At 45.2% G+C, this 58,663-nt stretch overlaps 1 protein-coding gene across 2 annotated transcripts; it reads left to right on the top strand.

Moving 5' to 3' along the window:
* The first annotated feature begins 7,827 nt into the window (after window positions 1-7,827).
* Window positions 7,828-35,772, top strand: RBM17 (RNA binding motif protein 17). Of its 2 annotated transcripts, XM_075552422.1 has the most exons (13): window positions 7,828-8,018; window positions 14,359-14,498; window positions 18,027-18,143; window positions 23,022-23,188; window positions 25,442-25,539; window positions 27,582-27,638; window positions 29,455-29,596; window positions 32,076-32,227; window positions 32,389-32,421; window positions 33,424-33,497; window positions 33,993-34,091; window positions 35,266-35,338; window positions 35,460-35,772. In XM_075552422.1, exons 2-13 carry the CDS (start codon window positions 14,376-14,378, stop codon window positions 35,561-35,563), a joined length of 1,239 nt encoding a protein of 412 aa, XP_075408537.1. In that variant the 5' UTR covers window positions 7,828-8,018; window positions 14,359-14,375; the 3' UTR covers window positions 35,564-35,772. The 2 variants fall into 2 exon arrangements, with proteins under 2 accessions (XP_075408537.1, XP_075408538.1); XM_075552423.1 differs by lacking the exon at window positions 32,389-32,421.
* Window positions 35,773-58,663: the final 22,891 nt, after the last annotated feature.

Genomic DNA, 58,663 nt, shown 5'->3' with positions numbered 1-58,663 from the left:
CCCTGAGGGTGATCAGATCAGTTGCCAGACTGCAGTGGGCCCCACTCCCTGCTGTTAAAGACAATGTATGCCTGCAGTCATCTATTCGGTTCCTGTAGGTGGGGTTTACACCCTACTGATAATGGTTCCTATGGAGCTCCAGAGAGCAGGTCAAGGTTGGGCTGCCATCCTATACCTGGGATCTGCCTGCCTTGTCACATGTATGACCCCGGTCCCTCCTCTTCCTATTGTGTGTGTTTCCCTAGACACCCCCCCCCCGCCGCTCATTACTGTATTACCTATAGCACAACCCCTTCCTGTGATGTATGTCCTCACCTGGAATTAGGGGACTTGCATGTCCCCAGAGAAGATAAAAGCCTGGGCTAGCATTAAAGGTCTCTCTCCCTCCACGTGGACCATCAGGCGGGGCTGAGGTGAGCATGCTACCATGAATTGTCTGACTCCATTTATTTCAATACTTCACTTCTGTCTCTCATGCTCTCTATAACTTTACTATGATCTTTACTTATTATCGCTGGACAATTGCGCCTACCAGACCCATAATGCTGTGTTAGGGGCTGGCTTCCCCTGACACTGGTTCATCAGCCCTGTTAGCTACATGAGTCAGGAGAAGCCTCCAGATTACCATCTGACCCACAGACTTGAACTGAACTAGACTTACCTGCCTCTACCATTTGAGCCATTTCTTGATATAAATCTCTATCTCTATACATACAGATAAGTGTCATGGGTTTTGTTTCTCCAGAGAACCCAACCGAACACATTGTGACAGTTACTTAATCTGTCTACTTGTGAAGGGGTGGAGCCTAGCCTGTCAATCAGGTAGCAGCCTGATGACCTCATTTGGAGGCATGAAGAAAATAAATGGCTCACCAGAGGCTAGATACACTCTCTCTCTGCAACACGTTTCTGTTGACAAACCACATGGAGCCATGCTGATGGCAGTAAGAGCCTTGGAGCTGGAGGAGCCACGTGGAGACCCACGCCAGTGCTGAGATGCTTCCATTGCCACTGGATCCACAAGATATCCCACCCCCACCCCCACCACCTCCTGGCCTGTGTTCTTTAGTCTGAAAAGGAATTTACAGACTGGTATTGTACATACTGGCTAATAGCAGACTTAAGGACTTGATCTGGACTGGGCTGGGCTGTTTTCTTATGTACAATTGCTCTTTGATATAAAGTTCTCTCTTACACACATATGAGTGTCTCTAGATTTGTCTCTCATGTCAACCCAGACTACCACACACATCAAGCACTAAAGCTACTGCTGAAGACATTGAAGAATTTTACCAAGTTCTTCAGTCTGAAATTTATCAACCATACAAGCAAGATGCATTGCCGTTGTTCTTGTTAAGTGCCGTTGAGTTGGCTCCAAATCATAGCAACACTGTATACAAGAGACGGAAACACCACCCGCTCCAATGCTGTCCTCACAATTGTTCTACTTGAGTCCCTTGTTGAACGACTGTGTCCATCCATCTCATCAAGGGCCTTCCTCTTTTTCACTGGCCCTCTCCTTGACCAAGTGTGATGTTTCTCTCCAGGGACAGGCTTCTCTTAACAAAATGTCCAAAGTACGTGAGATGAAGTCTTGCCATTTCTACCTCTAAGGAGCATTCTGGCTGTCCCCTCCCAAGACTTATTTGTTTGTGCTCTGGCAGTCCATGGTACTTTCAATATTCTCTGTCCGCACAATAACTCAAGCACATTGATTCTTCTTCAGTCTTCCTTATTCGATGTCCAATTTCACATGCCTATAAGGCAATTGAAAATATCATGGTTTGACATAGAACAACCTCACCCCCCAGAGGGCAAAAAAGAGAAAACAGACTTCAAGATAGCATTGACTTTTGGATTGTGATAAGAGTTGTATGAGCCCTAATAAAATGTAAAAAAAAAAAAAAAGTTGTATGAGCCCCCAATAAAATTATTTTATAAATTAAAAAAAAGATAGCATTGACTTAAATATAGAAAGACTTGAAAGGCTGCTGAGGCAAGTTTAAAAATAAAAGGCAAAGGGGGCATAGGGAAAAAGCTATGGTATACAAAAATTCCTGGGGTGAGGACCAGGTAATATGGCAGGGACCAGACCAAATACAGGGATACACATGATAAACAACTAAAAAGGAGGTGGGGAAAGGAAAAAAAAGAAAAGGATAGTGGGGCACAAGGCACTAACCCACCCAAGGGGAGGGTATTGTTTGTGCCTCCACAGGGAAAGAGGGACCAGACTTCAACCTGATGTTCCAAGATGTGAATGCAACATGCTGGTGTGAAGTAGGGAACCAGTGGAGATGTCTGGGGGGCTGGCCCCCACCCCAACTACTAAGGGGACATCTGGCCCTCCCCGCAGAATGATTTATTTCAAAGGACGGCACTGAATCTACAGCTTCGAAACAGAGACATATCTGATCGGAGCACACTGGAGCAGATGAAGGGGGAAGAGGAGAGAGTGGAGCACATCATGGCCCACCAGGCCGTGAGGACGATGTTCCCAATTAGATCAGCCAGTTGACAGAGAGGACCACATGGCCAGCCCCACTATGAGACACGACGTCCCTTACTGACCCATAATCCTACAGGTGACAGCACCAGAGACACAGTGAGGGAATTGCACCCAATCGCGGATCCCGCCACACCAAGGCAAAACATTAAGGGGGTACAACAGAACTGCAAGGGAATGGAGCAGCAAGGTCCCCAGGGAATGCTAAAGGTGGACTTTGGGGCCAGGGAATGGTGCCCCAACAGACTGGACTGGAAATCACTCCTAAAGGCCAACAAACAAACCTGGAACTACCCACAAGCTTTTCTTTCTTGCTGTGTTTTGTTTTGTCATTGGTTTGTTGTTATTTTGTTGTATATTGTTGCTTGGTTGTGCTCTGTCTTGTTTTTGTGCATGTTATTATCCCCACAGATCTGTCTAAATAAGATAGGCTGGATGAACAATCTGGAGGAGAAAACAAGGAGACCGACAGTTCCAGGGGGGAAATGGGATAGGAGGAGGTAGGGGGAAAGGTAGTGGTGTTAATAACCCCAGGGTCAAGGGAACAACAAGCGATGAAAATCAGTGGTGAGGAGGGTGTGGGAGGCCTGGTTGGGCATGGTCAAGGGTAATGTAACTAAAAGGAATTGCTGAAACTGGTGGGGACTGAGCATGATAGTGGGACAAGAGGGAAGTCAAGGGAAACAGAGGGAAGAGCTGGGAGGCAGAGGGCATTTATAGAGGTCTAGATAAAGACATGTACATATGCAAATATATTTATACATGAGGATGGTGAAATAGATCTATGTGCATATATTAGTAAGGTTAGTATTAGGGTAGCAGAGGAACATTGGGCCTCCACTCAAGCACTCCCTCAATGCAAGAACACTTTCTTCTATTAAATTGGCATTCTATGATGCTCACCCTCCTGACACAACTGCTGAAGACAAAGTGGGTGAACAACTAAATGTGGTGAAGAAAGCTGATGATGCCCAGCTATCAAAAGAGATACTGTCTGGGGTCTTAAAGGCTTGAAGGTAAACAAGCGGCCATCTGGCTAAGAAGCAATAAAGTCCACATGGAAGTAGTACACCAGCCTGTGTGACCATGAGGTGCTGAAGGGATCAGTTATCAAGCATCAAAGAAAAACAAAAAAATACATATCATTTTGTGCTCACCTCCCTTATACAACCACTGAAGACAAATAGGTGCATAAGCAAGTGTGGCGAAGAAAGCTGATGGTGCCTGGCTATCAGAAGATATAGTGTCTGGGGTCTTAAAGGCTTGAAGGTAAACAAGCGGCCATCTAGCTCAGAAGCAACAAAGCCCACATGGAAGAAGCACACCAGCCTGTGCGATGACAAGGTGTCAAGGGATCAGGTATCAGGCATCATCAGAACAAAAAATCTTACCATAGTGAATGAGCGGGGGAGTGTGGAGTGGAGACCCAAAGCCCATTTGTAGGCCACTGGACATCCCCTTACAGAAGGGTCTTGGGGAGGAGATGGGACAGTCAGGGTGCAATGTAGCAAGATGAAAAATACAACTTTCCTCTAGTTCCTAAATGCTTCCCCCCTCCCCCCCCACTGTCATGATCTGAATCCTACCTTGCAAGTCTGACTAGAACAGAGGATGTACACTGGTACAGATAGGCACTGGAAGCACAGGGAAACCAGGGCAGATGATCCCTTCAAGACCAGGGGTGTGAGTGGCGATACTGGGAGGGGATAGGAAGGGTGGGTTGGAAAGGGGAATCTATTTCAAGGATGTACATGTGACCTCCTCCCTGGGGGACATACAACAGAAAAGTGGGTGAAGGGAGATGTCGGACAGGGCAAGATATGACAAAATAATAATTTATAAATTATCAAGGGTTCATGAGGGAGGGGGAGGGGAGAGTGGGGAGAGAGGGGAAAAATGAGGACCTGATACCAGGGGTTTGGGTGGAGAGCAAAAGTTTTGAGACTGATGAGGGCAACGGATGTACAAATGTGCTTTACACAATTGATGTATGGATGGATTTTGATAGAAGTTGTATGAGCCCCTAATAAAATGATTTAAAAAAAAAAGAAAATACCATGGTTTGGTCAGGTGCACCCTCATCCTCAAAGACCTCTTTAAAGCATTGAAAAACAAGGCTGTTCCTTCGAGGACAAAGGTGCACTTGACCCAACCCTGGTATTTTCAAATGTCTCATGTGCTGTGAAAGTTGGACTTTGAATAAAGAAGTTCGAAGGAGAATCTATGTGTTTGACTTAAGGTTTGGGTGAAGAATACAGAAAGCACCAGAAACTTTTAAAAGAACAAATAAAGCTATCTTGGAATAAGTACAGCCAGAACATTCTTGGAGTCAAGGATGGCAAGACTTCATGTCATGTACTTTGGACATGTTGTCAGGAGAGACCAGTCCTTGGAATAGGACATCAGGTTTGGTAAAGTGAAGGGGTAGCAAAAAAGAGGAAGACCCTAAACGAGATGGGTTGACACGGTGACTGTAAGAGTGGGTTTAATCCCGGGGAAAATTGGGAGGCTGGCATAGGACCAGGCTGTGTTTCATTCTGTTGTCCAGAGGATTGCTGTGGGTTGGAACCAAACTTGGCAGCACCTAACAACAACAGCAACAACAACAACGTGGGCAGAATATTGAAGGCTACAGGAAGTATCAAAAAAAGATGGAAAGCATCCACAGTCACTGTACCAATCAGAATGGTCGACAGAACCCTGACAAGAGCGAGCATATGCTTGATCAAGAGCGGATGACATTGGAGAAAGAAGTCCAAGCTGTGCTGAAACCTTTAGCAAACAACAAGCCTCTGGGAAATGATAGGATATCAATTGATATGCTTACAAGCAAAACATGCACACTTGGTCCAGTGCTGGCTCCACTCCTAGGCTCCCTGGCCAGCCAACTGGAAGAGCTCCACATATGTGCCCATTCCAAAGAAAGGTGACCCAACCGAATGTAGCCATGATCCAATAGTATCATCAATATCAAATACAAGTAACATTTTGCTGACGATAATTTAAAAATGATTGCACCAATACATTGCCAGGAAGCTGCCAGAGATTCCATTTGGATTCAGAAGAATATACGGAGTTAATGATATCACTATTAACTTCAAATGCACCCTGACTGAAAGCAAAGCTAGGTATTTGTGTTTTATTGGCGATGCAAAGACAGTTGTCTGTGTGGATCACATTGAGAAGAACTTTGGTTCCAGAACACTTCATTGTGCTCACGGAGACTTCCTACACAGTCAATTGTTCAAAAATGAGCAACGGAATTTTTTTAAATCAGGAAAGATGTGTGTTGGGTTGTATCTGTTCACTATGACAATTAAATCAATATGCTGAGCAAATAATCTGAGAAGCTAGACTGACTACCTGAAGAGTGAAGGAGAAGGTGACACAGGCATTGGAGATAGGCTCATTAAAAACCTGCCGTGTGTAGATAACACGCGTCTTAGCGGTCACGCGCTGGGTTGCTAATAACAAGGTCAACTATTCACAAGCACCACCGCTCTGTGGGAGAAAGAGGAGACTTTCCACTCCTTAAACAATTAGTTTGGAAAACCCACAGGAAAATCCTATCTTGTTCTATAGATCGCTCTAAATCAGGATTGATTCTATTGCAGTGAGTGGTTTGGTTTGGTTGTGGCATAATAGGTTACACACTGGGGTGGTGTAACTGCAAAGTCAGTAGTTCAAAGCCACCAGCCACTCTCGGGGAGAAAGATGAGGTTTTCTACTCCGGTAAAAAGATACCGGCTCACCCATCTGTAGGCATCTGGACATCCCCTTATGGAAGGGTCGCAAGGAGGAGACGAGCCAGTCAGGATGCAGTGTAGCAATGATGAAACATATATCTTTCCTCTAGTTCCTAAATGTTTCCTCCACCCTACCCCCAATTCTACCTTACAAATCTGGCTAGATCAGAGGATGTACACTGGTACAGATGTACACTGGTACTAGAAACACAGGGAATCCAGGATGAATGATCCCTTCAGGACCAGTGGTGAGAGTGTTGATACCTGGAGGGTGGAGGGAGGGTGAGGTGGAAGGAGGGAACCAATTACAAGAATCTACATATAACCTCCTCCCTGGGGAATGGATAACAGACAAGTGGGTGAAGGGAGACATTGGACGGTGTAGGATATGACAAAATAATAATTTATAAATGATCAAGAGTTCATGAGGGTGGGGGAGCGGGTAGGGAGGGAGGGGAAATTGAGGAGTTGATGCCAAGGGCTTACGTGGAAGAGGAAATGTTTGGAGAATGATGAGGGCAACGGATGCATGCAATGGATGCATGTATGGATTGTGATTAGAGTTGTATGAGCCCCCAATAAAATGATTTAAAACAAAAAGTTACTGGCTCAGAAACCCACTGGTATTCCATCGTGTCTTACAGAGTCCCTGTGAATTAAAACTGGCTAGATGGCTGTGAGGATAATAATTATCAGGAGTTCTGGTGACATGTTGGGCGCCTATCTGCAAGGTCCGCAGTTCCAAACCACTAGCTGCTCTAGCGGGAAACATGAGCTTTTTCAGTCCCATAAACAGTTGGTCTCAGGAACCCACAGGGGCAGTTCTTCTTAGCCTTACAGGGTCACTGTGAGTCAGAATTGACCTGGGGCAGTGCCTGGGTCAGTAACACAAGGTACCACCTTCATTTCCCTTCTCAATTTTTGTTAATCACCTCATTTAAGTTGTGAGGGGTTTTAACATTTACTGCTCGTTGCTGTAACCATAATCTTCAGATCTATTGTTTTTCTGAGTTTTATAGTTCAATCCATTCCGTGCTCACGGCCCTTTCTTTGGCAGGAGTTACGATTCCTCTTTCCAGTATGATTGATGTTCAATTTTTTTTACATATAAGTGGTTTTTAAAGGAGCTGATGCCAGGGGTTTAGGTGGAGAGCAAATATTTTGAGAATGGCGAGGGCAATGAATGTACAAATGTGCTTTACACAATTGACGTATGTATGGATTGTGATAAGAGTTGTGTGAGCCCCTAATAAAATGATTCTTTTAAAAATGAAAAAATAAACCAATACATGAAAGCTAAACATAAGAAAATAATAAGCGGTTTTTTATGAATTAAATTGAAAAGCCAGAAGGAATGGTCTTCTCTGCTCTCCCCTATTAGAAAGCAACTGGCTCCCGTTAAGATCTTGGGGTGCAAAGGAGATGCAATGTGGAGGCTTGCGCCCGGCGGGAGGCGACGCAGGGCGGCGTGTGATGCGGACCTCCCACCACCAGGGGGCACTGTGGAAACGGCGTGCGCGGCGCAGGCGGCCCTTCCTCCCGGCAGCACACGCTCCGTGACCCCCACGCCGCGGAGCCTCCTGCGGGTTGGGCGTCGGGCTTGGCGCCGGCTCTGTCGTACGGTCGTCGGTAGGTGTACGCTGGGTGCGTCCATCCCTCCCTTCTCCGTGGCGCTTCCGGGCTTCGTACGGAGCTTGCGCGTCTGGGTCCCCGGCTCCGCGCTGCCGCCGCTGCGGCCCATGGGGAAAGTCGACCGGACGGGCCGGGTAAGAAACCCCTTTCGGCGGCCTGGCGGGGAAGCTAGTGCGGGGGCCCCGTTTCCCAGGAGAGGGGCGGACGCGAGGCCGCAGCTTTAGGCCGCGCCGTGGACGTCCGGGAGGGTTTGATCGCGGCCAGCGCACAGCCCAGGGACGGCTCGGACTCCAGCGCTCGAGTCCCTCGCGCAGCGATTTCCCCGGTGCCTCTCCGCGCCCCGGGCGCTGCCCCCACCGGGAGGCTGGCCCTGGCCTCCTCCTCTCCGCGATTCTCGGCGCCGCGGCCGCGCACCGGGCTGTCCAGCCCCTCCTGCCCCTGGGCGAGCCACTGCCACCTTGCCCTTTATCTTCTCCCCGAGCCCCTGTCCCTCGCATTTCTCCTCCTGGCGCCATTGCTCCCTTCCCTGTCTGTTTCCGTCTCGTTGGGACCGAAGGACGTGCCTCTACTTCGTTGGCCAGGTTTTGGAAAAAAGTTTAGAGGTCACCTACCCCTAGTAGCCAGGGCACCTGGTCACCTGTGGCCCAGCTCCTTTGCCATGCCCCGGGGCCCCGGGAGCGGAGGGGAGAGAAGCCATTTTCACCCATGGCCCCAGCACCTGGAATTCCAGGTGTTGGCATCTCTTTCCATGGCTGGCGCTTCCCTGGGCAGACGAAGGAAGTTGCGACTCCAGCATTGCCCCGGCCCTTGTCCTACAGCAGTGTTTTAGCCGAGCTCCCCAAAGATAGGGTATTGGAAGCCCTCCCAGGTGCTTAATCACCAGTCATTTCTTGAGCAGCATCTACTGTCCAGACGATGGGTTATGGACTGTGGGTGCATCTTGAGTATTATTCTGCCCCTCCTCTCAAGAGTTTGGTCTGTAGAGAAGCTGGATTGATCTCCTTGAGGGGTTAAGGTCTGGTCTTGAAAGTCGTCAAAGAGGAGGTGATGTGTACACTGAGTCTTGGGCTGGGGCTGAGGGTTCTGCGTGACACTGTCAGATGTACAAAGTGTGGGGAGAGCCCCTTGAAGAGAATGGAAGTACAGACAAGTGAAACACTGGAAATGGTGGGTAAGATCCAAGAGAAAAAAATGTGATGGATGTGAGAAGTAGTAGTCGAGTCAGATGTAGGAGGTTCTTTGAGAAGAAAATAAAGGAGCGCCGTGGAGGTGCTAATTTGGAACACCAGCGTTTGGATGTAAAAACCACTCCAGGTAAGTCAAGATGCTGCACCTCTTGGACACAGAGAGACTGCTTTGGCTCCTGCAACAAGTGGAGGATTTACAGGATGCAACTCGATTTCCACGTTGACAGTAACAAGGCCATGAAGACTTTTAGGGGAAAAAGAGCAGTTCACTAGTAACAAACTGAGAAGGTATTTCTTTTTCGGGTTTAAAAAGCACTGGTTGTTACGGGACACACCAAACCAAACTGGAACACACTGTGTCTTTCGGTGGCCACTCAAGATGGGGTTTTGGAAACCCTCCCAGCTGTTACTTTATTAAGTCTGTTTCTTTTGACCTTGTCTTGTTTTAAATTACTTTCTAAGTTAGAGACTCGTGCCTGCAGAGCGACCATACGCAGTAAGGTAGAGGGGCACCGAAGAAAGGAAGGCCCTGGAGGAGATGGCAGGCGCCGTGGCTGCCACAGTGGACCCAGGCACAGGGACAATTGTGGAGCCGGCGCAGGAGCGGGCAGGGTTTCCTTCTGGTGTGCATACGCTTGCTATGGGTCGGAACCAACTCGTGGCCCCTGACAACAAATTAGATTAAACCAGGCCTCTTCAGACTTCCTGGCACGGAACAGATGACTGGGCTATGACCCCTCAGGCCTTTCATAGTAGTAAATCATGATGGATGTTTGGTTTTGTACCTGAACTCCAGTTGCCAGTGTCTCCAACCCCCTCCAGCAGGTGGTAGCTTGGTAATAGAGTCTGTTAGAGTAGATGGGAATACTAAAGTGGGGTGCAAGCGTACGAGTTGGAGGTATACAAAATTTCTTTTTAAATCCTCTAACATGGCGTACATGTCACACACGAGGCAAATGCCTTTTAAGTGGTGTGGGTTTGGGGGTTTTGTAGCCCTGAAAGTGCACCATTTCTCATGTTTCCCCTCCTGCTCCTTCTTGTGAATACTTGCCCTATCTTTGGTCATAAGGAGAAGGAGTTCATTTTGTGATGATAGCTATTTAGTAAAAAAAAAAAAAAAAGCTCCTTACAGGATTATTGTAATTAAATAAAAGTGGGCCCCATACCCTTGAGTAGATGATGAGGCTGTGTCTTTACTCTGATTAATCCGGTTCTGGAACTTCAAGTTCAATGAAAAGGTAAAAAGCAAAATACTTTTGCACTTTCTGTGATCCAGAGGTTTGGTTTTATGCTATGCAGAACCGTGGCGATATGGTGGTAGTAATGTTTCTCCTGTTAGGTTACACTATTTAAAAGGTGCCGTAGATAGATTGTTGCTGCCGTCAAGTTCACTCCAACTGTGGCAGCCTTACAACAGAATGAAATGTCTCACCGTCCTGCGACATGCTCGCAATCATGGGCATGCTCAAGTTCATCGTCGTGCCTATTGTGCCAGTCAGCCATCCCAGGGGCCTCTCGTTTTCTCTGGCTCTCTCTTTGAGCTTGATCTCCTTCTCCAGTGACTGATCCTCCCGATGGTGGAACCAAAGCTGGGGCTGATTTGGGGAGAGAGGTTTCTGTCTTAGTCTAGAACAGTGGTTCTCAACCTTCCTAATGCCACGACCCTTTAATACAGTTCCTCATGTTGTGGTGACACCCCCCCCAACCATAAAAATATTTTTGCTGCTACTTCATAACTGTAATTTTGCTACTGTTAGGAATCGGGTGACCCCTGTGAAAGGGTCGTTCCACCCCCAAAGGGGTTGAGAAGCACAGGTTGAGACCGCTGGTCTAGAACATAAGGTTCCAAACTTATTGGGGCTGTTTGCCCCTTTTCAGAAAAATGTCTCAGCACCCCCTGGCAATTAAAAACTTTGGTAGTGTAGCCTGTAGTCCCGGATAAAGTGTAGGTATCTGCTTTTGCAGTCACTGGACGTTCCCAGGCTCCCCACTGGGTGGTGATGTCCCCTTGGGAAAGCACTGGTCTAGGAGCTGGATGCCCCACTGAAGCCTATATGGCAGTGTCCAGCCTCATAGCAACAGATCTGACTGTTCCATAGTACTGTATGACCTAACTAGTACATTAACATATTCCAACCATTCACTGATAGGTATAGAAAATAGTATTAAGTGCGTAGAATGTTTCAAGCAGATGCTGAGCTAGAGATGCAAAGATAAACACAAAAACATGACTTTAAGGGGCTTGTAGTATAGTCGCAGACGTATAAGCCAGTAGGTACAACATGTAAACCGTGTTATGATTTAAGTATGTCTGGGATATAAACTAATTGTAGCCACTAAAAGCTTCAAAGACGCACTTGAAAGGTTGAGGGGCCAGGGAGCGATGCTTCTAAACAGACTCGTCTCCGCCATGTTGTTGCCATGTTTTCAGAAACAGTTGGCCAGCTTAGGTGGAATGTGGAAAAATGACCATTCTTCCTTCTGGCAGAACTGTTTCTTATTACAAATGGAGTCCATATGAAAGATATGCTGATTGCAGGATGCCGGCACTGTAAAAGGGGTGGCGGTAAGTTGGAACTATTTAAATACGCTAAAAGAATAGAGCTGTAAGAGCCCCTAATAAAATGTTTTGTTTTTTTTTAAAGAAAAGAACAACATTTGAAAGAGAAAAATAAAAAGAATGAGCTCTTCATATTTACATTTGATTCTGGCTTCTTATAGTATATCCAAATATTTTGAAAGGAAACTTGCTTATTACCCAGGGCCAGGATTTTTGAAATGTGTTATGGCATCTAATATCTCAGCATCAGTAAGATAAGGTTACACTTGTAGAGTCTTAATACACTTGTTACATTTAATTGTTGCAGTATGGAGAAAGGATCAATAAAGAGTGGCATATTCATAAATACTTAAAACAGCTCAAGCAAAAGTGTACACACCTTTAAGGAATAGATACAATAAAGCTATATTTTTAAAGACTGTATAAAAGGGGGAAAGCAAAGGTATTGAGAACAGGATTCGGGTTAATGCTTTACTTGAGTATAAATCACATAGGTGAGATGAATGGAGCCAAAAGGTTAAGTTATGGTTTCTTGTCAGGTATTTAGCTTTTGTTTTTGGTGTTGAATTCATTCACGGTGCTTGTAGGTTTGGGATTATTATGAGTCGAAACCGACATAATTAATGACAGTGGGTTTTTAGGACGATACGGAGCCTTGCAGGAGCCCTGATGGCATAGTGGGTTACATGTTGGGCTGCTAACCCCAAGGTCAGTAGTTTGAAATCACCAGCCGCTCTGAGGGAGAAAGAGGCTTTCTATTCCTGTAAAAAGTTACATCTCAGAGACACTGGGGAGGTTCTACCCTGCCCTGTGTGGTTCCCGTGAGTCAGTGGCAGTGAATTTTGTTTGGTCTGGTGTGGTGGTGCTGTGGGGTAAGTTTTGGACTGCGGGCCATGAGGTCGGTGGTTCAAACACACCAGGCTGTCCGCTCCTGTAAAGATGTGTGTCCTGGAAACCACCCTAGATCCAACCATTGGAAGGGACTTGACGGCAGTGGCTTGGTTTGAGGGGATTTGGTTGTTCTGTAGGGAGCGTCCTTGTCACTGTTCCATCGGCTGGGCTGGTGAGTTGGCACCGAAGCCTTCGCGGGAGCAGGCCTCACATTTTAGGTGTTTTCCCTATAGCCGGCCGTCCAGCCTAGACACAGGGTGTCGAGACTTCATCTCATTGGCTTGGGACATGTAACGAGGCTGATCACAAGGTGGGAGGTAGAAGCCCGCCTGGATCCCATGGGGCAGGAATCTGGTGACCTGCTGAAAAGCCAGCTATTGAAAACCCTTCTACTCTGACAACGTGGCATCGCCGTGAGTCGGAGCCTGTTTGGTGGCAGCTCTCGGGCAGGGAGTTCCTTCACCTAAAACCTCCGCACCTGTTCTGAGGGGATAACAGTTGTTCTCCCTGCTGGTCGCCCTTCACCCACAACCAAGTGTGGACAGCATCTTCGTGTACCACTAAGGAAGCAACGAGAAGGAGGAATACACTGATTTCCCACCTCCACCCCCACCCCCCAGTCAGACCTGACCCAGGTAGCGGGGCAGGGGTAAATATCCCTTCTTTTCTGTTACCTTCTCCTGAAACAGCGCCGAGGAACCCAGAGCGTTTGTACTGCACACTTTCTTTGGGAAAACGCTTTCTGAGCACCTGGCAACGACAGACTTTCGGAGTGTGTTCATTATTAGGAACAACTTGTACCACGCATTGATTCACGACTGGTTTTGAGAAGGGGGTCATGGTTGTGAATGTCAAGAGTATTGCACTTTGTGAAAGATGGCAGTTGGGAGGTAGCAGTAAGGCTCGGCGTTCACGGTAAGCCCAGCGCTTCCTTACCTGGACAGCTGGGCTGCAGTGGGTGAAGCAAGGACTGCTAACAGGTCAGCTGTTGAAACCACCAGCCTCTTGGGAGAATGTTGAGGCCTCAGAAACCTTATGCAGCAGTTCCGGTCTGTGCTGTAGAATTACAGTGTCAGAATCAGCTACGGTGTTGCTTTGTTTTGTCTTGTTTGATGACTTGCTACAGGTTTTACATTTAACATACCTGCATAATAGCGCCTTCAAACGAGTTGTATTGCTGCTTTTGTTGTCATGTATTCCTCTATCTTGTGGGGATATTAGTCATCTTCATGTAGCTTGATGGCTATCATTTTATTAATGTCATTGAAGATTACAAATGTCTACTTGGTAGGATAAGAGGTATTCCCGGTGTTAAATGTCCATCCCCCTTTCTCCTCCCCCCTCAATAATCATCAGAGACTCAGCATCTGCAACATCTATCCTTCTTTTTCTTATGTGTATGTGTGCGTTTAGTCCCTTTATAAAAGGGTAACTAATTACAATACATCATCTAGTAATTGATATTTTGTAAGGCTCCTCCTTTTTGCTACTGAGATAAAATAGAATTTGTAAATTTGAGGATGGGTAAATGTGATTCATAATGTTGTGAGTCTAGAACTGCCCTCTTACATCGTGCTGCAGAACAGAAGGGCTTCACACATGAATCGCTTGACCACATGATCTGTAAAGACAGACACGCTAACTCTAGAGGTGTAATTTTATGGAAAATAGGTGGGTGGCTTCGTGAATTAGGCAAAGCCGTGCACTGTGACATCCGGGTGCTTGGCGCCTGGTACTGGGGTCTGGCCTGGAGTCCCAGGTGCAAGGTTAGGTAAGCGTGAAGAGGTGTGTGCTCTTTGCTGTGTTGCGCTTTAACCCCGGCCCTTTGCCTTTCAGCATTAACTGGAAGGAAGATGTCCCTGTATGATGACCTGGGAGTGGAGACCAGTGATTCAAAGACAGAAGGCTGGTCCAAAAATTTCAAGCTCCTGCAGTCTCAGCTTCAGGTGAAGAAGGCGGCGCTCACGCAAGCAAAGGTAACCGGAGAGCGCGAGAGATGGCTCCAGGGTGGACTGTAGAAGGGAAGGAGCCGTGGAGTCAGAAAGCAGAGCATGAGGTCTATTTGCACCTCCTGATTCCTGGGAATAAAAAGTGTCCAGGGTATTCCCAGCAATGGTAGTGGTTTTCAGACTTCAGTGGGCTAAAGACCCTTGAGAGCTTACTTCCAATGCAGGTGGATGACCATTTTGCCCAGACTCTGCTTCTGGGACGAGGTCCCTGCCACCTGCATTTTTGGATCGCTTTCCTGTTTGTTTCATTGTTGCAGGGGAAATTCATTTGTCACTCGGCTGCTGGCTGTGCGTTCGTGATTGGAGGTCACATGGATTGGGACTGTATGGAGCATGTGTAGTCTGGGTCGCCATTGCTTTTGTCCCCATGGCAAACGTGGGACTTTCAACAGTTCAACACACAGAATGTTAAAAGCGTGGTTGATGAATCGATACGAAATACTGTTACAAGTTTACTGTCAGATATTTTTAGAAATATCTGACAGTGTTGTGGTTTGTGTGTTATCAGGGCCCCTGATGGCGTAGCAGTTATTCATTGAGCTTTGCAAGGTCAGCAGTTCAAAAGCACCCACTGCTCTGGTGGAACAGTGAAACTTTCTATTCCCGTGAAGTCAGAGTCTCAGAACCCCCAGGGCAGTTCTCTGTCCTGTAGGGTCACTGTGGGTCGGAATTGACTAGATGGCAGCAAGTAGGGCCATTAGGAAATGTTTACTAAAAGGCTCCTTTGTGGGAGGTGCTATCTGATGGGTTAAAAAGGGGTTGAGTAGTACAGAGATGGACATTGGAAAATGACATATGGGATCCTCTTAAAAATAGTCCGGGGCAGGGGGCTAGAGCAGTAAATGAAATAAAATTGACCACGAATTACTCATTGCGGATGCTGGGTGAGAGATACTTAAGAATTCATCAAACTTTTCTCTCTAATTTTGTTTGTGTGTGAAATTTTCCATAATAAGTTTTAAGTATATATATATATATATATATATATATACACACACACACACACACACACCTTTTGCTCTGTTCAGTTTCTTTAATCTTTGCAAATTTTGTGTTTAACTTTTGATATGCATTTAAGTTGCATTAAAAAAGTTTTATATCCCAACGCCCACATTATTTCGGTATTAATTTTATTCAAGGCCTAATCTTGGCAACGTAAGGGGCTATACTAGTACTTCCTACCACGAACTCATGTGCACTTTGTGTGGACGTGAATGGTATGCGGTCTGGTCCAGTGGAAGGTAATTAAATAGGAAGGCGGAAGCCAGCGGTACACTAGAGCTAGCTGCAGTGTTGAGGGGTTACGTGTTAGACAGCTAACGAGAGGTCAGCACTTTGAACCCCTCCACTGCTCCACAGGCAAAAGATGAGGCCGTCCACTCCCCTAAAGACTGACAGTCTCGAGAAGCAAGAGGGCCAGTTCGAGTCTGTCCTACACGGGCCACTGTGAGTCAGAAACAGCTTGATGGCAGTGAGTTTGTTTTGGTTTTACCGTTGTAAACGCTGCATGAGATAATTCCTAATTACTAGTTTAAAAATTGTCAGCTTTGAGGGTTACTTGGAGCTACATTTTTCAAGTCCTGGATAATTTGTTCCTTCCCGCCTAGTGCATCCCTGAATTACTTCCGCTATCCAGTCAGGGTTTATTTAGAAATTATAGCTTTCAAACTCGATGACATAAGTAGAAGTAAGAAAATCGGCCCTTCCCAAATATTTGTTCAAAAGCTTAGTGTAAATAATTTATAGATCCCATGGATTGTCTGCACTTTTTTTTACTCACGTGAGAAGTAAAAGAGCTAATTGTTAATGAGCAAGGGATTATGATTTTATATGGAGCCTAGTCTCCTAGATATCATCTTTACTATCTCCTTAAACTTAATTTAGGCTTATCGTTTTATTTATTCAACTATGTCACTTTCAGTTACTAACAAATCTCTTGAGATTCAGATTGATTTTTTTCATTTGGTTAAATAAGTAAGAAGTCTGAAATCACTGCTGGTAACTTTTTAACATTTGTTTCAGCATGCTCTGTAAAGTTAGTATTGTGATTTAGGGGTGTATGTGGAAGTATAGATATATTGTATTGATTCTCTTGAAGTATTAACTAAATTAATGAATTAGCGAGGTAACCTATTACTCAGTAATAGGTGGGCCTAACCAGTTCTATAAAATATTCAGTAGAGAAAACTTTACATATATTCAAAAGATAAAGCTATAGTTGTATTTTTGTCTCCATTTCAAAGTACCTGTATTGATTACCCCAAAAATAATAGAGAAATAAGTGAATCTGATAGTCCTTTAAACTTGCTTAGTCACTTTGTGAATTGTGTTTGAATGCAATTTTGTTTAAATTTATAAGAATTTTTTAAATGAGAGAGATGAAGCCTTTTGTAATGATAACAATGAAACTTTTTCAAAGTAGGCAAAAATTATACCTTTGTAATGAAAGAAGATTCCATAGTCACCATCCCATCATCAGAGCTGGCGGTGCTGGGGTGCTGGCTGAGGAGCGGCGGTGCCTGGGGGTGGTGCACGAGGAAACACAGGGCACGCTCATGGCACCTGCTCGGGTTCTCACCCAGAGCTCGGCACCAAGTCTCCTCTTGACTCTCCTAGCTTCCCTTTCCCTGGGACTGTGGGCTAGAGAAGCAAGTTAACTGACTACGTGTGTCCCCCAGGAGTGGCCCCACAGCTCTGGGATGTACATTTTACCCAGCAGAGCTGGGGGGCGGGGAACAAAGTTGGCAGAGCAGGGAAGAGAGACTTGAGTCACGAGTCTAAGGGGATTTTAAAACCAAGTCTATTAGGGCAGTTTTGGTAGGATTCTGCTTTTTAGGAGAACAAAACAAAAAAAGCACTAAATTTTAAAAACATTTTAGAGGCCAGGATAGCAAATCTGAATATGAACTAGGTAGGAAAAGATGGTGGTCTTACTCTGTGCAATGAGAGTGTTTTGGTTAGGGAAATAATGTGCTGAAGTATTTAAGGATGAAGTGTCATGAGCTCCAAGTGTTTTCCTAAGCAGTTTAGCAAAAAATACAGATGTCAGATAATCAAAATATAAATGGTCATTCTTTAAAAACATTTTTTTTCTGTAGGTCCATAATAAAATGGGAGGGTAGCTGAATTTTATATCCTGGTAAGAGGAAAAAGCTAATCCACAGGCTCTTGAGCAGGACATAGAAACAGGTCCGTTCCCTACGAAAGGGCTGCACAAAGGGTAATGTGCTGACAGACTTTGATGGCCGTGGTCCAAGGAAAAATGCAGCACAACACAGATTTGAAGGAAAGGAACTGGGTCTGCAGTAAACCTCTTACAAAAATGTGAGAGAAATCCGTTTTAAAATTCTAAAGGAAATCCTATATCCTTTTCTTGGGCCTTAAAAGGTTTGTTTCAAGCCTAAGATAAACTTTGCCACAAATTGTGTGAATTTCTATTTGAAACTTCAGTACATTTTTCTTGTTCTTTTGGTTTTGTTTTGTTTTCCATTTTAGAGCCAAAGGACAAAGCAAAGCACAGTCCTTGCCCCAGTAATTGACCTCAAACGAGGGGGCTCGTCTGATGACCGGCAAATTGTGGACACCCCACCTCCTGTAGCAGCTGGTCTGAAGGTAAGCCCAGGCCACGGGAAGCAGCGTGCCATTGTGCTGTTTGACCTTCCCACAGGTGTTGCTTTATGTTACGTCACCCAGGCTGCTCAGACACTCAACAGACAAACCCAGGAAATCTGGGCAGTCTCATCGGTGTAATTTGTATTTTTATCAGTTTAAAACATAATGCTCTGTTGATCATGTTTCGTGCCTTTATTATGCTCCAGTTTGTGCTGTCACAGACATGTTAGTGCTTCTTGTTTTATTATCGATTAGAATACAGGGGTTTAAAGATTTCGGCCTCCTTGGAGGGGTGGTGACATGTTGGGCTGTGATTCGCAAGGTCAGCAGTTCGCTCCTTTGGAGAAAGAAGGGGCTTTCTACTCCCATAAAAGGTTGCCATCTCAGACATTCAGAGACGTTCCTCCCTGTCCTCTAGGGCTGCATGACTTGGCACCCGCCCAGGGGCCGGGAGCTGAGCCTTTCTGGGTGCCACCACCCGCCACTTTGTTGTCTTGGGGCGGCTTGCGTATGCTAGCATGCCGACAGCTCTACCCAGCGATATTTCAGGTGTCAGCCGCATTACCCACAGTGCACAGGGTTCGTCAGCGCTTCCACACCAAGACAACTAGGAAAAAGGCCTGGCAGTGTACTTGGAAAATAAGCCAGTGACCACCTAAGACTCTCAATAGGACGTAGTTTGATTGCAGTTGACCCCGAGGCTTGTGAGAGCAGGGTAACTTTTTGTTTATTTGGTCACTGAGTCAGAGTCACTTCAACAGTAACGCAACAATAAGCTTACAATGTTAGTTGTGCTTAAAAAGCAAACTGCCCGTGAGGGTGGCCTGGAACTATCATATACATATTAATTACGTGCCCTCCTTGCTTTGTTATGATGCACACTAATCAGGTAGGCATGGCTCTGCTGTTGGGAATGAATATTATTGAAAGCTTACCCCTATGTCGGACTGGGGTGACTAGGGAAACAAATCCAAGGACAGGCATTTGTGTGTACAAGAGCTTTATAACAAAGAGCAATTGTATATTGAGAAACATCCCAGCCCAGTCCAGGTCAAGTCCATAATTCCGATATTAGCCCATATGTCTGATACTAGTCCATAAATTCCTCTTTAGACTCACACAGCACATGCAATGATGCCAAATGCAGTAAGATCACAGGCTGGTGAGTAGAAAGTCTTGTGGATCCAGTGGTGGTGGAAGCATCTCCACGCTGGCACAGGTGCCAACCCAGCTCTCTGAGTGTCTCAACAGCAAAGGGAAGACAGAGAGTGGGTCCAGCCTCCTGTGAGCTATTTATCGCCTTCACACCTCCAAATGAGGACATCAAGCTGTGACCTGATTAACAGGCTAAACTCCACCCCTTCACTCCTAATACTACTTCAGGTCGACAGATTATGTGACTACACACACAGTCAGCTCACTGTGAACAGGTCCATGAGCATGAGGAGGTTCTGAAAAACAGTACATCCAGATAAAACTGGAATTAGAATTCCTAGTTGACACTAGGCAAAATGAGGTGCAGTGAAACCTGTGAGAGCCAGAACTCAATGGGACTGCAGAAATGGTATTAGCGCCACTTCTGACCACCGTCCCGCCTCCGGCTGGTTACCACAAGACAGAGGTCAAAAGAGCCAATACCTTCTGACACCAGCTGTCCCCGACACGTCACTCTGTCTGTGGTTGGGATTGACCGTTCCTTTCAGTAGCCATACGGAGCACACTCATGTTTATGGGGTTCATTAGGAAAGTTAGCAATTGCAATTCCTGTGAGAAAACTCAGGATACAGTTGCTCGGGAAGACAACTTCCTTGCCATGCCTGCCGGTACATCAATGTCTAGCGCCAGCCTCTTGGCCTGGCTTCTGTCCTGCTTGGGCAATGTCACAACGCTCTTTTGGTGCTGCTAGTAAGTGCCCAGAGGGCATGCCACTCCATCATAGGCCTGCGCCTGAAGACACTCAGCTCTAGTGGGTCAGCAAAATGCATTTCTCCCAATAGATTCCGGAGGCACCCCACTCCACAAGCCAGCCTCCTACCCCAAAGCACGTGGCTTTACTTGCTCTCTGGGCTGGGAAGGCACTGCTTTGTCTCATGCACCAGCTTGTCTACTGCTTCCTGCTACCACAGCTGTCTCTGGAACCAAAAAGACCAGTGCACCAGGATCTCAGGGGCCCAAGGATGTGCGCCTCTCTGGATGTTCTGTTTTGCTGGCAGTGAGATCTCCCCTTCCTGCTTCCAGCAGGATGGCACTGGCGATTAACCTGACAACAGTCACAGGCAAGCTTGCAATCCCGTCAGGAAACCAGGAAGGAGTCTTTCGGAGCGGCAAAGCTCATGGCAGAGACTGCATTGCAGACTGCCTTTTTCTGCACTTCACCAGTTTATGACTTTGAACCGGGTGCAGTGGTAACACTTTTCTGTCATTCTTTATTAATGGAAATATTTGCATTTTCCTTCTCGGCCAGATTTCTGCCTTAGAAGTTTCAACTTTCTTGAGTGTTGATGTATTAGGAAGGGACTCTTCCCTTCCCCCATCTATAGAAATGACCAGATTCCTTCTGAGACACACTCCTAACTGCATGCCTCTCCCTTCTTCCAGCTTCTCTGTCCTCAGCTTTGTCTCTCCTGGGTTGGAATTAGCTCCCCACCCCCCCCACTCCCTTCCCTTCATTAGCTTGTCAGGTCTCAGTGCTGTTCCCACAGGCTGATCGTCTGTCTGGAGAAAAAGGCATCCCACAGTCATGTGTGCTTTGCTGATTTTCCCTCAATCTCTGCCTAAATCTTTCCTACTAAATTTAATCAAAACTAGTTCATTGTGTTCTGTGATTGTTTATTGACTCTAGGATCTATAATACTGTTCTTTCCCGCCCCCTTATTTAATTTTTCTTCTCATGCTCTTTGCATGGCTAGTTTTAAAATTGCAAAATAGTCCCATTGAGTGAATGTATTGTAACTTGCTCAAGCATTTTGTAATGGTAGAGCCATCCAGGTCCAATTTCGATGTCAGTGTTAGTAACACGCTCACGACGAGAGCTTTCTGGGCACTACTTCCCGTAGGCTGGTGTTGCTAATGGCATCAGCAAACCAGTTTTATGCCCAACTCGTTTCAGTGCCAACTCTTTTCCAGCAGAGTAGTTAGTAGCTATCGCTATAATACTACCTACAATACTGGACTGTTTGGGCTTTATCCCACCGTCTCCAGCATTGGGGTATTGACACTTTAGTTTTCATTTAAACGAACAAACTGCTTTCTTCTTTATAGCTTTTACAGAATCACGTTATTAAAATTAAATTTATATAGTACAAGATTCTTCTAAGTTTGAAATGACAAATAATCAACCTTCATATTGACAGTTGTTCTTTCTGTGTCGCGCACTGTGATGATAATATTATGTATATTATCAGTATATTACCAGTCTTAATAATACCTGAAAAGACATCTCGTTAGGTGCCTTTGTATTTTAAAAATGTCTTCCATGAGTAGAAGGACCCCTGGTTGTGCTCTAGGCTAACCACAGCTTGATGGCTCAAACCCACGAGCTGCTCTGTGGGAGAAAGATGAGGCTGTGGCTGTCTGCTCCCATGAGGATTGACAAAGCTCTGGAAACCCTACTTAGGGTTGTTATGAGTCAGAAATGACTTGATGGCAGTGGATTTGGCTTCTGGGTTTTATATGAACAAAATGACAACGACCCTTTGGGAACCCTAGGTTGAATAGATTTCTCTAAATTTTCCAGTGAGAGGACGTGGGAGGTTATTGTAGTTATTTTTTAATGCCTTTATTCATCAGATTATAGGGATTCCTGATTTTTAGTCATAAAGTAAGTTTATTTTATAATACAAAAGGTCAAACTGAGTAGTACAATACAGGAATTGTTAGTTTCAGATATGTGTTATTGAATAAATACTGCCTTTATCACATCAGTTATATATTCACATACAAAACCCACTTTGTGAACAGCCCTCTTGCTGTGGCACGTGTGCCGTGTACACTTCCTGAGAGTGGCAGAGGCCGGGTGTCAAGGAAACCGAGCCTGAGCTTCCTCGGCATCTTTGTTGACCACTCAAGTCCTCTCAGTTTTACAGAGACTAGCAGAAAGCAGTGCTTACAAAACACTTGGTGGTTTTAAGGATGTTAGATCAGGAAATGGATCAGAGCTTATCAGAACTGTGTAGAATCAGGGCAGCCAGCTGAGGAGAAAGCCCTATTCCTGATGGCATGTTTCCTGGTCAGCTCTGCTCTGTCCCGCCATTGGTAGTCCTGGTTCTTTATTAAGGCTGTCACTTCTCTCAGAGAGTAGCTCAAGTTTCCAAGTGTGCAAGAGAAACATTAAATGGCCTCGGAACCTGATGCCAATAGACCTTCAGATTTCGAGTGTAATCGTGATGCGCAGGGAATTCTGCCTGCTTGTCCTGGACTCTGCCGAGATGCAGCGATGAACGGGAGGTGTGATCATGCGGGTTCAAAAAAGGCCAAGAGGGTGTTTTTAACATCTCATCAGCTCCATGTGCTCAAAAGCTAGTTAGTCGGCTGAGTGGTGTCATTGTGGGGTTGTGTTATTCATGGGCTGCTTTGGTTTTTACTTTTTCTTAGAGCTATATTAAAACAAGTGTTCAGTGCTTTCCTATAAATAATCGATTGTTTACTGCTTGAAAGTCTTAGTGTGTTAAGTTTAGGTGGTTGTGACTATTGGCTGTTTCAGGAAAATGCCACAGGGCATCATGGAAACAATGTTACCCCGAGAGCTGGAGGTGTGTGGCCGTAGTGGGCGTTTATCTCTTTATGTACAAACCAAAGCAGTGGCCCTGTCTAAGCTCATTCTTTGACCTTCGTTCTGTAATGGTGTTGTGTTTTCATGATGCCGTTTCTCTTCCTCAGGATCCTGTTCCCAGTGGATTTTCTGCAGGAGAAGTTTTGATTCCCTTGGCTGATGAATATGACCCTATGTTTCCAAACGATTATGAGAAAGTCGTAAAGCGCCAAAGAGAGGAACGACAAAGACAGCGGGAACTGGAAAGACAAAAAGAAATAGAAGAAAGAGAAAAGTATGATCCTAGATGGATTGGGGTTCTTTGCCTTTGACGTGTTCGTTAGCATATTCATGAGGGAGCATTTGGGCTATTTATAAGGTAAAATTTAGCAAAGCTATTTATTGTATTGCAACTCTAAAAGTACCAAGGAAGTAAAAGGCATATCAGGTAAGACGTTCACGTAGTTTTCACAGTGTTTGTTGTGCACTGGAGTTACGTGGTCGCTTGGTTTCAGCCGTGCCGTGTAACTTTCCCACACTGGAGACTGTCTCCCACAACTTCACACTCACTGCTGTAGAGTCAGTTCCAACTTACAGTGGCTCTCTACGGCCGAGGAGAACTGTTCCTATGGGTTCCTGAGACTAACTCTCTGAGAGCAGAACACCTCCTCTCTCTCCCATGGACCGTCTGGTGGGTTCAGACTGCTTACTTGATGGTGAAGGGGCCGGCATGTAACCTCCGTGTCACCAGGGTGCCCTGGAGGCTGTTATAGTGGAGGGCAAAAATCAGGGACGTAGGAACAGAGTGGGACCTCGGGCGGTGGGGCATCGTGGGTACGCGATGGTCTGCTGACAGCAAGGTCAGCAGTTCAAAACCACCAGCTACTTCCACAGGAGAAAGACAAGGCTTTCTACTCCTGCGAGGAGTTAAGAGTCTTGGAAATCCACGAGGGCAGTTAGTTGTACCCTGTTCTATCGGGTGAGATGAGCCAGCATCGACTTGGTAGTAGTGAGTGACGGCATGCAGTGAAACTTCCATTTTTGAAAAGATAATCTTCACTTAGCCTAAAAGTCTTGATTTATGGTCACCTAAAATAAATAATATATACCATTTCCTAAATTATGTAATTCATTACTAAAAAGGACAAATGTGCGTATTTATCTGTGGTAGACCAATTGTGAGAATGGCACCGGATCGGGCCAGTAGTTGGTTCTGTTGTGAGCAGGGCCACTGGGTTGGCGGCACCAGCTCGATGGCACCTAACAACGATGAACTGAACGTCTCAGAAACCCTGACCTAGCCGGCCACTCTGAATCGGAATTGACTTGAACAGCAGTGAGTGGGTCCACCTTGGCAGGCTAAACCCAAACTCTGAGGGTCTTTTTATCTGAAGTTAATTTTCATGGCCAAGAGCCGTCAACATAAGGACTTAAATTATGTTAAAGAATTTTCCACTGTTACATCCAAACCATGAAAATCGCTGTAGAACAAATTTCATGGATAAGGTCCAAAGACCTAAAGAGTATAAATTTGGGGTGCATTTTGGGCAAATAGCTTAGAAACTTGATGTTTTATCCTAGTTGTTTCTTTCTTCTCCTGTGTTGTGGCTCTACTGGAACCGTGATTACTTAAAATTCCTAAGATCGTATTCTGAACTTCACCTATTTTTGAGATGGATCAAATTATGTAAAGCCTCTAGGCATATTTTATTTTTGAAAAGTATGGGTAGCAAAGAGAGTTGAATTTCTTCTATACTACCAGTTGGTTTTAATCGGATAATATGGAACTCTGATGCGGCTATCAGGTAAGCGGTGAACTGCTGGACACAAGATCAGTAGCTCAAGTCCAACAACAGCTCCTGGAGAGGAGGTTGGGGCTGTTTGCTTCTGTAATGCTTTACACAATCCGTGAAGCCCTTTACGAGTCAGAATCCACTTGTTGGCAGTAGGCTTGACCTTAATTGGACAGTAGCAGGGGAGGTTGTATATGAAATATTAACAGAATGTTTCCTGAATCATTTAATGAGTTAAGCATACTCTAGAGCACTGAGATTATTAAACGATTACTTATGTAGATACGCTTTAAAAATTTAAATCAGTAAATATCAAGGAAACTTTTTCTAGCTAGTTGCACTTAAGTGCCTATTAAATTTGTTCAGTTTCTCTTTTATGCTTTTTCACTCCGCGTACCTTCATCCTTTAGTCTTTACTCTCCTCCCACTCACCTCCAAATCAGTAGCTTAGCCTACAAGAGCTCTTCTCAGGCTCCGCAGAGGTGACTCTGACTGGTAGCAGCCCCAGGTAACAGAGAACCTGCCTCATTGCAATCTTCATGGAGCAAGTTGCCAGGTTTTCTCAGTCACTAGCCCCCGGGTGGGCCCAAAGTACCAACTTTTTAGGTAGCCGCTGAGCAGGTAAAGTGTGGCCCCAGGACTCTGTGTAAAAGGCCGCATTCTGAATATTTTCTAGCCAAGAGGAAATCGAGCTGAAGGTCTCGGGTTCCCATCTAAGTTGGTCGTCTCTGATGAACGTTACTTCCCTGTCACAGGAGGCGCAAGGACAGACACGAAGCGAGTGGGTTTTCAAGGCGACCAGACCCAGACTCTGATGAGGATGAAGACTACGAGCGAGAGAGGAGGAGAAGAAGTAAGACGGGAACACGATTTCATATTGCAGACATGGCGGCTCCCGTCGCCTCCGCTCTGTGGGGCGCAGTCCACTTCTGCATACAATTATCTATGTAGCCTGCACTGAATCTGAGTCATCCAGAATGCAGCTTTAAGAATTAACAATCCGAGGCACAGAGGGTTCAGTGTTTCATACAGTCTAGGTCTGCATTAGACATCTTACTGTCACTGTTTTTATTAGCTTCTATTAGAATTCCATATCTAGGTTGAAAATTTGTGGTCTTATTTTCCCAATTTACTAGTCTGCTGCCCCCACCCCCCCCTTTTTTTTATAAGGATGGGGTCTCTGTTAAGGCTTTTGTTTTTAAACAATCATTACAAGCCTCTCATCAAAACACTCTCGGCTGTATGGCTACCCTTGAAGTAATAGCACTATACTGCTAGTGGATTGATAGTCGCATTTTAACCGGTTAGAAACAGATTCCCAGTAGTCACCCAGAATTTTTTGCTGAGCTTGTTAGATCAATTCTGTCCAGAATCAATCCAAAATTACTCTGGGCTTCAATGACAAAGGTTTAAAAAAACATCTTGGCAAGTATGTCGAAACAATTTCTCCTTAAGTGTGCTCAATCGTTCCGTCCTGGTAGTCATGATATAGGGACGCGGGTTTTAGAGCACCTTTAACTGAAACATCATATCATCATACACTGCGGTTTTGTAGTCCTTTGTCTTGAACCTCCATTTTATTCCTTTTTTGCATTTGTTGGTTATTAAGCCATAATTTATATCTTAGGTGTTACACCTAGTGAAAAGTTTGTATGATCTTTTCTGTCTCCACTGTTAAACTTTCCCTCTGGTTGTTGCATAGCAAATAGACGAGACTTCTCTTACCTTTCTGGTTCAATTGCCCAAGGGTCACTCAGAAAGTGTTGCTACTACGGTTCCAGCCATGCACGCATGGGTTTGTTCCCAGCAGAACGTGGTCAAAACCTGGCTCTGATGAGTGGGTTGCTCCAGACAAGTTCTCTTAGTAATACGCTTGTCTTCGTCTCGTTGGGTGCCTTAAAGTTTAATGGAAACAGTGGCGTCTGGGGGGTCTGCTAGAGCTGTTAAATGCAAGGCAGAGGGGTCACCTCAGAAGGTTCTAGTTTACGAACTGGATAAGGAAGACAGTCGAAACCTGACTGCATTGGTGAGGAAGAGGCTGGGCAAGCTGCGCAGAGGGAGTTTTTTCTGTGCTGGCAGCGCACCTGAACCTTACCCCGTAGCCCTGGTCTGGCCCATTTCGACTTTTCTCCGCTCCCCACCCTAGAAGAACATGAGAAAGGAGCATCACATGAGTCCCTGAAGGCTGTCGGAACCAGAGGCCCCTTTGAGGAGAGCTTAGAGCGGTGACACCCTGTCTTTAGACGCGTCAGGGCCCTGGTGGGGGCCAATAGCTGTGACTTCCCAGTCTCATCGTCCTGCGAGCTACAGGGCTGGTAGTTTGGTAGCAATACTTTCTGACTGCATCTTGAGAACAGAAACACCCACATTTTCAAGTGGCTGTTCAGCTGCCGCCTGGGAAAGACACGTGCTGGGCAGTGGGCCAGGTGGGGGGCGGTAGGTGTGTGTCAAATCTCCCAGGTTAGCGCCTCCCCTCAGCTCACCCGTGTGGCAGCGCTGTGCCCGTGCCCCTGGGTTATTACATCTGAGGGACGGACACCGTGGGTGCCAATGTACCGGGTAGGTCAGATGTGCTCGGTGCAGTGCGTACTTTCCTCATCGCTGTAAGTAGCTGCGAGTTCTTGGCCAGTAAATTATTTAATACACTATATTCTGGATCCATATATGCTTTTTACGTGTTTTTTTAAATGTCTCTTTGGTTGTTAGCAAACCTTTATTCCTATAGTCAGTTAATTCTTTAAATAGTAGGAAGATGTTGAGAGTCGTTGAATTTCTCTCGGTGGCGGGGAGGGAGGGGGGTGGTAAGCAGACATTTGGCCTGTGTCATAGACCGTGAGCTCCTGACATCGGGATGGAGTTTCCACCCTGTAATCTGACATTTGTACTTTTTTGCAGGTATGGGCGGAGCTGCTATTGCACCACCCACTTCACTTGTAGAGAAAGACAAAGAACGTACGTAGATCACATCTGTTTCTTCTCTTCTTTTCCTCGGACACCATTTAAGACAAATCGTAGCTGGAGTCAGCCAGGCTCCCTGTGTTTCGGGAAGCAGCCTGCAGGCCAGTCAGTTCCTGGGCTCTGGCCCTGACGACCGTGGGTCAGCCAGGCTGCTCTCCCCTCTCCACTGTAGAGTGCCTAGTCTCCAGGCCATGTGGGGAAACAAAGTTTTTAAAGCAATTCATTTGTTCTCTCCCAACATTTCTCATCTGGGGGTAATTTCAGTTGGAGTTAAGTGATAACAAATCATAGGTTGTTTTAGGAGGGGCGGTTTGTACAGTTACTAACCTCAGAGGTTTGGCAGCTTGAGCCCGCACAGTAGCCCCTCTCACAGAGGGCCTGCCAGTCAGCTTCCATGAAGGGCTTCTCACCCCTAGCAACTCTGAAGGCAGACGGAAACACTGCCCAGCCAGGAAAACCCTGTGGTGCAGTTACAATGTGTAATACACAGGGCTTTCATGAGCCGGGATGGATTCGATGGCACTGGGCTCGAAATTTTTATTAATCAGCTTTTAGAGAGAGTTATATAGGAGACTGTCCACAAGGGGGCGATGCTTTGCTTAACCAAATGTTCCCTGTGACCAGTGAGCCTTTCCGTGCACTTGGGGGGAGGCGCTGAAGCACACTGCCAAAGCATGCTCTCTGCTGGCTCTTCTTGCACTGATCTGGCTTGGAAAATTTGGGTTGAAATTGAACTTTGTTGTAGCCTTTGCATCAGCGGTTCTCAACCTGTGGGTTGCGACCCCTCTTGGGGTCGAACAACCCTTTCACAGGGGTCGCCGGATTCATAACAGTAGCAAAATGACAGTTATGAAGTAGCAACAAAAATAATTTTATGGTTGGGGGTCACCACAACATGAGGAACTGTACTGAAGGGTCTTGGCATTAGGAAGGTTGAGAACCACTGCTCTAGATTAGTATTAGTGTGGGCAAATTCAATGCATCGGAGCATAATCGATCCCAAAGGATCTCTGAGCGTTTAGTGGAGTACAGCATGAGAAAGATAAGCCTTTCTGCACCCGTGAAGATTTTAACCTCAGAAACTCACAGGGGCAGCTCTACTCTGTCCTGTAGAGTTGTTAGATTACAATATTTAAAAAATTTGCTAACCACCTATTGTGTAAGAAATATCTGTAAGTATTATTGCTTAGGCTGGACTCTAGTCCATCCCAGTTGAGACCAATCTGGATTGGGATAGAAGAGGTTTTGATGCCCTGTTAGGCTGATAGGACAGTAGGGCAGGAGTCTTAAGTGTCCACCAGCTGCTGTCCGTGGGAATCCGAGGAGAGTTGGAATGCACTTGGAGCACACAGAAAAAGAGTGACTAATACTTCAATAAGATATTTAAGGAGAAAGAGGAGGCGCTACATCCAAATCAAGGGTCCTCGAACTTTTAAAACAGGGTCTCAGTTCTGTCCCTCAGACCATTGGAGGGTCGGACTGTAGTTTAAAAACAACAACAAAAAAACCTAGGAACAAATTCCTTTGCACACTGCACATATCTTATTTTGAAGTAAAAAAACAAACGGGGCAAAAACACCCCACGAGCTGGATAAATGTCCTCGGAGGGCCGTAGTTTGAGGACCCCTGATCCAAATCATTTTAAATCCATGTTTTAAAAGACAGCTTGTGATTGTAAAATTGAACAGATAAATTTCTCACTTGCTATAAAAATGTAGGTGCAATTTGTTCAGTGTCAGCGACACATGAAAATGCACTTCCGCTCTGCTTTGTCCGACTTTGGTGAGCCTGCTGTGTTTTTCTCCAACAGTGCCCCGAGATTTCCCCTATGAAGAGGAGTCGAGGCCTCGCTCACAGTCTTCCAAAGCTGCCATTCCTCCCCCAGTGTACGACGAGCAAGACCGGCCGAGGTCGCCAACCGGCCCGAGTAACTCCTTTCTGGCTAATATGGGGTAATGCTTTTAAGTGATCTTGTCTATTTTAAGTGATCTTGTCTAGGGAAACATGTCACTGTTGCTAGCCCTTCCAGTCGCTGCGGTCCGCGTCAGGAAGTGAGGACCTCCGCTGTAGAGGGAGATGCTGAATGCTCTCGGTCACACACCACACTGCTTATTAGATTACATAATGCATCGCAGTATGAGATTAGCATATAAATGAGATGTCTTAAAGGCGGGGTGCGGTTATCTTAGGATGTTTACAGAAATGCCTTGAGCCAATGGCTTTGCTTACTCCCTTGCAGTTTAGGAGGCTAAAAGTCTATAAATTCTAGGTGCTGGCTCTCGGGGAAGGCTTTCTGTCGGCTCTGGGGGAAGGTCCTTGGCTCCTTTCAGCATCCGTGGGTGTGACGGGCCCTGGAGCTCTCCGTGTGCCTGGGTGTCACTGGGTCCAGGAGGTTCTCAGTGCTGGATCCCCAGGTTCCAAAGACATACTGCACGCCCAGCTTTTCTTTCTTGGTGGTAGTGGGTCCCCATGAGCTCTCTTCCCTTCTTTCTCCTGTTTATCTCTTGTAAATAAAAACCATCGTAGGCTGCACCCCAGGGGCGACCCTTACCTTGGACCATGGGAGATTATCTCAAAACTCCCGGGCTCTCCTGAGAATCATGAGCCAGCCAAAGTGGTACCTGTGAGGGGACAGCAGACAGGTGAACCCATGACAAATTGTGGGGCTGCAGTGCGATTACAGACCTAAGCCTAAAACTCTTAATCATTTTAAATGAGCAGTTTCCTTGCCCATGTGTAGAATCATTTTATTTTCAGGCCGACGGTCATGTAGGCCTTGTACAGACAGTTATTTTTAATCCCCAGTGGATTTGGCGTGCATTTTGGCTGAAGGACTGTTTTAGGTGCGTTCTGGCCCTCTGGTGGCGCTCGGGGCGGCTGCTGTCAGATGAAGCACTGTCCTGGTGCGCGCTGCTGCGTGGGGGTGCTGCTGCCTCTGCCCTGATGGACGAGCTGAGGCCGGCGGAGCAGCAGGTCTGCCTGCTGTGCAGACGGAGGGAGCCCGTGGCTCTTCCAGCCGTCAGAGGGCACTGCTAGGATGTGGAGTTGCATTTGTGGTGCCACACTTCAGTGGGGTTTTGTGTGTCTGACTTTCTTGACAGGCATCCCTCAGAACTGGGCCCTTTCATGTGGTTGGTAGCCCTTAGACCAGCGGTTCTCAACCTGTGGGTCGCTGCCCCTTGGGTGGGGTGGAGCAGCCCTTTCACAGGGGTCACCCGGTTCATAACAGCAGCAAAATAACAATTATGAAGTAGCAAGGAAAATAAGTTTATGGTTGGGGGGTCACCACCACATGAGGAGCTGTATTAAAGGGTCACAGCATGAGGAAGGTTGAGAACCACTGCCTTAGACACTGGGCTCAGAAGCCCACGGGGCAGTTTTGCCCTGCCCTACAGGCTGGCCACGAGTCTGAGTCCTCTAGATGGCAGCAAGCTGTTCAAGAGACACTGATGGTTATTTAATTAACAAAAAATCAATAGAACTCAGCAGGGAGTTCCTTCAGCTGCTTACGAGCCGGCAGGCTGTGTCTGCCATGTTGAATAGCGCAGACGTAGAGAATGTCCATCTTCGCACACATTTCTGGGAAGTGATGCCCTAGAATATGTGCTGGACAGAGGCTAGAGGAACTCTTTTTTCCATACTCATGATGATAATGTTCTTTTTGGACGCGTGTCCATTTTAGGAGGAATTAAACTTAACTTCTGCTTAAGAAAGATGCCGTGTGGCACCGTTCAATTTTCAGTCTTCTTTTTAGCCCTAAAGCAGCTTGTTCCAGTGGAACTTCACGGGAACTAATGCTATGAAATCTGTAGGTTACAGATGTGGGTTCCACCTTGCTGGTCCGTGTGCAGTGTGCAGCTGTAGTCGCTAGGGGGCAGCCTTGAGGTTTGTGAGTGCGCTCTGGGAGCTGTTTCTGTGTTCCCTAGAGAGATCTGTGGATGTTTGCTTGCAGTCAGCCCGAAGCCAGCCAGGTCATTGTTTTCTCATCAGTTAACTGGATGGTCTTTATGGTCCTTTTAGTTCTAACGTCTGTTATTGGAGATTCTACCGGACTTGAGAAAAATGCAGCTGCTTTGTTATAAGACTTGGTGCTTATTTTTGGACACCGGGCACACTATAGCGCACCGTCACTATAAGCTGTGGTCTCAGTGCAGATTCTGGAACACAGAGAGGCTGGCGTTTTCTGACGGCAGCGGTTCCCGAGGGCAACTAGAACTTCCCCTCACAGAAAGCTTCGGGATTTAGGGTTTAGTCCGAAATGTTCGTGTTTCTTTCATCATAAAGCGCTACACCTCAGGGCCAATTGTTAATTATTTGTGATTTCGACTAAGTCCTCGTTGGATTTGCACGATCTTTTCAGAAGGCAGTCTACCATGCGCTGTGGTTGACGGTTGCAAGCTCAAGCAGTGATTTTCTTTCTCCCCCTGCTAGTGGCACTGTGGCCCATAAAATCATGCAGAAGTACGGCTTCCGCGAAGGCCAGGGGCTGGGGAAGCACGAGCAGGGGCTGAGCACTGCGCTGTCAGTGGAAAAAACCAGCAAGCGGGGAGGCAAGATCATCATTGGTGAAGCTGCTGAGAAAGGTAGGTCTCAGCGGTGGCTCTAGTAGTATGGGGGCAGGGCCAGGGGCAGGCCGCTGAGAGAGGACACCCCTCTTTGTAGAGTAGACTATCCCAATAGTGATGCGCTCCCTATTCTGATTGGTGGAAACCAAGAATCCTAAGGCTGATCTTTATTTTTCCAGAACAGAGAGCTGGAAGTCCCGAGAGAGCAAACGGTAGGAAATGAACAATCCCTGGAAATAATCTTGTATCTTGTCAGACTGATACAGCCATTGTTTTTATAGCACGAAGGGCAGATGGATACACGGTGCAGCCGTGATACATGGGCTAGATGTCTGCCTTGTGTCTTCTCTCTGCTTTAGCCCCTTTTTCTGCCCTGTTATACGATTGGTGATGCCTCATTTCCTTACAGATTAACTGCCCTGAGATCTAATGTTGCTTGTAACCTCTTAATGAATGATACCTGGTTAGTTGATAGTGCTATATGTTTATGCAGTTATTTTAATCTGTTCTGCTAAGGGTGTGTTGGAATAGTATAAAACTATCTCAGCATTTTAATCAAGGAAGTGGAGGGGGTTTGTTTTCTGGCAACTGTCGGTGCACCATCTTCGAAAGTAGTCAGCCATCCCATGTGTGTTATACCGAAACCCAGCCACTGTCCAGACTGGGGAGACTATCGAAAACGAGTTAAGCAGCGGCTGGTTGATTAACTGTGGCTACACCAGGCCGGGGAGCATGTAAAGAGACCTAGTGAGTTCAGCCAGCATTGGGCCTGTGGTTCGAGACCACCAGTAGCTCCTCGGGAGAAAGAGGAGACGGTCTGCTTCTGTGTCCACTTGCCACCACAGAAATCCAATGGCCAGTGCTGCTGTGTCTCCTAGGCTTACTCTGAGCTGCATGGACTTGAGGACAGGAGGTGTAGTGACCTTACACTAATCCCCAAAGCCAAGGCGCCCACCTGTCGGGGTTGTGATTGGTAGTGTTGTCAGCCCGTCAGGAATTGTTCCCAGGTCATTACCGAAGCCAACAGCTTCCATAAGTTACTGTACAACTCTCTCTCCCCAAGTGAGGCCAGTGTTGTAACGACAGAAATGGCTCCATTTCTGCTAAGAAGACTGGGTTGGTGCTTGTGGGTGATTCTAGGACACTAGCTAGAAATGACAGTAATGGTTGTACTAAGGTCCGTGCTGTAACACATCTGATATGTTTTGATACAGATGCTTCCAAGAAATCTGATTCAAATCCATTAACTGAAATACTTAAGTGTCCTACTAAAGTGGTCCTACTAAGGGTAAGAAGCGAAAGAAAGAAACCTGTCTGCCTACCTGCTCTTTGTGCATCACCCACTCTGCCCTTCCCCTGCTGCTGTGCGCGCTCCCCGACACTGATGCCTCCACAGTTTAAGCGTGCAAGTCACACCTTAGGAGGGCCCTGTAAGGAGGATGGTAAACTCCCTTTCAGTGGCCCGTTTGTTCCTCTCCTGGCAACGACAGTTTTTAAGGGTGCAGTGGGTGTTTAAAATGTTCGACTTTGCTGCCTGTTTAGCTCAGCTCGTGCATTTTGGTGCTTTACGTAGATGTATTTGTAGCACTTTACCAAGTTCGATGGATAGGTTTGTCTTGCTAGCTTTTTAATATTCATGGGATGAATTGAATATCAAGATGCCATTGTAGTATGTCATTTGGGGTTAATACGATGTCTTTGCCCAAGTGAAAGTCAGTCATCTTTGTGTACCACTGTTGTGGATGTGGGAGCCGTAGCTGAACTGCCTTGTCTTTGCTTCTAGAACATGGTTGGTGCAGGAGAAGTGGATGAAGACCTCGAAGTTGAAACCAAGGAAGAATGTGAAAAATATGGCAAAGTTGGAAAATGTGTAATATTTGAAGTAAGGAGGTTTTCCTTTAGCCTCTAGAACCTAAATTGTAACTGGCAGCTAGCAAACCATTTTCTACACATAAAGGCAGAACATGCCTGCTCTCAGTGAGTCCCCGGGTGGCGCACACAGCTACTGCTCCCAGCTGCTAGTGGAGCGTGGAGCTTCAAGTCTACCCAGAGGCGCCTGGCTCATAGATGGACAACTGGCTCTGCTTCCCCCACATCAGCCGCTGCACACCCCGTGGGGGGAACCAACAGTACGCCAGGATTGGCAGCTGTTGGTGACTAGCTATATTTCTCCTAACTCGGTTATAACCATCTCAGACCCAATGACAAGAATGACTCCCAGTTTCGTTTTGTGAAGAATAGGAATGGTTTGCTTCATGATCACGGATTAGCATGCTGGTTCAAGGCCTGATTGGCGTGTGCTCAGTGGTTTAGCTTCTTGGACGTCAGTTGGTCTCGAACATTTGACAGGTATTTTTTCAGGGCCTGCCACATGACCACTACTATACTGAGAGCGTTGGCCATACAGGAAGCATATTCTGCGCTGTCACTGATACGGAGGGGCTTTAAAAGCCTCATGGAATTAAAAATTAAATGGAATTTCTCCCCGAGTGTTTTGAAGTCCCCGCGTGTAGTAGCTCATTTGGAGAAACGAAAGCAAACGTATGTCAGATGGTAGAGAATATCCAGCTGCCGGATGTGGTAGTACTGGTTGTAAACAGAAGTCGAGAAGAGCATTAGATCAGGAAAAAGGAGAGGCGAGATAGTGGACAGGGTCAGGCGTGGGTGGGCCTTACGTCGACGGAGTAGGATCTGGACTTGGACTGGGGTACATCCTGAGACGAGCGGAACCGCTTCTGAGGAAGGGGCTTTCCGTGGGACTCTGTAGGCGGGTTGGAGCCAGATCGCAGCGCTCTTTGAAAGACCAAGGCATTGAGACTTGGTAGGAAAGCCAGTGAGAGTACCGACCATGCTGCTTTTCTGTCGCCCTCCTTAGCTGCGGGGGCCAGCACCTGGCAGTGCCTACTCTAAAATAGGCACTCAGGAACATTTTTGATGACACACAAATGATACCTTGTTCACTGTTATTTGACTACTGATATAAATCTGTATATAAAGCGGAATCCCACATTCAGTGATACGTCAAATGATAACTTATACATTCATTTCATTTCCAGATTCCTGGCGCCCCTGATGACGAAGCAGTAAGGATATTTTTAGAATTTGAGAGGGTTGAATCAGCAATTAAAGGTAAATCTGGAGGACTCAATAGTACGAGTAAAAACATTGAATTTCTAAACTTTGTAATTGAAGTTTGTGCACGATCACAGGCTCCCTTTACTAACACCTTGTCTCTGTGTTTCCCTTTTAGCTGTTGTTGATCTGAATGGGAGGTATTTTGGTGGACGGGTGGTGAAAGCGTGTTTCTACAATTTGGATAAATTCAGGGTCTTGGATTTGGCGGAACAAGTTTGATTATAAAAATCCAGAGCACGAGCGAGCCGTCACTGCTGATCCTTTCGTGAGCTACCGGCTGAGTTGGCAGAGAAGGCGCAGCCTCCGTGGCTGTTGGGTTCTGAGACTCTTGGAGGGACTTCTAAGACACATGTTGATTGATTCTTTTTTTATTTTGTGGTTTTTTAATATAGTATAAAAATCCTTTAAAAAAAAGCAGAACAAAACAATTTGTGTGCCTCTCTGGTTGTTTCTCTTTTTATTACCACATCTAAGTCGATTACATTTTTGCTAGGATTTCATGGTTCGTTCTCAAGTCATTCATTGATGCGGTGTTTCTTGCACTAGAGCCGTCTGAGAAGGTTTTCAGACATGGGGTGAAATTAAGTTTTGCTTTTTTAAAAAAAAAATCTGCAAGTTACTAAACTAGCTTCATAAATTCTGTCATACAGCTTCATCTTGGCAGTCTGCCAATGGTGAAAGTGCCTGCTTTCTCTAACAGAGAAACTCTTACTGACTCCGGTTGTAGAAAAAGCCTCTTAACCACCTGAACTCAGATTTGAAGACTCGTGCGCCCACCACAGCCTGTTTGGATGAGTCATTTGCCGTTACACTACGTCAGACTTAGAGTCTAATGAATTTAGGGGTTCAAGGGGTATAGAAATCATGAACTAGCATTTTGCTGTCAGCAATTCAAGCATAGTCTTTAGTGTAGATCAGAAACGGCAAGTTAATTTCAAAACTTAGCCAGGTGCATTGGGAATATGTGCCCAATTATGTTTTGGAAATGGCAGTTCCTTCGGGGTCTTGTTTCTGCTACAGTATGTTGCAGTAATAATCGTTATTATATGGGATGTCAAATTTTATAAAATCCACTTACACAGTCCTTGCTGCCAATGAGTACAATTATGCAAAACCTGTTCCACTGAAGGCAATGGTGTGGATGGTTTAAAAATCTCGCCGGACCACACACAGAAAAACAAAACCGATTGAGCACTGAGGTCCACTGCCAGTGCAGGAGCTGTTTCCGGAATATCCTTGTGCCTGCGTCTGTTCTTTGCTTGCCCAGATCTCAGACTGCACGTGGGTCTCCTGCAGTGACCGCTGGAAGACATGGATCTGTGTTGTCTCGTTAGGGTCGGACAACATGACACCTTATTGTGACCCTTGAGGGGGAAAAAGAACGCAAAACATTTCTTTGCATCCCAGGACTTGGTTTGGAGACATAAGGAATATTCTGACCCTTTTTAAAAAAGGATTTTCTCATGTTTTTATTTAACATAAATAAAAGAGTGACATTTTATCTTTTGTGGTATTATTTCCTGAATCAAACTGAGCTAACCATAGTCCACAGAGTATGGTGAAGCCATTAAGTATTCTATACAAGAAGCTGGGGTTAAAGAATACATGGTGAAAGCCTTACGTAGCGGAACTTGGTGTAGGACATAACCAAAAGCCGCCCAGGAGTTTGGATGGCTTTGCTGTGGGTTAGAGAAATAAGTATCCAAATGTGCTGTGCTGAATAGTACAGTGTGCCCGTTTATGTAAGCTTTAAGTCATACTCAAAGGCATGGCTCGTGGCCCGGCCTTAGTGCTTGCAGCTTTGTTATGCTCTACCGAGGACACTTGTTTTGAAGAATATGTTGTTGAGAATATACATAGTAAACCTACATCCAACAACTTCTGCATGTTCAATTCAGAGACGATTCTATTCTTGGAACTGTACATTCATTCTCACCTTTTTATTTTTTTGTTTTTAAAAGTTTCATAGGCATATACTTCACACACACAATTTAGTTGTTCGATCATAAGACTGGTGCAATCACCACCATGGTCCATTTCAGAACATTTTTTCGTGTGGAACTCACCACTGTCAGCTTCTCCCCATCCTCCCCTGCCATGCCCCTAGGCAATTCACTATCCTGTTACTGGCAAGGTGCATTGACCCTAGACTTCAACACAGGAAACGGGAAGACAGCACAAAGGAACAGGGACTCCACCAAACCCAGTCAGAAGGAAAGAACATGCTGACCGAAAGCTTCAGAGTCCAGGGAGATCAATAAGGTTTGGTGGTGGTTTTATCATTTTATTGGGGGCTCATACAACCCTTATCACAATCCATACATCCATCCATTGTGTCAAGCACATTTGCACATTCATCACCATCATTCAAAACATTTGCTCTCCACTTAAGCCCCTGGCATCAGCTTCTCGTTTTACCCTCCCTCCCCGCTCCCCCGTCCCTCAAGAACTCTTGATAATTTAGAAATTATTTTGTCATACTTTACACTGTCTGATGTCTCCCTTCACCCCCTTTTCTGTTGTCCCTCCCCCAGGGAGGAGGTTATATGTAGATCCTTGGAATCGGTTCCCCCTTTCCAGCCCACCCTCCCTTCACTCGTGGTATTGCCACTCTCACCTGTCCTGGCTTCCCTGTGTTTCCAGTTCCTATCAGGACCAGTGTACATCCTCTGGTCTAGCCAGGTTTGTAAGGTAGAATTAATAAGGTTTACATTTAAAGCTAACTATTAACCACAGTCAATTTTCCCATGCTCTGATTCACCTGAGGCTTAATTATGTGGTCCCTGCAAACGGGCTTTGTCCTTCCACTGTCATCCCTATCCTGCAGGTCAGGTGTTTACAATTTAAGCTCTGCTGTCATTCCATCCAGATTTTTGCTATTTACAATCTTCAGGTTATACAAGCTCGCGAGCTTCTTACATGTGGACAAAGTTGAGTCCTCACTTCGATGGCTGCTTGTTTGAAGAAAACCCTTTCAGACCCCAGGATCTTAGCAACTTCCACCCGGCCGCCGTCTAGTGTCTCTGCCACGCTTTTGCTATGGCCCATCTCCTCAGCGATGCCTTCATGAGGGCAGGCATCAAGCAGGGCCCTGTCACGAGAACGGACTGTTGTTGGGCTAGAGTTAGGTGTGGGCTCACAGTGCATGCTTTACAAGGCCGCTGTTGGTTTGTATTTAGATGGTAATGGGCAGCGTGCACAATGCAAGTGCCGGCCCACTAGAATTGCTACTCAGAGGGCCTCGGCTCGGTGAGTATCTTTCTCCTCAAGCTTCCTGTTGGCTTTAATTATGCTTAGATACAGCCATCACTCTACTTCATTTGCCATTTTCAGTAATAACCCGAAAGAGAAATGCTCCGTGGAGTGGCCTTTCTTCATTCTGAGTGGCCCAACTCAGATCTTGTGAGGGATTTTTCGCATTAACACCCCCCCACCCCTGCTAAATTAGAAGCTAGAATCTTGTTTTCTCAGTCTCGCAGCTAAGGCATGTCCACGACTCCAGGTTGGGAGGGAATGTGGTAGAGTCCGTCCGTGCAGTTGGTGGGGCAGAGTGGCCACAGTGTTGCCTAAGATTTGGGCAGCAGTGGCAGAGACCTTGTCCGGTAGTGGGGTGTATCAGAGGTCTGGTGTCCATGGCAGGGCAGTCTTTGTGGAGAGGCTTCTAGATGTTCAGAAGTTTTCAGGTTGTGTTCAAAGTAACCAAGCTTGACCTGTCTGGAGATGCTGTTTGCTGTCTAGTACTCTTTTTTTTTTGGTTCTGTTTTGTTTCGTTCCTGCTTAAGCACGCCAAGACAAGAAATTGAAAGTGACGCACAGTAAAAGATGGAGGCGTCCAGGCAGAACTAGCAAGGACCAACTCTGCTGGGCTGGAATTTACTGATGGAGCGCTTGCCCATTGTGTTCTGGGAGGGATCCACACCAGAGTGGTGTTGAGGGAACAGAAACTAGAGGATGCTGTCCTGCCCTGGGCACAGCGTAGGAAGTTGTAGAGTTGTAGCGACATGTGTTTTGACGCCAGCCTGCCCAGCTTCGAACCCTGGGGCTACCTACCTACCACCTGCTCACTGACCAGGTGCCTCAGGTCTGTGTGAAGACAGAAATTGAGAGCCCTAGCTCCTAGGGTTGTGAGGGCAACTCCATGAATCCTGCCTAGAAACCCGTAGCACATGGTAATTGCCTATCAAGCACAAGCTGCAAAGAGGGATCAAGGTCATAGTTGAGAATGCTGATTTCAAAACAGAGCAACAAAGAAAGTCCTTGCTAAGAGACAGCCACCATCTGTCAGACAGCTGCGTTGGGCAAACTGCCATGTTTCACGTTGCTGTCACGCCCAGTGTTTCGGATACCAGCAGCGTGGTGAACAGCTCTCCGGGGTCTGGAGTCCCTGAATGGTAAAGCTGGTTAAGCCCTTGCCTGCTAACTGGAAGGTAGCAGGTTCCAGTCCACTCAAGAGTCATCTCAAAAGAAAGGCTTGGAAGTTTACTCCCGGGAAACCAATAGAAAATCCTATGGGGCCTTCCATAGGTACACCCTTGACACACATGAGGTCGGCATGAGCCAAAATCCACTTGGTGGTAACTGACCCCGACTGGGACGGACCAGGAAGAGAGGCCTGGCCATGAACGTCAGAAAGGGTAGCCAGTGAAAACCCTGTTGATCAGTCTGATGCAGCGCTGGGAGATGAGCCCCTTGGGTTGGAAGGCACGCAGCGTTGACAGTGGCTGGGGCAGAGGACTCCAGCATGCCAGCGATGGTGGGGACAGAGACCAGGCAGCGCTTCCGTCGAAGTGTGTGAGAGCACCATGAACTGGCATAGACTTGATGGCAACTAACCACCAATAGAAGCTTGCAATTTGCAATCTAAGTTGATTGAGAGGCCTGAGATTCAGCATTCTTACTGATTTGAGGGGGGAGACTAACAAAAATTACCATAACAAATTAGGCCAAGGGGTCCAGCCACAGCAGCAGCCTTAGCAAGAGTGGAGATGGGGGCAGTGCAAAAATGGGATCAAAGCTGTCGCTTTTAAAAACTTCAAATGGTGGTTTTTAATCACCTTACGAGAGCAATTAAGAGAAGGGCCTGAGCAGAGGCCAGCTGTCATGAGTCATCTTTTCTGCGGGTAAAGTTAGTGTGTTCCCTTGAGCATGGAATGCACTGCTCTGCCATCCACGTAGGTCATGTGTTGACGTCAGAGATCTTGTCTGTCTGAGCTGTTGGTTACTGGACTGCCTGGGGCTCCGTTTAAGCTTGATGGAGAAATTTGCTTTTCACCCAGAGATAGGAGACTGGAATTCAATAACTGGGAGTGACCTGAACTTTCTTCAATAGGGTCTCAGGTGGGTGGGTGGAGGGAGAAGTTAAGTGCTTTGAAGTACATAGAGCAAGAATGATTTCTATTTGGGGGGAATAGAACCAAAGAGGGAGACACTGCATAGCCCAACATCTGTCCTCACGCCCCACCCCTCTATTTATGCCTCTATTTTAAAGGCTGGAAAAGCGAAGATCTTACTTGGAGCTAGGGATGGGCACAGAACATTTCCGCCCAATAAACCATGACCAGCGGTGGGTATTTCTAGAACCGAGTTTTCTCCTTCATTAAAGAGGGCAGATGCTCTTTTGCCCTCTGCCCTGCCTGTCACGGAGGTGAGCTACTAGCACATGGCGGCCTTTTAGTGAATGCCTGGTGATCAAGCAACAGGCGCAGAGGAGCCGCTTCGGTCAAGGCAGTGAGCTGCCACAGCTGCCCTGGCCTGAACTGTCCCAGGTGGGGAAATGGTGGCAACAGGCAATGACTGAGCTGGCTCCACTCCTGCTTGAAGTGAATTCCGTCTTTGTTGATGAAGGCAGTCTGCTTCCCTAAGCGTATGTCATGCATTCCAAAGCTGGAGGGAAACGTCCACAGAGTATTAAAAGTCACCTATTGGGTACAGTCCAATTGATCAAACACGACCAATAACGTCACACCCTCCTCCTCATCAGTTTTAGAACCCTTAATATTCCCCTTTCCCTGTCGTTATTGGCTCACCACTCCTCCACCACCCCACCCGCCTCCTCCCCACCCTTTCTCCCCCTGCAACCCTTGGGCCATCACTGTCTCCTTAGAATTGCTTATCCTGCTTATCTTATTAGACACCAAAGGGAGCAGAGGGGATGGGGAACCACACAAATAGTGACAAATCTGTTATCCTGATTCGGAGTAGATGTGTATCACCCTGATAACTAGGAATAAAAAGCAGGCCCTGTTATGATCCATCAGTCCCTTTTCTCTCAGGGTTCCATATCCCAAGGCCTACTTACCTAACAGAACTTGTGCCCTTCAGTCTTCTGCGTTGGTGGCCAAGAGGCGGGCCTCCTGCAAGTCCCCATTGCTCTTCCTGCAGTCAGGGATGGAGCGGTCGGGTAGCACCCCCCACCCCGTTACACCTTTCGACTTTCAGTATGGCCTCTTATATATAACCCCCCCAACCAGATCACATGTGATGCCAAGCACTGCCCCCCGAGTTGTATGTCTACAATTGGTATTCCTCAGGGACTTTGTGGCTTTGGTTCCATTGCTGGTCCGTTGCACTTCCCTCTTGGTTTGCCCCCATGTGAGCAGGTCAGACTGGCCACACTCCCTGAACATCACGTCTCCAGCTGAGGCCTGCCTTGCAGTCTTCTCTGTGAATGAGCTGCTCTAAGCAGGAATGTTGCCTTCAAGGATTGGTGCATTGCAATGAGGTCTACCCTCTCTCCCTTGGTGAATTCATGCCCTGTACCCCCATTGTCATCTTTTCTTTTCCCCTGTCTGTCTGTGGGCTGTAAAGGAAAATGGGGGGTTGGGGGGCAGTGCAGGGAGATGTCTTTCAGCACAGGTGCTATCTGCATCTTTTTATTTCTCTTTTTTTGATGACTGGCTCATTGTGTTTGGTCTGGCTCTTGCCAGAGTATCTGGTCCTCAGCCTGGGACATGTGCGATATGTGCATTTTACCCAATGCCTGTTCTGCTGTTTGAACTTACCTCAGTAGACTCATGTTGCACTTGTCCTTTTGTGCATGGCTAACTTCACTCAGCATAATATCCTCCAGCTCTTTCCACGAGACAAGGTGCTTCATCTTCTCATCTCTATTTTTTAGGGATGCAACGTATTCCATTGTGTGTATTTACCAGAGTTTTTTAATCCATTCATCTACTGATGGAAATTTACGCTGTTTCCAATTCTGTGCAATTGTTAACTGTGCAGCAATGAACATTGGCATACAGATGCCTGGTCATGACCTGCTTATTTCTTCTGGGTATATGTCCAGTTATGGGATTGCTGGGTGTTAAAGTAACTCAATTTCCATCTGTTTTAGATATTGCCACATTGCTTTCCACAGTGGCTGTACGTATCTACTAGACCACCCGCAGTGGATTTGAGTTCCGATCTCACCACAGCCCCTCCAACCTTTGTGGTTTTCTGATTTCTTGAATTGGGCAACTTTGCGGGTGTTAGGTGGTATCATTAGTTTGCATTTCCCAGATGGCTAATGATCAGGAACATTATCTCATGTTTATTGGCCATTCAGGTTTCCTACTTTGTGAATCTTCTGTGCAGGTCTTTTGCCCACTTCCTCGGTGGGCAATTCAGTTTGTTTTTTTCTTATTGTGAGCTTTCAGGATTCTGTAGATTTTAGTCATAAGCCCATTGTCTGATATGTCATTTCTAAATATCTTTTCCTTACTCAGTCTGTGGGGTCTCTTATTACTCTCTCAATGAAATCTTCCAATAGATACAAGATTTTTATCTTTAATATGTCCCAGTAGTCTATTTTATCTTTCTCTGAATGTGGCATAACATGATAGTGGGGCAGGAGGCAAGAAAAAAAGGAAAGAAGAAAGTAAAAATTATATAGATAGATATAAGTATATATATGTATATTTGTGTATTTATAAATATAAGGAAGTAGATGGACTTTGGGCCTCTACCTAAATCTTACCTCAGTACAAGAACAGTTTGTTCTAATAATGTGGCTATGTGTAATACTCATCTTCCCGGCATGATGACTGAAGACAAAATGAGTACATAAGCAAACGTGGAGAAGAAAGCTGATAAGCTGATGGTGCCCAGCTATTAAAAGGTATAGCATCTGGAATCTAAAAGGTTTGGAATTAAACAAGCTGCCCTCTAGCAGGGAAGCAGCAAAGTCCACATGGAAGAAGCACATCCGTCTGGATGCTCATCAAAAGTCTATGGGAATACGAGGGGTACCAATTTTTTTTCAAAGCTATGTATTTAAATTTTTTTTTTTTTTTTACAAAACAGTCTCATCACCTTCAAAATACTCCCCATTACACTAAATACATTTGTCAAATCTGCGATGGCATTCTTGGAAACAGTTCAGACTCATCTGTTTGGAAGGCCGACAGCACCTCCCTCGTTTTTTTCTTCACCTCTTCTATCATCAAATCGCTGCCCCTGCATGCTCCTCTTCATTTGCAGAAACAGAAAGAAGTTGCACCGAGCAAGGTTGGGTAAGTAAGGTGTGAGTGGCAAGAGAGGCAAGCTGGTTTTTGCCAAAAACTAGTGCACAGAGATGGCTGCATGAGCAGGTGCATTGTTGTGGTGGCAAAACCAGTCCCCTGTCTGCTAAAATCAGACCTTTTTTGGTCACACACTGTCACACTATCTCTTCAGAACCTTTAAATAGAAAGCCAGGCTGACCTGGTGGAACGAACTCCAAATGCACTGAGTCAACATCTTTGTCCATTTGGGAAGTTGACACATGTCCAGAAGAAGGTTTGTTGTCAATCGACATTTCACCTTTGTTGAAACGAGAAAACCACTCATACACTTGAGTTTTCCCCATAGGGTGAAACTGGTAAGCTGTGTCCAACATCACGAGTTTTCTGTGTTATTTTTCCCAAGCAGGAAACAAAATTTTACAGCTGCACACTGTCCCCTTAAATTGGCCATCACACAAAAAAATGACGTTTGAGTGAAATTGCTTTTAAAAATAATTCACTGTGATCAGAGAGAAACTTCCCAGGGAGTGCCACTGGGTGCACTAAGTCAGAGCAAGTTGCTTGGTGCTCGCCTAGCAGGAAAAATACTTACTTCAAAAGTTCTGCTCTGCCCAGCGCAACTGCAGTTTTGGAGGGGCACCCTCTCATGGGTATCAGAAGTTCAAAAATGAGCAATCAAATTCACCTGAAGGAGCATGGGCATGGTGAGAACGTAAAACCCACCTGTAAAATAATTGGGCAGTCCCTCCCAGGGTAGAGCTACATGGAAGGGATGATATATCCAGGGTGTGGTATAGCACCAAGGAAACACTTAACTATCCTCTAGTTCTTTAATATTTCCTCCCTTTACTATTAGGGTCTTTGTTTTACCTCATTAATCTTGTTAGACCTACGTATGCTCATTTGTATAATTAAGATTGTTAAATGCATAAAAACCAAGATAGATAACCCTTCAGAAACAGTAACAGAAGTAATGATTCCCTGAGGGTCCAGAAAGTGGGAGGTGGGGAAAGAGGAAGTTGATAGCAATTATGACTGTACAACCCCGTTCAGGGGAACGAACAACAGAATTGTAGGTGAACGCATACATTGGATGGTGTAAGATGCAGCAACTAAATAACATGTACTATAATAAGGGTCCTTGGGGGTAGGGGAGGTCGAGGGGATAAAGTGGAACTGGTATCAAGGAGTCCAAGAAGAAAGAAAATGTGTTGAAACTGATAGTGACAGCAACTGGACAATTATGCTTCATCTAATTAAATTATAGATTATTGTAATATTTGTAAGAGCTCCCAATTAATTATATATCTATTACCTACTGGTATGAATGGGACATAGAGGAGGCTTTTTACTCTTGTTATGTTACAGTCTCAGGAACCAACGGGCAGTTCTGCCCTGTCCTACACGGTCACTGTGAGTCAGCATTAACTTGATGTCAGTGGGTTTGGTTTCGGTTCTTACTGGTATAAGATCTTGACAGACTGTTCAAGGAGCCTGAGTTGGGGAGGGGCGGCTTTGAAAAGTTTGTGGGGAAAAAATGAAATTAAAAGATAGTGGAAGTTCTGTGAGCTTTTAAATGTTTTATTTTTTTTAATCATTTTATTGGGAGCTCTTACAGCTCTTATAACAATCCATATATCAGTTGTATCAAGCATATTTGTACATATGTTGCCATCATTATTTTCTAAACATGTACTTTCTATTTAAGCCCTTGGTATTAGCTCCTCTTTTTCCCCTCCCTCCTCCCTCCCCTGCTCATGACCCCTTGATAAGTTATGAATTAGTATTTTCATATCTTATACTGACCACTGTCTCCCTTCCTCCATGGTTTCTATTCTTTTTTAAAATGTAATTTTATTGGGGGCTCATTACAATCTTATCACAATCTATACATACATCCATTGTGTCAAGCACATTTGTACATTTGTTGCCATCGTTCTCAAAACATTTTCTTTCTACTTGAGCCCTTGGTATCAGCTCCTCATTTTTCCCCTCCTTTCCCCATCCTCCCTCCATCACAAACCCTTGATAATTTATAAAATATTAATATTTTTCATGTCTCACACTGTCCGATGTCTCCCTTCACCCACTTTTCTTTGGTCTGTCCCACAAGAAGGGGTTTATATGTAGATCATTGAGATCAGTTGCCCCTTTCTCCCCCACCTTCCCCTTATCCTCCTGGTATCGCTACTCAAATTATTGGCCCTGAGGGGTTCATCTGTCCTGGATTCCCTGTGTTTCCAGCTCTTATCTGTACCAGTGTACATCCTCTGGGTTAGCTGGATTTGTGAGGTAGAATTGGGATCATGATGGTGGTGGGGGGCGGACATTAAAGAACTAGAGGAAAGTTGTATGTTTCATCGTTGCTACACTACACCCTGACTGGCTCGTCTCCTCCCTGCAACCCTTCTGTTAGAGGATGTCCAGTTGCCTACAGATGGGCTTTGGGTCTCCACTCCACACTTCCCCTCATTCACAATGATAAGATTTTTTGTTCTTTGATGTCTGATACATGATTCTTATCGACATTTAGTGATCACACAGGCCGGTGTGCTTCTTCCATGTAGGCTTTGTTGCTTATGCGCTAGATGGCTGCTTGTTTACCTTCAACCTTTAAGACCCCAGATGCTATATCTTTTGATAGCCCAGCACCATCAGTTTTCTTCACCACATTTGCCTATGCACTCATTTTGTCTTCAGTGACCATGGTGGGAAGGTGAGCATCAGGAAATGCCAGTTTAATTGAACAAAGTGTTCTTGCATTGAGGGAGTGCTTGAGTGGAGGCCCAATGTCCATCTGCTACCTTAAATATATGAATACCTATAAATATATGCATATAGATCTATTTCCCCATTGTCCTATATAAATATATTTACATATATACATGCCTGTATTTAGACCTCTATAAATGTCCTTTGCCTCCTAGTTATTTCCTGTATTTCCTTTGCTTTCCTCTTCTCCCACTATCATGTTCAGCCGTCATTTGGGTTTCAGAAAGTCCTCTCAGTTACATTGCCCTTGATCAAGCCCTAGAGGCCTCCTACACCCTTCTTGCCATTGATTTTGGATCATGTGTTGTGCCCTTGTCCCTGGGTTTGTTAACATCCACTTCCTTTCCCCTGCGTCCCCCTCTCCCATGTCCCCACCCCCCAGAAACCATGAGTCCCATTGTTTTCTCCTCCAGATTGTTTATCCTGCCTATCTTATCTAGATAGACCTCATTCATTAGTTGGAATTCTGCACAAAAAATGTATCTGTGTGCCCCTACTTATTTATGTCCTCACTTATTTCTCTTAGTACGAACTCATGAATATGCATTTTTAAATTTTACTTACCAGTCGGTAAATACCTAAGGGTACATTCCCAAGACCAGAATCCACCCCACAACCTCCATCAACTATGTATTTATTTTTTTTTACAAAACAGCCTTATCACCTGCAAAGTACTCTGCATCACACTTAATACATTTGCCAAATCTGTGATTACATTCTGGGAAACATTTGTAAAACTCATCTGTTTGGGTGGCTGACAGCACCTCCCTCATTTTCTTCTTCACTTCTTCTATGTCATCAAATTGCTGTCCTTTCATGTCCTTCTTCATTCTCAGAAACAAAAAGAGGTCAGGTGAATGTGGTACATGGGACAAGAGAGGCATGATGTTTTTTGCCCGAAACTGGTACACTGAGATCGCTGCATCAAAGGTAAATTGTTGTGATGGCAAAACCAGTCCCCCATCTGCCACAAATCAGGCCTTTTTTTTGCCACACAGTTATGTAATCTTTTCAGAACCTCTAAATAGAAAGCTTGATTAAAAATCTGACCTGGTAGAACGAGCTCCCAATGCACGATCCCCCTTACATCATAAAAACAAATGAGCAATGTCTTGATCTTTGATTTCACTTGAGCTTTTTGGGGGTGAGGTGACTATGCAGTCTTCCACTGGCTTGATTTATGTTTGCTTTTGGTGTTGTAAGAATAGCACCACTGAAAAAAATGGATATTTACCTGCAGAAAAATGAAGCAAGACCCTTACCTCACTCCATGCACAAGAATAAACTCAAGGTAGATCACAGACCTTGAGGTAAAACCCCAAATTGGGACAAACGTGACAACCTTAGCTCAGGGAATACATAGGCTATCAGAAATAGGGAAGGACATAAATACAGATGAGTCACAAACTGACAAGTGGGATATACTGAAGATAAAGCATCTGCGTACATCGAAAGAATTCACCAATAAAGAAATAAAAGAACCCACGGACTGGGCAAACATCTTTAGCAATGACACATCAGACAAAGGCCTTATTACTAAAATCTATAATACCCTGCTAGCTTCCAAAAAGAAAAAAACTAACTTCCCACTAAGGAGGTGGGCAAAGGACCTGAACAGAAGTTTTACAAGGGCATAAATCTCAATAGCTAATAAACATATGAGAAAATGTTCCTGATCATTAGCCACAAGAGAAATGCAAATTAAAACAACTATGAGATACCACTTGACACCCTCAAAGATAGCCCAATTCAAAAATTCAGAAAGTAACAAGTGTGGAGGGGCTATGGTGAGATAGAAACTCTTATCCACTGCTGGTGGACAGAAATTGATTTGGTGGTATCTAAATCAGAAGGAAATTGAGCTACCCTATGACCCAGCAATCCCCCTACTGGGCATATACCCAAAAGAGGCAAGAAACAAACCACGGCCAGACATCTGTGCTCCAATGTTCATTGCAGCACAGTTCACAATTGCAAGGAGTTGAAAACAACCCAAATTTCCATCAACGCACTAATGGATTAAAAAACTGTGGTCCATACGTACAATGCAGTACTATACATCCCTAAAAAGCAGTGATGAATGTATGAAGCACATTGCCGCATGGGAAGAACTGGAGGAAATCATGCTAAGTCAAGTAAGCAAAGCACAAAAGGACAAGTACAACATGAGTTGACCAAGGTAAGCAGAGTGTGGCATCCCATCAGACTCTACTGGAAAACACTCGTAAAGGTCAACAAGCACACCTTGAACTATTTTTAGACTTTTCCATTTTTGTCAGTGACTTTCTTTTTGCTGTTGTTATTTTGTTTGGTTTTTTTTTAGTTGTTATTGTTTTCTCGGTTTTGACTTTCTTTATTGGCTTGTTCGGCTTTGCCTGGTTTTTGCACTTATTAATGTCTGCATGTCTATCTAGATAAGATAGGCGGGGCAAACAATTCGGAGATGAAAAGAATGGGACCCATGGTTCTGGGGGAGATACAGGAGAAAGGGAGGTGGGAGAAAGGAAGTAGGGGGCGGAGGGTATCAACCCAGAAACAAGGGAACAACAAGTGAACTAAAATCAATGGAGAGAAGAGCATAGGGTGCCTAGTGGGGCTCAATCAAGGGCAATGTAGCAGTGGGGAATTACTAAACCAGAATGAAGGCCAAACATGATGGCGGCACAAGAGGAAAGTAAAAGGAAATAGAGGAAAGAACCCGGAGGCAAAGGACATTTATAGAGGTCTAAATACAGGCATGGGCATATGTATGTGTGTGTGTGTATGTATATATATATATATATATATATATTGAAAGGATAATAGATCTATGTACTTAAATCTATGTGTTAAGAATTAAGGTTCCAGATGGACATTGGGACTCCACTCAAGCACTCCCTCAATGCAAGAACACTTTGTTCTAATAATCCAGCATTCCATGATGCTCACCTTCCCGACATAATTGCTGAAGACAAAGCAGGTGCATAAGCAAATGTGGTGAAGAAAGTTGATGGTGCCCGGCTATCAAAAGATATAGTGTCAGGGGTCTTAAAGGCTTGAAGATAAGCAAGCAGCCATCTAGCTGAGAGACAACAAAGCCCACATGGAAGAAGCACACCAGCCTGTGTGATCATGAGGCGTCAATAGGGTCAGGTATCAGGCATCTAAGACTCAGAACAAAATCATACTCAATGTGAATGGGGTAAGGGGGTGGCATGGAGTAGAGACCTAAAACCTACCTGTGGACAATTGGACATCTCACAAAATGGTCACAAGGAAGAGATGAGCAAGTCAGGGTGCAGTATAGCACTGATGAAACATATAACTTTCCTCTAGTACTTTAATGCTGCATCCCACTACTATTATGATCTCATTTCTACCTTACAAATCAGATTAGACCAGAACATGCACACTGCTACAGATAAGAGCCCATAATACATGGAATCCAGGATAGATAAAACCCTCCGGGCCAACGAGAATAGAGATACCAGGAGGATTAGGAGAAATTCGCTGATCCGAACTCAAGCTAGTTCAGATAACCTCCCCATCTCATCAGTGGTTTCCAGTTGGTCTTTGAACACACATGCACAAATTTTGTCGATGTTGGTGACCATTCGGGAAGTTGCTGGACGCCGAAAGTTTGTCCTCAATTGACATTTCACCTTTTTGGAAATGAGAAAACTACTCGTACACTTGATTTTTCCAGTAGTGCTGTCCTTGTAAGCCATGGTCAACATCACAAGTTTCTGCGGCATTTTTCCCGAGCAGGAAACAAAATTTCACAGCTGCATGCTGTTCTCTTAAATCCACCATGACAAAAACCAAGGTTTGAGCAAAACTGCTTTTATGAAAAAATTCACTGTGACCAGAAAAAAAACTTCCCAGGCCATACCACTGGGTGCACCAACTCAGAGCGAGTTGCTCAATGCTCATCTAGTGGGGAAAATGTTTATTCCAAAAGCTCCACCCAGCAGCGCTTCTTCTGTTGTGTTTTTGGCGGGGGCACTCCCACCTATTAATTTTGTTGTGCAAATCGTTTTGGCTTTGGCTCCTGAGAGCTCTGTTGGCTCCTGTATCCTTGTGGCATTGCGCATCATGTGTATGTCAAGTGTGAGTGTTTCGACATGAAAAGCCCAGCTCCCATCTGCCGTCGGCCTCCTTGTCATGTTTCCAGCATTAGTGCCTAGCAGTATTAGACGTTATTAATGTCTAATTAGTAATTAGACACTCCACTGCACCCTCAACCCTGGGTACCCATGATTTGTTTCCTGTCTCTCTAGCTTTACCTTTCCCAGAATGTCATGTACTTGAAGCCATATAATAGGTAGCTTTTCAAATGGTCTTCGTTCCTTTATAACATGCATTTAAGATTCACCCAGGCTTTTTGTGGCTTGATGGCACTTTCCCTTTTATTGCCAAAAAAATTACCACGTGTGCATGTACCATGATCTCTTTATTCACCTCTCTGCTGAAGGACATCCTGCGTGCTCCAGTCTGGGGTCATCAAGGATACAGTTGCTCCGTTCACATGTAGTCTTCAAATTAGTTGGGGAGATACCTAGGGGGGTGTAATGAGTGACACTTCTCTTCAACCTTATAATGACCAACAGCCTCGTGTTTTCCACCTCCCTGGAAAGAATGTCTTGGAACTTACTTTTAACCGAATTGCTTCTAGGAGCCCTGGTGGCATAGTGCTTATGAATTGGGTTGCTAATCGTAAGGTCAGCAATTCAAACCCATCAGCCGCTCCACAGGAGAAAGACGAGGCTTCCAACTCCCTTAAGCAGTTACAGTCTCAGAAACCCACAGGGGTAGTTCCGCTTTGTCTAGGGGGTCGCCACGAGTTGGAAACGACTTGATAGCAGTGAGTTGACATTTGTTCTTGTTTTTCAGTTTGATCTTGGTTCTGGTCTCTGCCTCCTGATACATACATCCCCCCTTCCTTCTCAAGCATGCGTCACAGAAGTGTAACCTATACTGTGTCCACAGCCTTAACTTCCATCCACACTTCAACTCGCTACATGTACTTCCATCCACACTTCAACTCGCTACATGTACTATACTGTGTCCACAGCCTTAACTTCCATCCACACTTCAACTCGCTACATGGAGAGAAAAGTGACAGTGACTCAGAGAAGTAGGGGTGGTTCCAACGTGGGAGATGTGACATTGCCAACTAGGTGCTAAGTAGGGCAGGTTCCAGTGTGGGAGATGCTAACTGCCAAGATGATGGTGAAAGAAAGTCTTGGATAGAAAACTGCAAAAGGCAGAGAGAGCAACTGGTTTATATTGGAACAAGAAGATGGAGGCGTGTTCCCACCCGTCCACGGGGAGAAGTGGAATTGATTTATTACTTACATTGATCTATTACATACTACAAGCCTGGAGTGGTGCTAATGCTTACACACTCAGCTGCTAACCCAAAGGCTGCAGGCTTGAGCCCACCCAGTGATGTCTCAGAGGAAAGCCCTGGCGAACTGCTTCCAAAGAACCGGCCATCGTAAACCTGATAAAGCCCAGTTCTACATGAATCAGACTCACCTTGACAGCAACTGGTTATGTTTCATTGAATTGCTTCCACGTAAACACTGTATCAAACAAAAGCCAAAATGACATGCAGTTGATTTCCACCCACCGCAGCGCTATAAACTTTATGGGAGTAGAAAGCCTAGTCTTTCTCCCATGGAGGAGATGTTGGGTTCAAACTACTGACCTTGCAGTTGGAAGCCCAACTCTTAAGCCACCAGAGTTCCTGACACATTGTATAGTAAGGAAAATTCATCCTAATATATGCCTGGTTCAGTGAGTAGCAAAAGATCATAATCATATATATAGCCATTGGGGTGTGTGTATGTGTGTGTTTATGACTAACTTGAGAGAATGAGAGAGAAGTGTTGGAAGGAATGTTAAAAATTAAAATTCAACGTCTTTTTTCTACAAAGTCAGTGAATTGTTAAAATTCTCTATCTCTTCTGTGTTGGATCCTACCTAGATAGATAGACAGATAAACTGATCGATAGATAGATTTATACAACATGAAGGACTATAACAGGTAATTAGTCCACACAGCAGTACAGAGGGCTCAGTTCAACTCACTTCCATGGAACAGTTAATATACTGGAAGTCCTTCAACTCATGAGGGCTACTGGGTCCAAGGTCAAGGAAGCAGAGTCTTCCCTTGGGCAGTGCAGGCAGCGTCTGCCCACAGGAAGCAAACAGCAGGGCGACTCACCAACAGCAGCTCAGGAGCTTAGCAAAGCAGGCTCAGATGGGTTATAGAACTCAAGCAATGCAAGATGATAGGATACACCAGACTCAAGCTCAAGCAATGTACACACCAGCAGCATGGCGAAGCAGATCTGGATGGAATTTCAAGCTCTAGCAACATGATCCATGGGTTGACTGTCCCACAGGTAGTGTAGCTCACAAGTTGCGGCAGAGAACTAGCTAAAGCAGTTGCATGCTGGTCCAATCACCAGAGAGCAAGAGAGCCAGGGGCCGGCCTTGCTGAGCCAATATCTCTTTGGCCTCCAATCAAACTGTGAACTGATTAATCCTACATGTGCCTAATGGCCAGCATGGGACAATAAACCTATCACAGACAACAAGTAAAATAAAGAGTTCAGGGGGACAGCTGTACGCACAGTCATGGTGGTAAGGTAAAACGGAGATGATGTCAAGGAGTCCATGTAGAAAAACAATGGTTGGAAACTGATTGTGGTAGCAATTGACAATTCTACTTGATGCGATTGAAATATGTTATATGTAGTAAATCCCAACTAACAAAGAAAAATGTTGGAAAGCATGCACAAAGTCACTGTTCCAAAAAGAACTGGTCAACATCCAACCATCTCAAGAGGTAGCACATGACCACCAACCAAAGGTATTGAAATAAAAAGTCTCAGCTGCACTAAATATAGACAAGAATCCTCACCCCTGGACCAACAGACAACATCATGATAACCTAAGAAAAGATTGAAGTTGTTAAGGGTTTCACTTAACAATAAATGTTCATGGTGCAGCAGTCAAGCCATCAAATAACATACTGTGTTGAGCAACTCTACTACAGAAGAAGTCGTTATTTGAAGGGCAAGGATGGAAGCTTGGGAACTAGGGAAAACCTCCCATAAGCCATGATATTTCCAATCACCTCATATGCATGTGAAGGCATACACATGCATGCATGTGGACAACCAAAGAAACATCGATGCATTTGAATTATGGTGTTCGCACAGAATCTTCAAAGTACCATGACCTGCCCGAAGAATAAACAAATCTATCTTGGAGTAAGTACAACCAGAATGCTCCTAAGAAGCAAGTATGGCGAGACTTCATGTCCTGGACCTCAGTCACAGTATTAAAAAAGACTAGTTCCTGGAAAAAGGCCATCCTGCGTGGTAAAGCAGAAGGGAAGTGAAAAGGAGGCAGACCCTTGACAAGATGGCGCAGCAATGGGCTCAAAGCAAAATAACAATGGTGAGGGTGGTGCCGGACCAGGCAGTGCTTGATTCTGTTGATCCTCCTGAGTTCTCTTAACCTAATAATATCAATGTATTTCTTTCTTTTAAAATAAAATTCTTTCCATTTTTTCCTTTTTCTTTTTGGCTTTTAGATATATTTTTTAATGGAATTAAGGTAGAGGAGAGGAAGATTTAACTACCTCTCTTAACTCACTTCACTTTCTTCATTTTCTCTACCTCAGTTTCAATATAGTTACATCAAGAATTTTTGCTAACGCAGTAGTCACTGCTGACTTCCTTTTGACTCTTGCTACCTCCTGTGTGTCAAGACTGACGTTTTGGAAGTAGATCTCCAGGCCTTTCCTCCAGACACTTCTGGGTTGACTCTAACTTCAAACCTTTGGATTCGCAGTGAAGTGCCTTAAATATTTGTTCCCATTGAGACTCCAAGCTACTTCTCCATAATGATTACTCACTCATGACCTAAGTTAAGAATTATAACTATTTTCTTTCATTTTTTTGGTTTCTCCTGGAGCTAATAATTGCCTTGTTTTTAAAAATTGCTTAACTTCTGTATTTATCTTAATGTACTCCTGTTTCTTAACCTACTTTTCAGTATTTTTCCTCAGAAGTTCAGGCATAGCAATTAACATATTAATTTTCTATTTTTCCTAGAGACCTTGTTTAAGATTTCCTGGCATATATTTCAATCTTGATTCATCATTTTCTAGGTCTACATATTGCCATCTTGAGGTTTATCTTGGTTGCATTTCTATATTGAATCCTTTATATTCAGAATTTCATATCTTCCAAATTCTTGGCCTACTTTCTTGCTTTAATCGAGTATGTGCCCCCTGGGAATATCACTAGAGGTTGGAGTTGTTTTTTTGGGGGGATCATTTTTGTAAATATATAAGTGTCTTCATTATATCCCCCTTTGAATAATTTATTTTTTGTTGTTGAGAATATACACAGCCAAAGTACACACCAAGTTGAGTTTCTTTGTGTACAGTTCAGTGACACAGATTACACCAGTTATGCAACCTTCCCCACTCTGCCTTTCTGAGTTACTCCTCCATCATTGACATAAACTCACTGTCCCCTAATGTTCCAAGTTGCTGCTGTCAATCTGATCCCATGTAGATAGAATCTAAAAGGGTGCAATGGTCAAAGTATGGCTAGTTGAGCTAAATGATTGGTTTTATGAACATATCAGGCGATAAATAGCTTTGGTTTAAAGATGATATTCGGGCACTTGTTTCTGAGGTTCGTCCAGCCTCCATGGCTCCTGAAGGACCGGATTCCAGGAGAATTTGAAATCCTAGTGGGCAATGATCCACTCTCCTCCCTCCCCTCTCTGGGTTGCGATTAGAACCCACCCTTGATTTTTTATACATATATGTTGATAGGTTTTAAGATGTATTCCGTCTGCCTTTTGAAGATAATATGCTGTTATTTTCATTTTTACTCTTACTAAGTCCAGACTTACTCTGATTTTTTCTTTAAATGGGGCATGTCTTTTTTTTTTCTCTAAAACTTTTCATATCTTTTCTTTATCTAGGCAGGGTTCACAAAGTTCCCCATATATGGTGGCTTTCTCGGTTTGAGTCTAGACTTTATCTCAGTTGAGCCTGGTGTCCTCACGTGGAGTCGACTTGGAATTTGCTTAGTGTGACTACACAGTGCTCTGTGACCTACTTCCCTGTTGACCTCAAAGTCTCATCCCACACCACTTCCTCTGCCCTTTTCCTTGCCCCAGTCCCATCGCACAAAGCTTTATCTAACTCTTCACCGAAAGCACCTCAAGGCATTTGTGTTGACTGTTTCTCCCACCTCAATCCAGGTAATGCCAGGGTGTCTTTGAAATCGGGTGCTTAGTTATTAATTCCCTAGGTATCCTTCCCCGTGGAACTCCCCCCCTCTCCATTTCTCAAAAGAAAAAGTATATATACACATACACACCCCTCTCTATATACACGTAGGGGGCTGGTGGTATAGTAGTATGCGCTGGGTTGCGATCCTCAATGGTCAACAGTTGGAAATCACCAGCAGCTCCTTGGGAGAAAGACTGGCTTTCTACTTCTGTCAATGGTTACAGTCTCAGTGTGTTAGTCTGGGTAGACTAGAGAAATAAATTCAGGGACACTCATATGTGTGTAAGAGAGAACTTTATATCAAAGAGTAATTGTATATTAAGAAAGCACCCTAGCCCAGTCTAGTTCAAGTCCATAAGTCTAATATTATCCCTTATGTCTGATACCAGTCTATAAATTGCTCTTCAGATTCATGAAACACATGCAATGACGCTGAATGCAGGAAAATCGCAGGCCAATGGGTAGAAAATCTTGTGGATCCAATGGCAGTGGAAACATCTCAGCATTGGCAGGGGTCTCCATGTGGTTCCTTCAGCCCTGGAGCTGATTTTCTACCCATTGGCCTGCGATTTTCCTGCATTCAGGGAATTAATAATGTGGATCAATGAATTTACAGGCAACTTTTGATAGGCTGGGTTGTTTTTGTTGTTGTTGTTAATTTTGCAGACTCTAACCTCTGCTATTAGTAAGAAGGGTTTCTCATCCTAATGGGATATTTGAAGTGTGGCAGTGATTAATCTGGGGCACTAATGTTATTGAAAATTGACAGATGGGTGGCCTTATACAGCGTTGGCCCAGGAGAAACTTGAGGTACAGGCCATTCACTGCTGCTGCCAGTAGGGATGTATTAATGGATTATACTGTCACGCAGAGGTTGTGTTTAATCTTCTAGTTGGCACTTGACCTTTATATCACAAGGAAAAGCAAAGAGCAAGGCTCTTGCTGGTTGCATTAAAAGCACCCCTGACCTAGTTAAATTGATGTGGCAATTATCTATCTAAAATGTGGGATTTTCTTGTTGTTTTTTTTTTGGAGAAGTTTGGAAGTATAGAACACCTCATTTCCATAAGCACCCAAATCATGCCACTGCTTTCAAGTCAATACTGACTCATAACAACCTACTTCTGAGACTGTAAGTCTCTACAGTTTACAGGAGTAGAAAGCCTCATTGTTCTCATACAGAGCAGCTGGTCGGTTCGAACCGCTGACCTTGCAGTTAGTAGCCCAATGCTTAACCCACTGTTGCACCAAGGATCCTTCTAGTTACCATCTCACTCACTGACATCCAATCAATGCCAAGTGACCCTATAAGACAGGGTAGAACTGCCCCTGTGGTTTTCTGACACCATAACTGCTAATGGGAGTTATAAAGCCCTGTCTTTCTCCCTCAGAGCGGCTGGTGGTTTCGAACTGCTAACCTTGCGATCAAAGCCCAATGTGAAACCCACTATGCTGCCAGGGTTCCTTCCAGCTACCACAGTTACCTTAAAATATAAAAAATATATAACCTACTGCCATAAAGTATGTTCTGACTCGTAGCGGTTTTGTAGGGCCGAGTAGAATTGCCCTGTAGGGTTCCCAAGGTGATGAATCCTCATGGAAGCTGGCTGCCATGCCACAACTCTCTCTTGAGGAATGCCTGGAGGGTTCTGGAACTACTGTCCAACACCCCCACCCCCCAAAAAACCCCACAGTCATGGAGTTGATTCCACTCGTATCAATCCTGTATACGGTTTCCATGGCTATAAACGTTTTGGGGAGAAGTGTTATTGTTACTTGTCATTGAGTTGGTTCCGACCCATAGCAACCTTATGCACAGTAGCGTGGAACCCTGCTCTGTCCTGTGCCCTCCTCACCATTGTTCCTATGCTTGATCCCAATGTTGCAGCCTCTGTGTCACTGTATCTCCCTGAGGCCCTTCCTCTTTTTGATGCCCCTCCACTTTGCCCAACACGATGTCCTTCTCCAGGGACTGGCCTCTCCTGATAACATGCCCAAAGGCTGTAACACTAAGTCTCGCCATCCTTGCCTCTGAGGAGCACTGGCCTTACTTCTTCCAACAGATCAGTGTGTCTTTGTGGCCGTCCATGGTACCTGCAATCTTCCCCAGCACCACAATCCAAATGCACCCATCCTTCAGCCTTCTTTTGTCAATGTCCAATTTTCACATGCATTTGAGGCTATTGAAACTACCATGGCTTGAGCCAGGTGCCTTGGCGGTAAAGTGGTTACATGTTGGGCTGCAGTCAGGACGGACAGCAGTTCAAAACCACTAGAAGCTCCGAGGAAGAAAGACTGGGCTTTCTACTCCCATAAACAGCTAGAGTCTCGGAAGCACCACAGGTGGTCGGTTTGGTTTGGTTGGGCCAGGTGCACCTTAGTCCTCATCTTGTTCCCACTGAGCAACTGGTGGGTTTGAACTACTGACCTTCCAGATAGCAGTCCAACATGGAACTGATGGTGCCACCAAGGCTCCTTTAAGAACTATTTTAGACCGGCCTAATGCATACTCTCCCAATTAATCATTTGACGTTTGTTGCTTGAATGATTTAAAGCAATGATTCTCAACCTGTGGGTCACGACCCCTTTGTGGAGTCAAACGACCCATTCTCAGGGGTCACCCGATTCAAAACAGTAGCAAGATTACCGTGACGAAGTAGCAATGAAAATGTTATGGTAGGGGGGGTCACCACCACATGAGGAACTGTAGGAAAGGGCCGCGGCATCAGGAAGGTGGAGAACCGCTGC

The sequence above is a fragment of the Tenrec ecaudatus genome, chromosome 6, assembly GCF_050624435.1.
Source record: "Tenrec ecaudatus isolate mTenEca1 chromosome 6, mTenEca1.hap1, whole genome shotgun sequence".
NCBI lineage: Eukaryota > Metazoa > Chordata > Mammalia > Afrosoricida > Tenrecidae > Tenrec > Tenrec ecaudatus.
Note: the sequence above shows the minus strand (reverse complement) of the source record. Positions and strands in the feature narration are given on the sequence as shown.

Coding starts and splice junctions, on each gene's coding strand:
- RBM17 (XM_075552422.1), top strand. CDS start 14,376: ATGTCCCTGTATGATGACCTGGGAGTGGAGACCAGTGATTCAAAGACA. Junction 25,540..27,581: donor GCGAGAGAGGAGGAGAAGAA/GTAAGACGGGAA, acceptor ACTTTTTTGCAG/GTATGGGCGGAGCTGCTATT. Junction 29,597..32,075: donor TCCTTTCTGGCTAATATGGG/GTAATGCTTTTA, acceptor TCCCCCTGCTAG/TGGCACTGTGGCCCATAAAA.